Genomic DNA, 72,089 nt, shown 5'->3' with positions numbered 1-72,089 from the left:
AAATATATTTTTACTTCGTATCCAATTATTCTTTTTCTTTTGCTTGTAATCTTTCTTTTTCTTTTTTTATTTGCCTAGATGAAGTGGAAGCACTTTTACTTTGTATAGAATTATAAATTGAAAAATTATAGAATCTTTTTTGTTGTATTTTTCTCAATCTTGAATGGCTTCTAATATGAAGTTGGCTGTGTCATGCTATTTTTCCTTATTATTATTCCTCTCTATATATAGTTTTTTTTCTCCTGATGCTGTTGAGATTTTTGCCATTGTTACTTGTATTCAGCAATTTTGTATAATATGCTTTGATATGGTTTTCTTTGTTTATTATGTTTTGGTTCACTAAACCTATTGGATCTGTGGATTTATAGTTTTCAATCGAATTTAGATAACTGGGATCGATGTGCTTTCACGTTTTTGTAAAGGCAGATACAGAACAGTCCATATTCTAATGCTAATACAGCCTCACTACCAAAGCACACTTGTTCTGTAGATTCTGCTTAATGTCCTGTGTATTATGATTCATCTATCTTCTGGCTGATGGGAATGAAGTCGGTTCTCAGCCCTGTGTGATGAAGCCCAGAAATTATTTAATCCATTGCTTTCCAGTTCTTTCTTTGGCCTTGGAATTTAACTCCTGCCTACACAAATTGGTGCTTTGTCCAAGACTTTGTGGTAAGGTTCTCGATACGTTTTTTCTTAATCTCTGTTTATTCAGCTTCTTTATCTCTAGTGCTCTGCCATACAATTAACAGCCACCTTAAACATTTCTTTCTAGACTCTGCCTCTTCGTCTCACCAAGATTACTAGACCAGCTTCACACAGCCTTTGCAGGGCTTACAAACTGACTCCTGCAGTAACAGAGCACAGTTGTAAGATTTTCTTATTTTCTTTTTTTCCTCAGGTATCATGGCACTTAAAAGCCTTTTGTTTGATACCTGGAAATAGCATTTTCATATATTTTATCCAGTTTTTAGGGAGTTGTGGTAGGATTACAATACCTGAATCAGGTAAGCTTTTCTGGACAGTTTTTTCAACCTTATAATGTGTAAACTGGAATATTCCCTGAGCTTTTAGAAAAGTGGCTTACTTGTATATTCATGGATCTTTTTTTAATGAAAAATGCGGCTCTCTAAGCTTTATTAATATGGATTTATCATTGTTCTGTCTAATGGGAAATAGGTATATAATAAATACATAGTTTGTCAATTTTGTCTACTTCCTTCTACAAACACACGACTCACCCCGTGAACACACACTCAAACAATACTGACATGCAATGAGTGATCTCATTGTGAGGTCACTGATGACATCATTTTGCCAAATTTTCAAGTCATTAGCATTTGACACCATTCATTATTTCTTCAAATACCTTCTCCACTCTGCTTTCAGAATACCACTAATTGTTTTTTCTTCTTATTTAGCAGAAGGCTTACCTCAGATTCCTTTGTTTTTCCTTAAGTTCACTCAGAGCTATTAATGTTGGAGTGCTCTGGGGTTGAGTATGGTCCTCTAATCTTCTTCATCGGTACTTGCTCCATTGGTGATCTCATCCAGTTTTGTGTAGATAAGTGCCATTAATAAGTCAATGACTACATAATTGGTATCTCCAGCTAGACCTTTTATCTGAACTCTAAATTCATATATCCAAATACTTGCTGAACATTTCTATTTGAATCTCCCTAAATGTCTAAATTATAACATGTGAATAACTGAATGTTTTTGTTCTTCCAACCCTAACCCAACTTCATCCTCTGCCTTCTTATCCAGTTAATAGCCTCAATATCCTCCCAGCTGCTTTTCCTTAGCCCCTTACATTTTTTTCAGATGATTTTGTGTTTTACTGATTTTTATCAGCAATACAGCTGCAGTTTAGAAGGAAAGGAGTTTGTATTTTGTTTTGTTTGGATTTTCCCAAGCATTATTGTCCACTGCAAAATCCGGAGGCGGTAATGTCAGTGTCATGCATGGTGTTCCTGTTCCTGTTGCAAAACATATTGGTCTGCACATACAGCTCTCTCATTCATGATGTGTCTGTGTTCATGGACAAACATCTCACTGTTGTATTCTATATTCAAATTCAAATATATTTGTACCTCAATAGTAAAATACTGACTGACATGTTATTTTAAATTATGTTTCTTTGCTCATTTTCTCCTTACATTTTGACTACTGATATCCAATATTGCAGAAATCAATTATGAGATTGCCTTCAAAATACATCCCGAGTCCAATTTCTTCTCTCCACTTTGGCTACTACCATTTGATACTACACAACTGCCATGATTTATTTACTGCAATGGGTATTTATTAATTAAGCATATAAATAAATTATTATAATGATAGGAACTTTAATAAAATTCATTGAATGTTTGGGACAAATCACATACTATTAATTATAGCAATGACCCCTTATACTTAGTTATATTACTAAACTATTCATAGTTTTATTGCAAGTGGAAATAAAAGTTTCAAATAAGTTTAGGATCCCAAATGGTTATATGTATTGAAAATATTTGGATGTAACTCATGAATGATAAAGAAAGATCACATTTTTCATGTTTACAGGATACATGAATTTTTGCTTTATGAGTCTCTTTCTGACCTGGCAGATTTTACTGTAACTTGACCCCCGACTCTGAAGTACATCATCTCCTAGGTATGGAGAATTAAGATCTAGGTTAAATTTAATATCATAGTTTCTTTAGACCTGTATGAACCAGTCCTTGTTGGGCATGTACATGTTTATTCAGTCTCCTGGGTTAAGTTCTTTCTATAAAATCACAGAATATAAAGATATGCCTTTCACAGCTGATATAGGCTCTAAGAAAGTGTAATGGCTCATTGGTAATTAAAGGAAATTTTAATACTATCATTGTACATAATTTATCACTAAGCAAAACATGAAGCTTTAAGAGTCTAAAAAATTTGCCCGTGATCACGCACCTAATTAACTGTGAACTTGGACTTATTTATATGTATAAGCAGTAAAATTAGATATTTGATTGTTAGAATGAATCACTTCACATACATCTCTGTATTAAAAAGTATCACTGACGCCTAACCCAGCATTAATATTAATATGCTATCCTCATAGAATGATTTGGGTAGTATACCATCTTTTATATAAGTATAGACTATATTATATATTCTCCATAAAAACATACATTGGTAGAAGGTTTTGTAAAGCTTACTGCAGAATGATTAATCAAATGTGTATAATTTATTTATAAATGAAGACCTATATTCATATAAATATATGTTGTCTTGGTTTGGTTTAGATAATTGAAATGTTTTTATTAAGGTTTCACTTACGTAAAACCGCAATCCAAATGAGAGACTATTCTATATTATTTCAGAAATTGAAAGAGCTAGGAGATATTAAGTAAATAAGCTGACAAAATTTATAGAATTTTAGTATCTCAGATGATAAACACAAATCCAGAAAAATTGAAATATTTTTCTCAGAAAACTATAAATTAACAAAATTGCCTCACATATGAATTTTTTGTAAAGCCCCGTTGTTATGAAACAAACAGAATGGTAGATATTTATATCACCAAAGTACATATTCTTATTTCAAAAATAAATAATTTTGCATTTATATACTTACATTTATACCATTTTTCTTTGAAGAAAACTTATAAAAATGTGTTTTAGGATATTTTTAAACCAGATTAATGGGTTTAGCAAAGAAGAAAACCATCTTTGGAGACCAACAATAAAATATGAATATTAATCCAAATAGGTAAGAGTGGGTGGCTTAGTGAGCAGGGTGCCGGCCCCATATACAGAGGGTGGTGGGTTCAAACCCAGCCCCAACCAAACTGCAACAAAAAAACAGCTGGGCGTTGTGGCAGGCGCCTGTAGTCCCAGCTATTCGGGAGGCTGAGGCAAGAGAATTGCCTAAGCCCAAGGATTTCTAGGGTGCTGTGAGCTATGACTGTGATGCCACGGCACTCTACTGAGGGTTAATAAGTGAGACTCTGTCTAAAAAAAAAAAAAATCTTAAAAAAAAAGGGTGTGCCCTGTAAGTAGTGTACATAAATATCATACATATATAACATAATATAACATAAATATCAGCCCAAACTATGAATAAATGTATCCTTATTTCAAACTAAATAGTTTACCAGTATTCATATACTTTGTAAAACAGGACAAAAACCTTAAGTTTTCATTTCACCCCTGTCCCTGTCACTTCTACAGTTATGGTAATCTGAGATATTGGTTTAATATTTGTTTTATATTTAATGTCAGCAGTTTATTTCCTGTTAACTACTAGTTTATTTAATTTCTTCTCTTCTCTTAATTCACTTTCTTGAATATGTTTGTAAATAATTGTTTCTAATTGATAGGTAGATGGTATTAATTTTTTATTTTTTGCATTTTCCCTGGATGTCTTTATAACTTTCTGCTTGAAAGCTTCTATAAAACGATTTTCTTTTTCAAAGCAGAAATTTCAGTCTAGGTATTTTCTCCAACTTTTGTTTATTTTATTTATGAGATAATCACACTCTGTTACCCTGGCTAGAGTGCTGTGGAATCAGCCTAGCTTATAGCAACGTCAAACTCCTCGGCTCAAGAGATCCTCCAGCCTCAATGTCCCTATTAGCTAGGACTACAAGCACCCACCTGCATGCTTGGCTCTTTTTTTTTTTTTTGTAATGTTTAATAGAGATGGCATCTCACTCTTGTTCAGGCTGGTCTTAAACTCCTGAGCTCAAGTGATCCGCCCACCTTGTCCTCCCAAAGTGCTTAAGAATATAGGCATGAGCCATTGCACCTGGTCTGTACTCATATTTCGTTTGCTACTTTACATTTATTTCTGGATAATTTGAGAACACTCCAAGACCATTCATTTTCTAATGGAACCTTTATCCATCTTCCCCTGAACCCTCAATGTTCTTCCCCTGAATTCCCATTTCACCTCACAGCACCACGTTCTAATGAATCATGACAGTCACTTCTTCCAGAACCTTGGCCTTCATCCTCCATGGCTCACTTTCCCTTAACATCTTCATTGAAGGTATGAGCGAGCTCTATCGCTTCCTCCAAAATTAAATCTTGAATACATATCTTGGCCCTTTGTATGTAGGTTTATTATAATTTGAGTCCCAGATACAATATTCTACATTCAAGGTGCTGAAATAAACACCAAAAGACACTTGCTGCTTCCCCCTTTTGTCTTATACAACCTATTTCTCCACATATATCCGTAGATAACCCTTAAAAAACATAATTCACATCATGGTTGTCCTACAACTTCCCATTTTACTTACTTAACTGACAAAACTGCATACCAGCCCCACACGATCTTTTGTGATCATTCTCCAGTTTGTTTCTGCAAACTTATCTGAGACCTCTCTCCTTTTCTCTGCCTTCCTTTCGTTGTTTCTAAAACCAATGTCTTTCTTATCTCTTGGCCTTTACATTTTCTGTTCCCTCTTTCAAGAAACCTTAACCTTCCTATCTAGGTTGGCTTCCTAGATATGCTTCACATCTCCAAATTAATATTTTGTATTCAGAGAGAATTTACCTGATAACCATACCTAACATATCCCCAGTTGATCTTTCTGTCACTATACTTGATTTTTATGAATTTAATTCAAACTATAATTATTTTCTTCATTTATTTACTTCTTTGCTTATATCCACGTGTATTTGTTTCATTTATTTGTTCTGTTACATCCACCAAAATGAAAGACCTATAAAGTCCAGGAATATATGCATCAGCCAAAGTAAGATGATTTCTTGAGTTTGGAAGATCAAGACCAGCCGAAGCAAGAGAGAGACCTTATCTCTACTAAAAGTAGAAACATTAGCCAGGGTTTGCTCTGCAAAGCTGAAAGCCACTGAGAAGGACTTGGAATCAATCTTAAATGCTGATGTGTTTCAAAGACCAAGAATAGTGCCTAACAAAGAGTAAAAAAATTAGTAAATGTCAGTTTAATCATGCTGACGAGGTAATTCAAGGTGATCTTGCAATGATAGAATGTAAATGATAATGCGTGTGTATATATATTTATCTCTGAATATGTATTTATAGCTTTGATTGAGGGGAAACTTGCATTTACATTGATAATTAATTGTGGCAGCAATCTGTGTGAAGAGGAAAATGTGTTAGTTTTAGTTTGTGATCAATATAAAATAATACCATGTTTTATTTCCCTCATAAATAAACTTCTTCAGGATATGTAACTAAGTTGATGGAAAAGCAATCGTACATTACCATGCTAATTTGTTTCGTGGACTGTGTCAGGTTTGGGGAGATATTGCACCGTAACCTAAGCATATGAAATAGCAGGACAAAGTCTCTGTTATTAAATATCTTTATCTTGCCTGTTTATCATTCAGTATAGTAAGTTGTAGGATATAAGATAGTGTAGGAGCACAGAGGAGGTACCTGCTGCATCCTTTAAGGATCTGAGCGGGCAGTGAAGGAAATGTAATGTGAGCTAAAACCATTCAAATAAACAGGAGTCAATTGGAGTCGAATAAAGGAATTCAAACTTCAGGAAGAGAGAATAACTCATGCGGGATCTCGGAGGGTGAAAAGTCTAGCCCCTTCAGATTATTAAGTGTTCAATCCAATTAGAGCAGAAATGATATTATCGTAAGCTGAAATGCATACTCTATTTTGCAAGGCAAAGATCTCTCTGCAGCAGCTGGTACATTGGCAAGCCAGGTTTCACTTTTACCATCTACTTTATTATTATTTGACTATGGATGTCTTCTTCGCACTGTACAGAAGGAGTCACTTTGGAATGCATTGTACAGGGGCTGTAACGGGAGACTTACTCCTATGAGAGGTTACAGACACATCATGCATCTCTCCCACCCCTCTCCTTCTTTCTTTCACTTGTCCTCCTTTCCCTCCTTCTTTCTTCTTTCCTTCCTTTTTTCCTTATTGTCAGCCGACCTGCTTTATTTCCTCCTTTCATTTTGCCAGTACAATGTTTCATTTATTTATTTATATATTTTTTAGACAAAATGTCACTTTATCACCCTGGGTAGAGCCTCAAATTCCTGGGCTCAAGTGATCCTCTTGTCTCAGCCTCCCAAGTACAGACGGCTGCCACAATGACCACCTATTTTTAGAGATGGGGTCTTTCTCTTGCTTAGGCTGGTCTTGAACTCTTGAGCTAAGGCGATCCATTCACCTCAGACTCCCAGAGGGCTAGGATTATAGATGTGACCCACCACGCCTGGTCAGTTGATTTCATTTTTATGAGAATTTTTTTTTTTTTTAGAGAACGTGAATTCTCATGGACCACATTCCTACCCCTATGCACCATTTCATACATTATCATCGCCTATTGATGTTACTCTTGAAGATGCTTACTTTGTGCCTTACCTCTAAATAGAAATAATAAAACACAAAACTTTTGGGGTACTTTTATCAGCTTTCTAACCTCTTTGACTAATTTCATTTACCTGATACAGTTACTGTATAGACGTTAGCATGAAGAAAGAGTTACATCTTTTGTAATTCCTGTTTAAGTAGGAGACTCACAACCCTTTAATTAAAATTTTTAAATTCAGCACTTATTATTTAAAATCATTAAGGGATATGTCTAATAAATAAACTCCAGACACTTTGAAATATCTTTAATCATTAAATAGTCAAATCACGTTTAATCAAACCTGAAAGTATAATTTTCCAAATAAAATACATGCTTTAACTGGTATTTTTACACATGAATTGAGTTAATATTTTCTTTTAGGCTAGTTCACACTTTCTTTAATTCAGAGGATGAATAACTCTAATTTTTCTGGTAAAGGTAACCAGTGACATATCAGAAATATTTAAATATATATTACTATCCATAATACCATCCTATTACTATCCATAATATCATCCATGAACTGTATATTTACATTTCATACAACACATGTTAGGAAGCCTGATGATAAAATATATTCAATAGCAAGCAAGTTGAACTGTGATATGTTCTAGAGTGCTGAATATAAGAACTCAAATTCTTATCCTAGAAAATGGAAAATTTTGTTCTCATCACAATCTTAATCATTGAAAACAGTGCAGGTTTATGTTAGATGGAGAAAGATATGTTTTTGGCATTAAAGGAGTTTCTCTATAGCAGTGAGAACAGTCAAGAGATGATGAGTCTTCCGGTAACGGCGCATTGCTATTCCAGCATCATTTACATGTTAATTTTGCAAGAATTGTACTCGATGTTCTCTGAACTGTAATTTCTCTACGATCCTATGAATAATCCTAGTATATGCTGAAAATATGTGAACAAAACAAAAAGAATTGATAAAAATAATCAGCCATTTTATCCAGCCACCTGGTCCATTTTTGATTAATGCTTTTCTGTCATCATAAAAATTAATTTCCATTAGTTATTCAAAATCATCCTAGGTTATTTCACCTTGCTTTTTAAGCACATCTATAATTAGCCTCTTCTTCAGCCCCGTGGACCTAATACTATCTTGTATAATACTATGGAAGTGAGTGTAAGCTCTGGAGAATCTTGGCTCATTTCTCCTATTAGTTGAGTGACCTTAGATGAGTTACTTAATATCACCAAGTTCAATGTCCTCTCTATAAAATAGAAGCAATGATAGGTTTATAATCTTGGATTTTTATAAAAATGAATGAGTTGTGTATGCTTGTAAAGAGCTTATGACAGTGCTTGATGGAGAGAGAATTCATTAGACTTATTATTGCAAGTGGAAATAATGTAGCTTCTACGTAATCAGGTAAACCGGTTAACTGGTATCTGTTAACAACTTACATATACTAACACTTCCATATGTATCAGGTTAAATATGTATAATATGTATTTTTAAGTTCTTGCCTTACTTAGAACTATTATAAAGTGATGATTTCAAATGTTTCAAAATTTGAAAAAGTGCAAAAAAGAAAATGGAAAATTTCACCAATGTCCAGTTCTGGAAAGGGAGAAATTTTGATAGAATCAAAAGAACAATTACCCGGCCTTTGTGAATATGCATCACAAATAGTAATAAATAAATTTGACGAGGCTTAAAGTCCTAACATCAGTTTTGAAATCATTCCAGTTGATTCATGGTATAAATTACATTAAAAATACTTGACTTGGTGTGGCTGAATATACCCTTTACAAATGACATGCCAATAAATAAATAATGCATAATCTTTGGAAATTTTAATACTCTTTTTATAATATAAATCTAAATAAGGCAACAAATATGAATAACATAAATGCAATGCTGTCCATTACCTGTGTAAAAATATTCAAATATCTTTTCCAGGTCTTAAAAGCTACCATCTATATCCACTTAACTATACAATCTGTATTTCAGGTATATTGTACTACTGATCAATACGACCCTGACATACCATTCTTTTCATATGTTGCCTGTTAAGATTAGTAGAGAATGAACAAATGTGCATTGAGCTTCTACCTATTTTGTTTCCACGCTAATTAATTTGCTAATAATGTAATTTCAACATGTATTTCATTTTGTTCTCAAAATATGAGAAATGGGTATTATCATTACCATTTTATAGATGAAGAAAGCGATAATGATAAAAAGTAGTATTCTTAAATTCATGTAAGAAAATGTTAGAAATGAGTTTTGCACCAAGGTATTTGTAATATTAATATCTTTCTTATCACTTTCCCATCATGCCCCATATTGCTTTAAATTTCCTCTATAGCCATCACTACTTTATCTCTAAATCTTCCCCATACCCAAAGATTTACCTTAAATTTAACTTTATAAAGTGGACTCCTCATGTTTTGTACCAAGAGTCCTATATGGTATTATCCTAAAGTCTCATAAAATATGAACCTTAAATTTCATCAAGTATTACTTAACATAACATTTTACTTTGATCATGGATATCACACATAGTTATGCTACAGTTGTATATGGCTATGATCAACTATAATTGTAGAAAATAAAATGGGAATCATGTTTTTACATGTACATACATCATGAGATCAAATAAAATGACTTTGAACATGGATAATACAAGCTTATTATTTTTTAATCATAGTAATAAAGGTGTAGACTTGGAAACTTAATTTAGTTTCCATATTTTCTATCTCATGTTTGAACCAGGATTATTACTGTACTTAAGAAAAGCAAAATAGGGCAGCGTCTGTGGCTCAGTGAGTAAGGCGCCGGCCCCATATGCTGAGGGTGGCGGGTTCCGACCCAGCCCCGGCCAAACTGCAACAAAAAAATAGCCGGGCGTTGTGGCGGGCGCCTGTAGTCCCAGCTGCTTGGGAGGCTGAGGCAAGAGAATCATGTAAGCCCAAGAGTTGGAGGTTGCTGTGAGCCCTGTGACGCCACGGCACTCTACCTGAGGGCGGTACAGTGAGAAACATTGTCACAAGAAAAGTTATCCTAGAGTTATACCAACATCAAAATAATCAAATGATTTCTTAAAACACTGAACAATGTTCTGTTGCCAAAGGCAAATAGCGGTATTGTCAGTCACGTGTGCCTATTATTTTTTACACATATATTAGAATGCATGCAGTCATTGGGTTGAAAAATAAAAAACAGATATTTGGCAGAAAAGATAACGAGTTTCCAGATGATTTCCATGAATATTTTCCTAATTACCTGGCTCTACATTTAAAACACAAGAGCCTCTAAAATTCAGCAGTTTACTTTAAGGAGCAGCCAAGGTTTAAGGAACAAAAAAGATTTCTGATGAGTATATTGAATCATTTTAATTTCTTTCAGCACTTTTTCCATGTGGACATGAATGAATAAATTATTTAATTTGAACTAAGGTCAAAGCTAAGATTGTACTGGATAAAGGAAAAGAGCTAAGTAAGAAGCACTGTGGACTTAACTCCTCTTAAAGAAGGAGGAAGTTTTTAAGAGCTGCAGTGGGAATAGGGGAGTCCTAAAACATCTGTGTATTTGGCCTTACAGCAAAGAAAAAGTAAACGTTCTTGTATCTTCATTACTAGACTAGGATTAGCACTGGAGGAGGTGCCTATCAGAGTGAGGTTCCTAGGCTCCCACACAGACTGGAGGGTGTGAGCGCTGTGTTGCTTGATTACGTTTCAAAAGGATGGTAATTGAGAAAGGCAGTCCTGGGTTGAAAAACAGAGGAGAGGCTTCTTAAAAGATTTAAATCTCAAAGAGGCAGAGAAAGAATCTATAATGACAAATTTTCTCAAGTGAATACACTGAGAAAATGCAGGGAAGGGACTTCTGTGCATAGGTCATCTGAATCTGTGAGCACGACTAGGGTGAGAGCTGAAGTTTGCCTGCAGTTCATCAAGTTAAGGGAAACGCTCTGTGGGCCTTCGGCCCCTGGATCAATAATCTTCCTTGGTTTTACACAGAGTGAGAGTAAGCAAGAACAAGATAACAGTGAGAGAGCGGGTGGGAGAAAAAGGAGGAAGAAGAAGAGGAGGGATGGAGGAGGGGAAAGGAGAAGAGAAAATCAGGTTTTAATGAACGAACCATCTTGGCACATACTTGTTTTTGAAACTTTCTTAGCCTGTGTCATAATTTGGATCTGTTCATTCCGTGACATAATCATGTGATGTTTCTGTACCAGGAAAAATGTAATATTCTGGTGAAGATGATGGACTGAGCATGGACATCTTCTCTTCCCTTGACCCCGTATCATGGCGACTCTATGCAATGAAAAAGAGATATGGCACATATTTGTTACCCAACCAGTTTCCTCCCTATCTACTGCCCCAAATATCTTACAGCTCTCTAGTACTGCTAGTACTAGAACTAGTAACTAGTAACATGAGAAATGACAAATAATGGGTATGTAAAATTTCTCAAAATCAGGAACAGATGTTTCTAGATTCAAGGAGAAACAAGATTAGTAGAAACTGCAACACAAAACACGTACAGATGTTTTCAAAGAATAATATTCCACTTCTCCAAGTGCAGCAAAAATAAATACTAGAGTGATAGAAATCCCAGCGGTAACTGACTATAAAGATTATAGTGGGGAATCTCCAGCTGAGGTAGTTTGGTTTGTTGGCAGGTTCACCCTTAGTATTCCGTATGTTAGAAAACCAGTGGATATCAGTATGTGGGCCTTTGTCATTATTATTATTATTATTATTTATTTTTTGTTGTTGTTGTTACTCAAGGCAAGGTAAAGTGGAGTCCCCAGGAAAGAAAGGTAGCGGTGACAAAAGCAAACCAACTACCTCCCTTTAATTCCTCTACAGCCACATGTTTTAATTTACCATGTCTCTCTCTCTCTCTCTCTTTTTCCTTCTCTCCCCACACACACACCCCGAGCTGCTATAATCAGAACTAGTATTTACCAAGAGGTTAGGAGCGAATAAAAAATTCAAAACAAGCCAACAACCAGCAATCACTAAATAATTGTTTCAAGTGGTTAACAGGTCATTCCACAAAAAGAATAATTTTATTACTGCAAGAGTGGAATTAAAGTAGTGCATATAACAATTGAAGTAAGTACATTGTATCAAATGTGGCCAGAAAGTCTATAGGGATGGACAGGAAACTAGAAGCCAAATATAGATTATAAAATTAGAGGAGCACTTAGAGATCATTGACATTTTAAAATGTATTCTTTAAAAAATGGTAGGTCGGTTGACAACTTAATGTCTTCAGCTGAAGAGCAAATTGATGAGCTAGAGGATTCTCCCAGGTCCCATGGGCAAAGGAGGCAGACAGACAGAAAGATGTACTGAATTGGAGAAATGTGAATGAGACACAGAATTCTTTTTAGAAGTTCTATTATCCTTTTAGAGAAATTCAGAAGGAAGCGAAGGGAATGAAATAGAGAAAATAATAAAATACTTAATAAAGGGGAAACGACTGAGCTGGAGAACGTCATAAATCTTCACTTGGCAATTCCTGAGAGAATTTTGAGGAGAATAAATGAAAAAGATATAAATCTATTCTAGGCAAAGTGGGATGACACTTCATAGAAAGAGAAACTCCTGAACGTTTGTAGTAGAAAAATGCCATATTGACTACAAAAGAAAAAGAAGCACTACAATGCCAGATTTCTTCTGTATATAATTAATTGAAAACAATATTTGAACAGATAAATTAAGGACTTGTGAATCCGTTATATTTAATTCTATGGAACTCAAGGAGAAAAAGTAAACAAAGGAGAAACAATGGTTCATGACTAAATTCTGATGAACCTGGCACCAAGTCTGCAAAGGAAACCGAAATGAAACAACCAATGCGATAGGTAGGAATTCAGGAGTGGGTAGTGTCAGAAGTGTTATAGAAAAGAGAGGATTTGTTCAATAATGTTAAACCATCTTGAGAAATTGAGAAAAGGTGCAGTTAGGGGTAGACATATTAAATTTCAAAATGTAGTGTTTTGGTGGCAAATATTATTTCACTGGAATGGTGGGAAAAGTGAAGTCAAATTCATGTAGGTTAAAGTCTACGGTTAAGAAAATGGAGAAATTTTATACACAGTGTTTTGGGCCAATTTTAATGTAAAGAAGATCAAGTAGGATGTGAAATTTTCAGAAGATGTATGGAAAACTATTCTTAAGGAAAAATTCTGCAATAATTTTATGCTAGTGGAATTCTATGAAAGGATAAGTGAGATAGTCAAGTCTTTGCAAAGGAAGTGGGAGATTTCACTTTTAGAAGCGACACAGTCTGCATCGTAAAGTGGAATTGATAGTGAAAATAGGTTTGATAATCGATGTATTTGCTGATTAATTGAAAGAAGAAGGTAAATGTGTTCTACTCTGATTAAATAAGTTTTCTCTGAGAACTATGAGCCCATAAATTACCTTAAAAATGTGTTTGTAAGGAAATACAGAGGTTTTAAGGCATGCAAATAAGATTTTAAATAACCTTTGGAAAAAACTGAATGTTGTATGGCTAGGTGAAATTTATCATACATTAAATTCATTAAAGTGAATTTATGTGAATTCCTCCACTCTTCTTCAGCCGTTTGGGTGCAGATATGAAAATCGTAGACTGAACTTTTATACAACTTTATGCTTTTACCAGAATGAAAGATTGAATAGTCTTCTTAGTAAAATAAGTCTAAGAAAGATTGCTGGATCACATGTTGACCAATAGGGAGGGGAAACCACAGGAGACTATTACAGAATGAAAATATTATACATATAATAAATTTCGGCAGAGTATGATCTCTGAATTGCTTTGGCAGGAATACATGAGTAAGTTAGTTGATGAGTTAGAAAATTGTGGTCAGGGGGATATATTTATGAGGCAAGACAAACATTGAGTAACTAAACTTATTCTTCTGATTTCTGAAATGTAGCCTGGATTTTGTAATTTCTTGTTTGTTTATTGTGTTTTTTTGTTTTTGTTTTTGAGACAGAGTCTCACTATGTCACCCTTGGTAGAGTACCGTGCATCACAGCTCACAACAACCGCAAACTCTTAGACTTAACAGATTCTCTTGCCTCAGCCTCCCATGTAGCTTTGGCACCCACCACAAAGCCCAGCTACTTTTAGAGATGGGGGTTTTGCTCATGCTCAGGCTGGTCTTGTATCTATGAGCTCGGGCAATCCACCTGCCTCGGCCTCCCAGAGTGTTAGAATTACAGGTGGGAGCCACCGTGCCCAGCCCAGATTTCACAATTTCTTAATTCCAGGCCATATTATAAGTAAAATGTAGAAGCAGCCTAGTGCTTATTTCTCTCCCTGTTTTTTCTAACATCATAAGCAAAGGGACACATGATGGTAGGGGTCTCTGAGTAGGCTACGGAGAGACATAGCAGCAAGGCAGGACAAAAAGTTTTAAAGTGACAATTTTAGTAACAATGTTGAATTTACATGAATTTCCTGGAATACAGAATCCTTCCATCCTTCGTGTTCCATACATAATTTATGCAGTTCTCCCTTTGACTTAGCTGAATCTTGTGAATGCCTTGCTTGTTTAACCTAAGACAAGGCCAGACAGATGTCTTCTGCATTCAGCCTAACAAATGATTAGCTGAACTACTTGTCCTAACTGATTAATGGGGAAATAATACTTGTCAACAAAACTTTGGTTGAGATTAATTCTCTCGGGGCGGCGCCTGTGGCTCAGTGAGTAGGGCGCCGGCCCCATATGCCGAGGGTGGCGGGTTCGGACTCAGCCCCGGCCAAACTGCAACAGAAAAATAGCGGGGAGTTGTGGCGGGCGCCTGTAGTCCCAGCTGCTCGGGAGGCTGAGGCAAGAGAATCGCGTAAGCCCAGGAGTTAGAGGTTGCTGTGAGATGTGTGACGCCACGGAACTCTACCCGAGGGCGGTACCGTGAGACTCTGTCTGTACAAAACAAAAAACAAACAAACAAAAAAAGATTAATTCTCTCTCTTTCCTCCAGGACTCTTAACTTTGGCCCATTCTCAGCTTGAGCCATCATGCAAATCCTGGCCTCACTTTGAAACATTCTCTGATCTATTTGGCCACCCTCTCTTCCTGTGCAGATAATGAAATCCAAGGATGCTCAAATCCCTCAGTATAAAAGGGAGTAAAATTTGTAAACACCGATGCACACACACACACAGTATCTCATGAACTTTAAATCATCTCTACCTAATACGAAGTAAATGCTATGTTAATAGCTGTTATACCATATTTTAAAAATTTGCATTATTGTTATTGGATTGTTATGTTTGTTTACTATATATATATGTCTTTTGGTTGAATGCAGATACTTCAATTCATGGTTGGTTGAATCTGGGGATGGGGAGCTCACTGATATGGAGACTGTGCCTTCAGATTTCAGGATCGTGGCTCTTGGCCTCTTGTGAAAAGTCTCTGTTTTCTCTTCCAATAATCCTTTTGAGTAAGTTTCTTCTTACTAAGTCTGGATTCATTTTATTTATTTCTTTATTTTTTAATTTAATGACAAAACCCCACAGAAGAGGCGGCCTTTCTACAGTTTCCCGTTCTATAGTTGTAGCTTGGATCACCACAATCGCTCTCTCCAGAAAAACATAAGCAGGTTGAGGATCTGAGGAGAGATTACGATTCATATTCTTACAGTCCATATATAGTAGAAAGTTCAGAGTGAGAATTAATATAATAAATAAAGGTATTGGTGGTTTTTCAGGTGCAGAAAGAGGAATTAATCAGATGGCTGACTTTGTAGTATTAATCATCAGCATTGCAAGACTTGCTCTTAATTTGTGGTTCATTCTTTATCCTTTATTCCCGCACAATTCTCCCCTAGGTACAACCACATTAACATGTCTTGATATGGGTTTGTGTGGCTGTATTTGGTTTTAATTTACATTAATTTATTTAAAATATATTTGATTTAAATCTCATTCTAATTCTTAATTTTTTCATCACTCTTTCAAAGACCTATTAGCTTTTTGGCATGCCTTTTTAATTCATAGCTTATAAATGCTACATTGTATTCTTTATCATAAATCCACCATATTTTATTTAGTTATTTCCATAGATAGAGGGTGAAACTTGCCAAATAAATGTACATGAACATAACTTTGTGTCCAATTGGGTGAAAAACTCTCCAGTATGTAAAACCAAGCCTTGGTCGGACAGCTTGATTTTATTCAAGTTTACTAAATGAGGCTAAATAATTTAAAGAATATTTGAAATAATCTCCAGTCTCATCATAAGTGAAAAAAAAAAAGTATTTCTCACAAAATCTCTTGCAATGCATACTATCATATATAATTTTTCTTTCTTTCTTTCTTTTTTTTTTTTTTAAACAAAATGTCACTCTGTCTCCCTGGGGTTGAGTGCTCACACAGCAACTCTTGTGCTTAAGAGATGATCCTGCGTCACTTTCCCAATTAGCTGGGACAACAGGCACCTGCCATAATGCCCAACTAATGTTTTCTATTTTAGTAGAGACAGGGTCTCACTCTTGCTTAGGCTGGTCTGGAACTCCTGAGCTCAAATGATTCTCCCATCTCAGTCTCCCAAAGTGCTAGGATTACAGGGATGAGCCACCGTGCCTGGCCATATATAATTGTATTTATTCATTCATTATGTTGGGTTTAGAGAGTGATACTTAAATTAATTTGTATTTATGGGATTCTTAGTTATTTTACCCATCTATTTACATATTAGCTGATGAGAATTTTTCCTACAAATTTTTAAATATTATTTTTCTTGTTTATGGCTTACTCTTGTATTCTGTAAATATCAATTCCTTTTGTTTTAAGATAGCAAATGTATTTTCTGATATGTTCATTACCCAGTCTAGATCATATTTTGGTTAATACAAAACATTATCTTCTAGGTAGCCAAAAGTAAGTATTTATATTAAAACAATAAAAAGCCCACATCTTTTGTACTTTTTTAAAAGAATTAATTCCAATGCAAAGATTTTTTTTAACATTTTGCCTATTAAGTTTGCACTGTTATTTTATATTTGAGTCTAATTAATGTAAGGCTTACTTTTATGTGTGGCAAAAAGCAGGATCTTGCTTTATTTTTGGCCATGTAGTGATCCAGTTTTCCCCAAAACATCTAATTTACATTTCTTATCACATAAATTTCTGCAAGTTCCCATTTACGTATTTTTTCTTAAGCTTTTTTCCCCCCAGAAACGTGTTTAATTCTATCTAAGCCAAGACTGTACTGTTTTCATAGCAATGGTTCTTCAAATGTCACAATATGTGGTAGTTTCAAATCTTCCCTTTTCTCTTCCTTTTGAAAATTCACATAGATTTTATAAATAATTTTTAAGATTCTAAAAGTAGAGAGAGGGAGGGGGGGTGGGGCCTTGGTGTGTGCCACACCTTTTGGGAGCAAGACATGATTGTAAGAGGGACTTTACCTAACAAATGCAATCAGTGTAATCTGGTTTCTTATACCCTCAATAAATCCCCAACAATAAAATAATAATAATAATAATAACCAAATTATAACATCACATAGGTTATTTTATAAATATATTGAGAATTGATAAAAGAACAAAACAAATTCATGATAACTGACATCATAGCAAAGTTTTCCTTTTATTTAAATAAAAGGAAAGTGCACTAAAATTTTCCCCTTTAATTTATGATATACTCTTGGTTTTTCTGTTAACTTAATTCATGATATCTATTTGGAAAGGAGTAACCTTTTCTTTCTGCTTATAAAGAGTTACATCATCTAAGGTGGTCATTCTAATAGGCTAAGAAGCACAACTTCTGTCCCAAGCCTTGAAACAGGCATTTTAGAGGAACTGAAGGGTAAGGCAGGAATTTATACTGAACAAGTTGGCCAGACGTGCATGCTCATCAGACTGTAGGAGGAGCTATTAAACTTCATGGAGGTAGTCTTGACACACGCATAATGTACAAACATGCATAAAGGGCACACTTATAACTTTGACCTGAAATGTACAAAAGCAAACTTTTTAACCAAAATGTGTATGCTCTTGTTATATTCTGTATAATCTGTAATACAAGATAATAATTAAAAATGCATATTACATGTGACAGGTGTTCATTTTGGGGTGGACACAATGATACAAGGGGGGTGCCTGCCTGGCTTAGGCGATGCTGGGCTAGCCCAGAAGACCCATGGAGCCTTCTCCATCGCCTCCTGGGAGGGTGTTAGTGAGGGGGGAAGCAGGGAGGTGGGGCTGGAGAACCAGGTGTGCAGGGCCAAAGCCCTGAGTCCCTCCTGAAGTTGCGGGAGACTACTGCACAGCCCAGGCTGCTGCTGGACCCACCTCTTCTTTCCCCCTTATTTCAAAGTACCTTGCCAAGCAGTGTAAAGCTGCCCTGTGCAGTACACCAATAATGTCTGAAGCTGAGAATGACCATGATGGGATGTTCCCCCATGCAGCACTGAACAGGATTTCCACATTTCCTGGCCTGGGCAAATTCATGTAAGTTTCCTATACCTGGACAATTTCATGAAGGGATGTCTCCATTCATGAATGTGCCCATTAACCTTGCCCTGAGCAGAAGGGACTGTACCTATTCATTTGTTACCAAGTCCTGGCCAAATGTAACTATAAGGGTCATAGGTGGAAATTTTCTGACTTTTTCCTTCTGCCAGATGCTCTGGTGCTTTTCCTCTATTCTTTTCTGTATAATAAATCATATATTACCAGGGATCTGTGATCCATGGGTTCATTCTTCAAATTCCTGAGACCAAGAACCTACTGAAGAAAGAAATTCTGGTAACATTAACATTTCACAAAGCCCTTCAAAGATCTTTTTGGGATACACAGACACTCAAGTCCACAACCTCTGTTAACCAGGTAGAGCCTGTCCATGGTGGAAGGTCTCATTAAGAGAATGTTAATGAAATCAGTCTCTTGTCCAATCAAAGCTATGGGTTACTGCTTCTGGAACAGAGGGATGATGATGAGCATTCGGTGTCCAGCTGACAATTGCCTTACATTGCTTGTCTGGAATCTTGTTTATTTGCTAGAGAAAGACAAAAACCTTGTGGGTTTTAGACATATTTAATTCTTTAAGTACAGGGGTGTATGACATAACTCTTGCCTCGCAAGACCTGAGCCCAGGTTTATCATTTGGTATCTCATTGTCACACAAAATATCTCTATCATTCTTATTGATACAGGGTGGATGGTGCCCCATCTTCGCCTGCACCAGCCCAGCCAGAAGAACTTGCCTCATCTTCTGCATCTCTGCCCAAGGGTGATGGTGGGCAGGATGCAGGGAGGCGAGGGCTAGAAAACCAAGTGCAGCAGAGAGGGGCACCTGCAAGGGAAGCCGTGGGTCTCTAGTTAGTTGAGGGAGACCATGGTACAGCCCACGCTGCCTGAGCACCTCTACTTTCCCCTTGTGTCAGGGTGCAGTGCTCCAGGTGTGAGGCTGCCCTCTGGGGTGCACTCACAGCTTCTGGGGCTGTGAGTGGCCCTGGTGCAGGGTTCCCTCATTCAGGGCTGAAAAGGGAACCCCCATCTCGTAGGCCTGGTCAATTTCATTTACATCTCCTAGGATTGGGAAATTTCATGAAGGAACGCCTTGATATTTTGCTCTGAGTTGGAATGGAGAGTACTGTATACGTTCATTCATTAACCCTGCCCCAAGGGAAGGGATTGTATCCATTCATTTATTAGGAGATATATATGTATATATATCCCCCCAGACAAAGGACCCAGAAAAAGATTTTTCCAAATTTAGTTTTTCCCTCTACCAAAAGCTCTGGTGTTTTTTTTTCTGTATTCTGTTCTGTATAATAAATACTATCTTACCACTGATCTGTGGTCTGCAGGTTCATTCTTCAAATCCCTGAGACTAAGGACCTAGTGAAGAAAGAAATTCTGGTAACATTATGATCTCTATTTGAACATTAATTCTGGTTAGTTATTGTATCTAGGTAGACAAAAGGAAAGGAGTATAATGAGGGGTGTCTAACCTCCCATCTTATCTTGGCTGGTAACTCAGGATTTAAGTACTCTCTGGGAGAATGTTAGCTAAGTGAGGGAGGGGAGCTATTCAGTGGTTGGGAGGATTAGGATTTTACCTTTGGTTTATTCCCTCCCCGCCCCCACCAAGGAAGCAATATTTCATTCCCCGGAGAGATTAGATTATTATCATATGTAGCTAAAATGCAAACCTTTTCAGGTCAATATTCTTAGATTTTTCTTTCTTTCTTGCCACTCATTGATTTCTCTTACAAACAATGTAAAGGTATTTATTGTGTGGTTTATTATAAGTTACAAATTAACAGGGCTTATCAGAGAAAATATGAAAATTTAGAAAAAAAATCTATAAAAATGCCATACATTCTACTTCCCCAGAATAGTCATCTTTAACTTTTAAATTTTAAGTCATTTTTTTCTACTCTCAATTTTCCAGATTGAGAAGGTGCATTTCCTTTTGTTTATTTTTTCTTAAATTTCACCACTTAAAATTTTTGAAATAATTCTTCAATCTATTTTTCTCTATTAAGATAAATACAGTATTTTTTAAACTTTCTCAAGTATCTAAATTATAGCAATTTTTTGAGATATCGGAAGTCCTTACTGTATTTTCTGCAATATGCAATACTTTTTGAGAACAGAAGTAACAACCTCAGATTAAGTTAATATAAACATGCAAAATCACCTATTTTGGGCCCAATTTATTATAGTTGCAAAAAAATAATGTGGAAAATGGAAACCATTAAAAAAGTTTATTTTTCTACATGCCTCACACCCATGTAAGCTTTGAGTTACAACCAGGGCAAATGCTCTCGTATAGATAAGAGATTATCTGATTATGTCATTTGCAGTGGATCAAACTGCATTAAAGCAATTTATCGCTAATATCTTAATAGGAAAATTGTATTTACTCAAGGATATATAACAAAATTGATAAGGAAGAATCGCAAGATATTTCTCTTACAAAAAATAAAATCTCCTTATCAGTCAGTAAATTTAAACATCACTGTCAGCCATGATATAAAACTAGGTATTTCTTACATTAGTGTAATGAAAGCCCTATTATGGAGTACTGCATTTCAACATTTTTATTTATTTTCAAATATTTTTAAATGTTCTTTGTGTATAACTACACATTAAGAGTAAAATATGAGAACATACTACCAATAAACTGAAAAACACTGTAATTTAAGTTAAAATGAGCTCTTAGGTTTAGTGCACCTTCTGAAACTAATCTGTGCTTTCCAGGAAATCAATAGCGTTCAATCAAAATCTTTAAGGACACAAACTACTGTAATTTATTGTTTGTTATTTTAGCCAAGGAGAATTAGAACAAGTATATCCTTAAAGTTATTTCTCTCCTTTCCAGTTGTCATTTTACCTTATGTACGCCAAAACAAAAGAAATCGTTTCTAGGTCAAAAATGTCATTGAAACATAGAAACTAGGAATTAAAACTATTGAATTTTTACATGTACAATTATATACTTTTTAATAATTGCATGTACAATTATATATCTTTTATTAAGAAAGTGTCACTTATCCAACACATAGTTGAACTGTGTCCACTCAAACTTTATATTTTGAAGTCTTAATCCCTAGTACTTGGGAATTAGATATTATTTGGAAATAAGATCAGCGCACTTATAACTGGATGTGAGGGGCACCAACTCACTCGCCAATAGTCTAAAATGCCTGGATAATTTTGACTAAACTCAAACCAGCCTACTATTGACTAGAAGCCTTATAAGTAACACAAGTTGTCGATTAACACTTATCTTGTATTACATACTGTATTTTGAAAAACAAAAAGGACAGATCTTAAAATGTTCAGAAAATCACAAGGAAGAAAAAAGGTATTTATTATTCATCAAACAGAAGAATATCATAAAAGTTATCATCTTTATTGTTTTCTCTTTGAGTAGGATAAGAAGGGGGAAGAAGAAGAGGATTTGCAGGTGGCGTCTGTGGCTCAAAGGGGAGGGGTGCCAGCCCCATACGCCAGAGGTGGTGAGTTCAAACCCAGCTCCTGTCAAAAAAATTAAAAAAAAAAAAGAGGGTTTTCTTGCCTTCTCAGGGATGGTAGAAGAGAATAAAATCCACATGTAAGTTGACCCAGCACTGTTCAAACTTGTTTTGTTCTAACGTCAACTATAATTAGTTAAGATAAGGTTATACTGGCAGTGATTTAAGGGAAAATAAAAATGGCTGTGTAAGTGAGGGCCGTGGTGTTGACAGTTCATTGATCATAACTACTTACAGATCCTTTTGATCCTTCTCCACTCCCACTGTTTTACTTGACTAGCCTTTAAAAACCAACACACAAACAAATCAAAAATGCAAAGAAAAACAATCTTTAAAAATCGGAATATTGAGCACATTTTTACAACTACAAGTTAAAAGAAAACATTTTTATCTCTTTATTATGCAGGCACTTCCTCTATCAGCAGATAGAAAATGCCTCTTGTTTTTTACTGCTCATCACCAGTGTTCTGTTTGTATTTTTACCTGACAACACCAGGAGAAAAGAGTCAATGAAAACTAAATCTTGAGGGGACTCAAATTTACAATACTGAAGAGAAAATGGCTGGCGAGTATATTCAAAAATACAAAATGTAGAACTAGCAATATTTTCTAAGGCTAGGTTAAAAGAAATAATATATTGAGTTTCCAGTGAAACAAAGCCACGAAGGAAAAGAATAGTTTTGCTGAAACCTGAGATAAATATTTTTTTTAGGAGCCCCCGGGTTGACTGAGGTATGTGGAAGAAATATACACTCTAAATCAAAATGTTAAGGATCTTTCAAAGTGGGTATGAAACACTATTCATTTTCATGAGACACTTAAAGCTGGCACAGTATAAAGTAGAAAGAAGGTCTAAAATATATGGCACAGTTGACTACTCAGAAAATAAACATAAAAATTAATGTTTAAGGTCTCTGGTATCATTGAATTTATTTTGTTATCATGTTGATCTAAAATAAAAATTCAAAGGCATTTTGTGGTTTACATGATAAAATATTTCCTTGCTTCCTTAAAAATAAAATACTGTAATACTAAACAAATGTTTATTTAAATTAAACCTACAAATATGAATGTAGTAAAAATACAGAAATATACATGTATAATGTGTTGCTCAATAGAATATTGACTAAAGACTAAGTTTTGAATAGCTGGACCATGAATTGTAATAAAAAATTATTTTAATGGCCTAAGTCTTATAATATATGTTGCCATTTACTGAGGAATATTTCATATCTTTGGCCACAAAGTATTAGGGATTTCTCTAGCAAATGGGGTGACCATGAATGGCCTGCTAACTCTTTTTTGGTGTGCCAGGTTTCCGGATTGTGGACCAATACAGTTTACACCTAGACTGAAGTTTCTTATCTTTTTCTTTGAAGGACTTCCATGAAATTTAAAGGCATCATTATTCTCACTCTACAATTTTTGCTTCAAAATACTTACTTTATTTGTTTACATTTTCCACCCATTTTTCACCAAAAGTTAACTCTTCAGAAATGACAGATATTACCACTTATGTCAAATAGGTTACATGCAAAGATTTTGTAAAATGCTAACACAATGAAGTGTTAATTTAGCAAAGGCCTTAAAAGTTCTTCACTCAGCCTCTGTTGTAGGGATTGTAATTAAGGATGTCTTATCTCACTAGGCTTAATTGTAATAAACTCCTTCTAAATTAATCTTTTGTCTTGGTTTCATTCTTATTTTCTGTATAAATTGTACTTTTACTTTCCAGTGTGAAGAATATCATTCTAACTAAGGCACTAGCCTAAATAAAACTGATACTAGTTGTTAAATAAATATAAGAAATACACATGTGTAGGAAATATTCAAACAGAGAAATTATTTTTTTATATTTTTGGATAATTGTTTATATAAGTAGTCCTGACAATGTCTTGGAGCAAAATAGTCATAAAATGTATCTGGATATTCACTTATAAGATGTTAACATATTTAACTTGAGCCATTGAAAACGAGATACCAAAAATATATGTTCTAAATGTCTGTGAAGAGTTACAAACTTTAATGGAGGTGATAAAGCGATTTCACCAAATGTCGGGATGTATTTCTTATTTCATGTATAAAGATGTATACAAGTATTTATCATTATAAATATGTAATATTACATTTTAACAATTAAGTATAGTTATAGTGATTGTTAGTGTCTAAAGACTTAATTATGACTTTTTGGCTTTGTGATTGAACCAACTGAATTCACTGCCTACAAAATACAATTTAAAATATCATTTATCCCTATTCAAAATATTCTGATTTTGAGGGTCTTTTAAAGTAATAGAGCTAGGTAGTTTTACAGTTTTTAAAATTTAAAAGCCTTAAACTTTTCAAATTCTGAATGTTTCAGACCTAATGAGTTAATTAATTAATTGACCTACTCCATCTTTCTATACCAATTATGGATTTTTATTCAAAATAGTGTTAGCTTGTTTCAAGCAGTTTTGAAATTTATCATTAGATCTAAACCTCATCTGGATAACTATATTTGGAGTGAGCTACTTGATGACTTTAAAAAAAAAATTATCATTTCATCATGCTTATCACAGTTTTAGTGATTGTTTGAATTCTACTTTATTAAGTATTTTAGCAGTCATTTGTTAAATTCATGAGAGAATTAGCCTATACCCTGATTGGCTAATTTTTTCCACAAAGATCTAACTAGTAAATATCTTAAGCTTTTGAATTCATAACAAATTGTCACAACTACTCAACTGTACCACTTTAGTGTGACAGCAACCGCAGCCAAGATGTGAATGAATGGATGTGGTGGAGTCCCAATAAAACTTTATTTACAAAACAGCACAATCCCAAATTGCACACGTGGGCTTTTAGTTTACTGACAAATACTTTGTACCGTTTTAAATGTACAATACATATTTTTAGATTTCTGTTGTCTATCTCCCACTTTTGTTATTACATTTATTCAATATGTCTAAAAGTTAATTTCTCTACTTCTAATACCTCCTCCTAATCCTCCAAGCAAAAAGTCAGAGTTATTTTTACCCTATATCTCCACTTGGCCTCTCCTGTTCAATCATATTTTTGTAGATTTAATTCTACAGCATCTGAAGTTTTATTCTTTTACTCTATAGTCCATGATGTTACCTTAATTCAGCAGTTAGTACTCTCACTTTGACCAATTTTTAAAAATATTCTAAATCAATTTTCCCAGATTTTTCTGTCTTTAATATATTCATCCATTCTGTAAAATATTTTTTGAACATTAGTGCAACTCCAAATCACAAAACCACTTCTCTCTTGAACCAGCTCCAGTTATGCATTCTACTTATTCATTGTTATAAATTACTTTTGTTCCAGTGTACAATGCCAATGGAATTCATAAATCCAATATTTAATTCTCAGTTCTCATCAAGCTTGACCATTTGATGATTTGACAAGGTGCTCATTTACTCCCACTTGAAATATTTTCTTCCTTTAGCTTTTAGCACCTTGAAATTTCTTGGTTTTATCTTCTGTGCTACTGGCTACTGATTTTGTCTTCTGTTCTCCTTACCTCTCTAATCTCTTACTCTTGGAATCCCCCCAAACTGAGGCTTTCCCTGTTGATTAGAGGTCAGCAAATATTTTTCTTGCCTATCATCTTTTCCTTTATGTATCAAATAGCCATTTTAATGTTTCCAAAAGTATTAGAGGTTATTTTTTCTTGCTTTTATAATAATTTTTTTTAAAAAAGGAAACATTTCAATACAAGTAAATTATTTCAATTTTTTATTTAATCAAGAATCTCAGCATTATATATTAAAGAGGAAAGTTGCTTTTGCAGTGGAAGCAGTGAAAACATTTTTTTCAGAGTATTTATGTATTACATACAAAGAATCTAAATACTATGCAGCCTTAAAGAAAGATGGAGACTTTACCTCTTTCATGTTTACATGGATGGAGCTGGAACATATTCTTCTTAGTAAAGTATCCCAAGAATGGAAGAAAAAATACCCAATGTACACAGCCCTACTATGAAACTAATTTGGGACTCTCACATGAAAGCTATAACCCAGCTACAACTTAACAATAGGGGGAAGTGGGAAAGGGGGGGGTGGGTAGAGGGAGGGGAATCGGAGGGATCACACCTGTGGTGCATATTACAGGGGTATTTGCGAAACTTGGTAAATGTAGAATGTAAATGTTTTGGCACAGTAACTGAGATAACGCCGGAAAGGCTATGTTAACCACTGTGATAAAAATGTGTCAAATGGCTTATGAAGTGAGTGTATGATGCCCCATAATCATATCATTGTATACAGTTATGATTTAATAAAAAAAATAATAAAAAATAAAAAAAAGAATATTTTAAGACACAGGGTCATCTTCTCTAAAGTCAATAATTTCCTCTATTACATAAGGTGGCAGCCAATTTTAAGATTTGTAATACAAATGAAAAATAATGTAAATTAAGGCTTGTTACTATGTAAGCCTAGCTTATTTTTACAAAACAAATTTGTTTTACAAGCTATAAAATTAAGCCTTTGAATCTTTAAAAGTGAATGGATAACGTTTATTTTTAAGCTATAATACTTTTCTCCGTGTTGGAGTTTTCTGAATGTTAATCATGAAGTCATTTATGCAAATATAAGGCACCTATTTTAGATTCAATAAACAGGAAGAGGGGCAGCAAGATGGCAGACTAGAAGCAACCTGCCCATGCTGCTCTCACAGAGAGCAGGTGACTTGAAAGAGGCCAGTTGGCCAATGGATATTTACCTTCACATCAATCAGCTAAGGAAAAGCTCTGGGAATCCACAGAGAGGGGACAGAAGCTCCCAAAGTAAAGGAGAGGGAAAAGATAAGAGGTACATGGTGAAGGCACCAACACGTAAGGGACAAAGGAGAGAATTCTGAGTCTCCTTGTTTCCCCCGTGGACAGCCATTGTGATCTGAACACCACAAGGGACCTTCTACTGCAGAGGCCACCAGTCTGACACATATCTCTAGGGAGTTGACTGGAGTGCTTCAGCAGTGCTGTTTTAAAGAGGAGGCACAGGAGGGTCCCACTGCCCTGCACTCCCTGGGTGTTGTAGCTGGTGCAGTCAGATCTGTTGCTACCACCTTTCCATTACCTCCAGCAGGCCTGAGGGACTGGATGCTCTTGCATGTCCTGTGGGGAGGTGATGTGCACCCCTGCTGCCAATGGGAGATCTGAGCATGGCAAATTCTCAGCCTGCTGCACAGTGATCCTGGCCGCCACTAATGCTCTTGCAGGGTGGTACTCAGGCTGACGTGGTATAGCAAGCACCACCACCTATGTATCTGGGTGGGGCACTCAAGCAGCTGTGTGTGACAATTACTGCTTCTGATAGAATTAGGCAGGGTTATCACACACTCTGCAGCACACACCACCTGTGACAAACATAGGGAAATGGTGATATAGGAGAGAAAGAAAAGCAGCAGTGTTAAAGATTCACAATGCATCTGCTCCTCTCTTACGGGACCGTCTTCCGGAGTATGACATAAGCCAACAACCCAAGGACCCCTCCCTCTCTTCACTGAGTATGAGAGTTCAAAGCAAATGATAACATGAGCACTGCAAAACAATGTCTTTAGATGAGATAAGAGGATTCAGATGCAGTGAAGGGGAACACTTTACACTGTTGGTGGAAATATCAACTAGTACAACTACTGTGGAGCAGTATGGAGATTCCTCAAATAACTAGACATAGACCTACCATTCTATCTGGCAATCATACTAGGTATACACCCAAAGGAAAAAAGACACCTGCACCCAAAGGTCTATTGCAGCCCAAATCACAATTGTAAAAATATGGAATCAACCTAAGTTACCATCAACCGATGAGTGGATAAAGAAAATGTGCTCTGTGTAGGTGTGTGTGTATCTATCCATTGAATTTTCCCAGCCATATGAAGTAATGAAATCATGTCTTTTGCAGCAACTCAGATGGAACTGGAGGCCATCATGTTTGGTGAAGTATCTCAGGAATGGAAAAACTTATACCGTATGTTCTCATTTATAAGTAGGCTTAACGAAGTATACATATACTCATAAAATGTTTTATTGAACACTGTAAAACAAGAAGGGTAGAATGGGAGGGGCATGAGGGGTAAAAATTTATCTGTTAGGTATAAGGTACACTATTCTGTTAATAGGTATACTGCAAGCCCTGATTTATCATAAGACAATACACCCATATAACAAGAAACACTTAAATTTTTGTTTTAAATAATAAAAAAGGAATAATAGGGGCAGAATGGAATATTAAAAGAAGAAAAATAAATAAAAAGAAAATACTAAAAATTAATTCAATAAACAATTTTGTCAAAAATTAAGCTTTTTATCAATAAAAATACGATAAATCTAATTATACCAATGGTAAAGAAATAGTATTTTGGAGAAATACATGGCATATTTTGTATTCCAATAGTTTGAACAGGGGCACAAATTTGTTGATAACATAGATCATTTCCAAAAAAGACGGCCAAACTATTTCTCCACATATACTGGATCAATTCACCTGCCCTTGCATCTGGGGTGGCCATTTGATTTGCTTTGAGATCAATATCATGTGACAGAAGGAAAAGTAAGTCACATCTGAGCTTAGACTTCACGTGGTTTAGCAACATCCCCTGATGTCTAGGAACCCTGAGGAAACATACAAGGAGGTTTTGCTTCACTGTCATGGAACTCTATGGCACAATAGAAAGAAGTCCAGGATACCTGCTGGTAACAACACATGTAGAGACAGTTGTTTGATCCACATTGCACACTAAGGTGCCAGATGTATGAGGGAAGAATTTTATTTTTTATTTTTTGGACCTAGTTCAGCCTCCAGAGGATTTTTCATAACTTATTTGTGCCTATAAGAGACCTTAAACAATCAACCAAAGTAATCAATTAGCGGAACCCAGCCTGGGCTAGAAAATAATAAGTAAAAATTATTTATTATCATTTACTAAAAATGATATTTAACAGTGTGTTATTCAGAAGAATATTGCACCATGGAATTGATAGCTGGTAAAAGATGGGTATCATCACTAGAGGACTTCTGCAATTCTTCAATATGCTAAATTACACTTTGACTCTTTAGAATGGGATGTGTTTGTAGCAAACTCCCTGGTCAATTTAGAACAAATTTCTTAACCTGTTAAAAATATTCAATATTTTCCAAATATATCTGGTGACTTAAAGTAGCATCTTTGAATAGAAATATAATAGGAGCCATAGATACAATTTTAAAATTACAGTAGCCATATTTTTTTAAGAATACAACTAGGTAAAATTGCTTTTAGTAATATGTTTTATTAAGCCAAATGTACTAAAATGTTATAATTTCAACAAATAATAGATATAAACTTATGATGAAACAGTTATATTCTTATAACTTAATCTTTTATATCCAGTGTGTTTTAAACTTTAAAAATCTTTTATTTTGGACTCTTCTACATGTCAATGCTTACATTTCAAATATGGCTGGGATACACTACATGGAGCAATACAGCTCTAAAATATCTTTATCTTTTCATATATCATTCAAAAAAACATAAACTATCTTTGCCTTTGTGCCTCCCATTTTCTGACTTCCATTATTTCCTACAGGAACTTTCTTATATATCTAACGTGTATTAGCAATAGAATATAGATTCACTAATCATCATAGAAATGCAAATTAAAAACCTTGGCTAGCCAAGGCAATTTTTAGTAAGAAGAACAAAGCTGGAGGCCTCACTCTAGCATAGACTTTAGGCTATAGTCCACAGTGATCAAAACAGCACGGTATTGGCACAAAAAATAGAGACATAGAAGATATATGGCACAGAATAGAAAACTAAGGGATGAAACCAGCCTATTCTGATCTTTGATAAACCAAACAAAAGAATACAGTGGAGAAATAATCCCTATTCAACAAATTGGAGAACTGGTTAACCACATATAATACATTGAAATTGGACCCACACCTTTCACCACTTATAAAAATTGGTTCAAGATAGACAAAAGATTTGAATCTAAGGCATAAAATGATAAAAATCCTATAAGAAAGTGTGGGGAAAAGTCTTGAGGGTGTCAGTTTAGGGAATGATTTTATGAAGAAGAGTTCAGTGGCAAGTGTAACAATGAAAATAAACAAATAGGACTTATCAAACTGAAAATCTTCTTCACAGCTAAGGACAGAACAATTAAAGAAAAAAGACAACCTTCAGAATGGGAAAAGATATTTGCATGTTATGTACCTGAGGAAGGTTTGATAACTAGGATCTATAGAGACAAACTAATCAATAAGAAGAGATTAAGCAATCCCATCTACCACTGGGCAAGAGATATGAACAGAACCTTCTCTGGTGAAGACAGTCAAATGGCTAATAAATATGTGAAAAAAAAAAAATGCTCATCACCCCTGATAGTGAGATGAACACAAATCAAAACCACCTTGAGATATCACCTAACTTCAGTGGGAACAGCCCACATCACAATGTCCCAAAGTTGAAGATGCTGATGTCGAGGTGGAGAGCGGGGAATACTTTTACACTATTGGTGGGACTATAAATCAATATATCCTCTTTGGAAAAAAATATGGCGAATCCTCATAGAACTCAAATTAGACTTCCCATGTGACCCCACGATCCCACTACTAGGCATCTACCCAGAAGAAAAAAAAATAATTTGTCATAAAGACATTGGCCCTAGATTTTTTATCACAGCTCAATTCACAGTTGCTAAGATGTGGAAAAAACTAAATGCCCATCAACTCAGGAAGTGGATTAACAAACTGTGGCATATACATACCATGGAATATTATTCAGCCATTTAAATATGGTGACTATACATCTTTTGTGTTAACCTGGATGGAGTTGAAACACTCTTCTTAGTAAAATATTACAAATGGAAAAGCAAATATCCAATGCACTCAATACTAATATGAAGCCAGTAGATGATCTAATTCATGCCCACATAGGAGGAAAACTCAATTCAATTCTAGTTGAAGGAAGGAGGAATGAGGGAAGAGACAAAGTAGGAGAGGGAGACTGGTGTGCTCCCACTTAATGGGCACAATGTAGGGGTGTAACACCTTTGAGTGTGGGACATAACTACAAGATGGACTCTACCTAACAAATTCAAATATTGGGTCCTAGTTGTTTATACTCTCACATTAACCTTAAATAATAATAAAAAAATAAGAATGAAGTAATATATAACATAGTGTCCGGAAAGCTTAAAAATATAGCTAACTAAGATTATTGCTATTAAGCTTTATGATTTCTTCCTTTATAATATAATGTTTATAATATAATATTGATTTAAATATTCATTTTAATGTTACATACTTAATATGCTAAATTTAGCTGGTAAATCTGCAGCATATATACGTATTTTAACATGCATAATTTGCTCAGCTTTGGCTTCAAAATAAAAGGGGGAGAGTGAAAATAAAAATAAATAAATATAAACACAATGAGATACCAACTTATCCCTCTCAGAATGGCTATTAATAAAAAGATTTTAAAAAATAGATGCTAGCATAGATGCAGCAAAAATGGAATGCTTATACACTGCTGTTGGGAATGTAAATTAGTAAAACATCTGTGAAAACAGAATGTGTATGGACATTTCTCCAAAAAACTACACGTAGATCTTCCATATAGTCCAACAATCCTACTACTGTGTTTCTACCGAAAGTAAAAGAAATCATTTTGTTAAAAAAGATACCTGAAATCTTATATTTACCACAGCACAATTCACAATTGCAAAGCTATGAAATCATCCAAAATGCCCATCAAGAGATGAATGAAGAAAATGTAATGTGTGTGTGTGTTTATCTAAGTATACATACACATACATATATATCACAGAATATTACTTAGCTATGAAAAATATGAAACAATGTATTTTTCAGCAACTTGGCTGGAACTTGAATCCATTTTGGGGCACAAGGTAGGACTCACATTGAGTCCAGTGAAGTAACCCTGGAACAAAAAAAATCAAATACTGCATATTCTTATTTATATATCTAAGTGGGAGCTAAGCATGGTATGCATGGTCATACAGAGTGTCTTAATGAATACTGAAGACTTAAAAGGGGAAGGATCATAAGGGAGTGAGGGATGGAAAATTACCTACTGGAAGCAATGTGCACTATTAGGGGGAGAAGATACACCAAAAGTTTAGACTTCTTCATTATGCAATTATTCCACATAAAAAACAAAAATTGCATCCCCTAATTTTATTAAAATAAAATTTAAAATATATTATGATGGAATGATAATATAAATATTATATTTTTTGTTTTCTTCTTAGAATTTACTATTTATTAAAAAATATCTGTTATTTCCAAAGTTTTTAAACATTTTATTTATTTATTTATTTATCATTTTTCATTTATATGTTACAAGATTGATTCAAAGTTATAAGTATGCCTTTTACCCAGATAGTGTGTACTATACCTAATAGGTGTGAATTTACCCATCCTCTCTTCCCCCGGCTTGATTTTCATTGAGATTTACTACCATATGTGCATGTAGCGTTGATTGATTAGTTCCATTTTGATGTTAGAGTACATGTGTTTGTTTCTTCATTCTTGTGATGTTTCATTTGGAATAATTCTTTCTAGTTCCACCTGAATTGTCACAAAAGATATCAGATTGCCATTTTCGTGGCTGAGTAGTACTCCATAGCATGCATATACCATATTTTATTGTTCCATTCATGTATTAGTGATATTGGGTTGTTTGTCTATGTTTGTGACTGTGAATTGTGCTGCTGTAAACATTTTCGTGCAGGTGTGTTTTTTAAAAAATGACCTTTCTTCCTTTGAGTATATATCAAGCAGTGTGATTGGTGGGTCAAATGGTAGGTATATTTCAAGTTCTTTAAGCTATCTCCATACTACTTTCCATAGAGGTTGTACTAGCCTTATAGTCACTCAAGCGTGTTAAGAGTTTCTTTCTCTCAGCATCCATGCCAGCATCTGTTAGTTTTGTATTATTGAGGAATTACTACTTATGAATCTGTGTTGTGTAACATAAATATAAATGTAGATATTTTTTTACCTGTCCTGTTCTATAGCAATATACTTGCATGTGAAGGGAAGTGAATACTATAATAATATAATCTCTGTTATATTGTCTTCATACAAAATGTAATTAATTTCAATTACTACATGATTAAGTACATTTTTATTTCCATTTAATCATTCTCAATACCATTACTAATTTATATGTATTATTTCAACAGTTATTATTATACTTCTACCATTTGAGGAAATTGACATTTATTGTAGCACATAAAAATACAATAATCTCTTTTTTCTAGAATCAGGTTTTTATTTCCTTTCATTCTATCTCTTTATTCAATAATATGAGAATATTCAAGGAAGCAAAATATTGTTTACTCTTGCTTTACCAGGTTCAACTACATTTTTGCACAATTAGTTGATGCATTATTTTTATTAATGAATGGTGTTCCATCATATATATGTACCAAAATTTGTTTATACATTCATATAGTTTGTTATAGGGCAATTTAGTGTGATTCTTTTTCTTGAGCTTTTACTGTGTTTTGTGGTATGCTCGATTTGATTAAAGAACTGGTGAATAGTTAAGTTCTGAATGAGGATGATCTTCTTAACTCCTCCTCATGGATTAATAGGTAATTCTATACTAATAAAGAAATATAGCTTCTTTAGACAGAAAATACCTTTAGTGAATGCAAAAAAATCAATGTGGCATAGCTCAATGGAGCAATATTATGCCAACAAATAAACGGCAATAATACCTCACCCTCATTATCACACATTTAGGTATATAATTTTAGAGTCATTTATCAACATTCTATACCAAATACCAACAGAATACTTATCAAGTTTATATAATTTCTGATATCCTTTTCATCTCCTTCTTTCTGAAAAAATATCCCAGGCCGGCTCATTTAAGATTGCATTTTATTTTATCTCAATATCTTTATGGATTCTAAACCTATACAAAGGTCTATCTTCAATTTTACCTCCATTCTCTCTTCCACCATAGTTCATTTTTTAAAATGTCACTGCTATTATTTTATATTATCAGAATTTAGAGAGACAAGATAATACCATAAAGTATAGCCTGCGGAAGGTGTTGCTGAAGATAGTACAAGTTCAGTTGGGCTATCAAGAGTGATTAACGTTGTGGGAGGATTGTCAATAGCATTCCAAATTAGGGTAGATACGTATCTAACACTAATTGTACCACACCTACTTCAGAGTAAAGAAACTGACTTTCATGAATAGGAAATGATAAAAACCCTGAGAAAAATAAGTCTGAGAGAATTTGTGAATTAAATGATATTGGCAACAATTGCAGTGCTCAATTAAGCTCTTAAAGGTCATTACTAAATCTACATATAAAAGTCTCCAATTAATCTATATATATTATATATCAAGGCTCAGTGTTTGGCAAAAAATTAGAAAATCCCAGGTCTACTTTGGAAAAAAAAAAAAATCTCTACCTCTAGCTTGTATGCCATACATAATGCATGGATGCTCTCAATAGCCACCTTGCCTGGTCTTCATTTCAAAAATTTAAGACTTAATTTTCTAATCATGGAGGAAGAACAGAAATCTCTGAGAATATAACCAGTGAATATTTTATGGTTCATTTTTCTATATTTCTGTGTTTGGTTCCATTCTGTTAGTAAATCCCTTTTTCAGTCTGAGTTAGTGACAGCTGTGTCTACTTTAGAGCACGAACATTATGTTGAAGTACCATGTGTAATTCTATGTTGTGTTAGGTATCTAGACTATTTGTGACTCACAGTAATAAAGATGATAATAATTATATTCATGTAAATGTTCTAGCATTCAATTTATACATCATAGCCTTTCTCTTTTAGTGTCTTGTGCTTCAACTAATTATAGGGCTTTTGATCAACTGGCTCCTGGAAATAAAAATTATTTTTCCTAAATGGTTCCAAACCCAAGCCTCTGCTTATATATGTTTGTTTTCTGCCTCCTTTAACACATTCTACTTTACATATTTTATCATGGTCATTATGAAAAAGAATTTAAATTTTAAACTGAACAATTTTTTTAAATTTACCAGCAACTAAGAATGACCAAATTATGTGAGATTGTATAGATAAATGAAAACTCACTAAAAACTGAACACTAATAAACACTGTAATTTGAGGAACTCTTACCTAAGTTTTAAAAAGCTACGTTGTATGTGTTTGTCAAGATTCTCCAGCAAAGTAGAACTAATAGTTGGCCATAGTCGAAGGGAAATCAAAACCTAAGAGAAGCTATTAATTTCCCACATATCCAATCATTTAATTTCCTAGTTACCAATTTGACTAATTGTTCAAGAGTCAATTTTTTATTTTTTAAATTTAGAAAAAAATATCATTACTAGAATCTCCAAATTCAATGAGAAAGTCAATCATTTGTAATATACACAAATGGAAAATTAACAATTTGGTGATTAGTATTTTCTATTTAAATTTCCCATAATTTATGGAAAGTTTTGAGGCAGTTTTTCAGTTTTCCATGGCCACACTATTTGCAAATTACCATTCTAACAGGGTGGATTGTTGCATGATATACTTGTATCTGCACTCATATTTAAGTGTTATCAGTTTCTAAATACATGAGGAAATATCTTTTACATGCCTCATGGAAGCCAATAATTTTTTTCTCTATTTTGCCAATCTGCCAAGATCTTCAAGATAATTTTCCCAGTCTTGGCTGAGCAGATATTAGATAAGAGTGATATCATGCTCAGAAGACTTTAGATTCAGAGTTTAATTAATGAGTGTATATATCTCAATTCCATAGATAAGAGAAGTTATATACCGGGGGGGTGGGAGGAGTGCTTGTAAGGAAGAACAGAAGTAATGTAACAGTTCATTTTTTGTTTGAAATGTGAAATAAACAGTCAGGGAAAATAAAAGTAACTAAATTTAAGTCAATAAAAGAGGAGCCACATATCATCTTTCTCGATATTTACAAGGTCACTATGATGGAAAAAAAATAGAAGAGCTATTCATAATGACTTTTCTGTGAATACTGATGTAGCAGAATTCTTACCTAGTAGAATTTCTCTTCTTTCTTAAGTAGTTATAGTTAACTGCTGGGGCTAATAATATAATACATTTCACAAGAATCAATGATAACATCCAAAGGAATGCTGTGAGTATTAGCATAACTATGCAATGTACTCTCCTATTTCTTTTCTATAATCATGGAAGTGTAGATGAGCTTTAGCTTCCTAAACTGCAGAAACAAAACTAATGTGTATTCTCTGTTTTATGTTTATTATTTGGAGATAAGATGTAGTAATATATTTGAAATTACTAGGAAAAATGATCAAAAACCTGAACAATTAAAATACAATATGATTAAAATCAATTTTTAGATTATTTTGCTTTTTTTTAATGCAGCTAATAATAAAATTATAAAAAAATAAATATTATTACTACAGAATATATTGGAAGAAAAGAAATATTCTGAACTTTCCATGTTAGTCTCTTTATTTCTTGAGGTCATTTTCTGAAGCTACCTGAATGAATTATGTGTCAAATCATTTATCTATAAGTAAGCCTTCACTCTCTTTTATTCTTTACCCCTTTATTATGGCTTTCCCAGAAGCATAACGACAGTATTATTACTGTAGAACTGGGATTGGAAAATTATTCTCTACCAGGGTAATATGGCATAGTACCTTATTTTGTTAATTTTGAAAGATAATAATGATTGTTACATATTTTAATAATTAAAAAATAAAAATAATGTCACAAGAAAAGCATTTGCAACTTAAATTTTATTCCTGATAAATAAAATTATTTGAAATGCAGGCATGCTCATTCATTGACATTTTCTATGGTTGCTTTCTTGCTATAGCAGCAGAGTTTAATAGGTGCAACAGTCTCTTCACCAATTTTTACTGCTGCTAGGCATCCAAAAAATTACAGCAATACAGTTATAACTGGAAAGCTTTTTGAGTGTCACATTTCTCACTAAACTGTGACCTTTTTTCTGTTTATACTAGTGCATACACAATGAAGAAGGAAAAGTGGGCTTTGAGTGCTAGGCTTTTTAGACACAGTGGAGTGGCAATTATTTTGTTACTGAATTAGAGAGCAAATAGTTCTGTTTATTATGCAATGCCACTGTAGTAGTACAAAAAGAATACAATATGTATTTACATTATGAGACTATTCTAAATTCACAGGAAGACAATGGTCCTAAAATTAGTAAACTAAAATGGAATATCTTATCATGGATGAATTTCTTCACACATGAAAAACTAAAAATGAAGCTGCAATCAAACAATTTCTCTGAGTGGCTTACTCGTTAGACAAACAAATAAAGCCATTTGCTGCTAGTGAATTAATTGAATGTGTTATTGCATCAGTTGAACATATGTTGTTTAAAAGAAAACTTATTTAAGCTACAAGATTTTTAGGGAGAGCATCTGTGTAAAGAGTTGAGGACATTGGGAGAAACATTTATAATTAATTTACAAAAGGAAAATATTTATGTAAGTTATTTTGACTCTGGATAAGTTGACAGATATTAGTGATATTGTTCATTTTTTGTTGCTTCTCAGATAAGTCATTGCCAAGTTGAAAGTGACTAAGGAATTAAACTCTACAAATGATGTGTTTGGAATAACTTTTAGACACAGTATTTTACAATTAGCTGAGAAAAGATTAAATTAGTACAACCTGAAGTGGAATCTGCTAAGATGTGTTAGAACTTCTGGTGGTAAAAAGTATACATGCAGAAAATAAAAGGTTGGTCTGAAAAATTTATAACATGTATGAAACAGAAGATGTCTGAAGTCTCATTATTCATTGTATTATTCATCAGCAGAAACTTAGTACAAAATACTTTGATTCTATCACACACAACTCAACCAGAAGTTTAATAAGGAATTTAATTTACTATTATAGCTGTAACTATTGCCAGTTACCTGACTTAGAAATAACTTGACTTTTTCTGTCACACCATAGTCTAATGGTTTAGCTGTATAGTGGAGTTTTATTGAAAATTATTTGAGCTCCTGGCTGAGCTTGACATTTTTCTGAATAGAAGAACCAACTTCAATTACTATTAAAAAATTGAATGATTTTGGAAATTATTTTTATGCAGAATATATAATGATTCTCAATGGATTCAACCTAAAATTAAAAGATAGAACAGTGTTTATATGAGCAACTGCCATCATAGTAAAGTCATTTTGATGATAGCTAATGATATTTGCATCACAAGTGATGCCAAGCTTTTATAAAAACTTCCTTTGTGGGGAAAGATAATCCAAGAAATGTAATCTCAATTCTAAATAGAAATTGTTATTGGATATAATTCCCTACATTTTCAGAGGGAATTTCTGTATTTAAGAATTCACTAAACTGTGTAATTTAGAAGCTCTCCCTAAACTTCAGTTAGAAGTGAATACTCTGTAATGCAATGATATACTAAGAGGCAAATTTCAAGAAAAGGATATAATAAACTTTAAAAGTATGTAAATATCTTGTAAGCAATAAATATGCTCAATAAAATTATATGCTTGTTTAATATGAGGCACAGACAGTACTTACTTTTGTAAATATATTTTCAAAGATAAAATACTTGAAATCTCATTTCTTATCAGCATTAAGTTATGAAATTGTGCAATTATTTTACTTATAGGAGATACTAACCTTAGAAAAATGAAGCAAAATGTTATACCTCCTCAAACAAGTTCATTTCTTACCCTTCACTATGCATGACAAATTATATTAAACTACTGTTTTTATGTAACATATGTAAATAAAATATATTATAAAAATCTTGCAAGGGTTTTATTTTTTATTATACAAATATTTACATATTATGCCTATTTTGCCTTTGGCCCACATAGCCTAAAATATTCACTATCTGGCCTTTTTTAGAAAAAAATTCTGCTAATCTTTAGTAGAGAAGATTTAGAAGTTAACATGAACATATTTCTTCATATGTTGATATTATTAACATTGCATCAGTATTAGAGTAGTATGATCATTTGGGGGAAATATTGAGGTATCATTAATGAAAACTAAAGGTCAAAGTCTCCTTCATTCCACGTAGTAAGGAATGTTAGAGTGGACAGCATTCTCATTATGATTTATGAGAGAGGGGTCTTTTGTTAGGAGTTTTTGCTTCTGTTCACTATATTCATAAGGTAAGAAGAACATAAACATATACAAAGGCAAATTGTTTTTAATTTTTGTTTTGTTTGTTTGTTTTTTTCTAGTGATTACTTCACTAAGAGGCAGAGTGATAAGTTGGTATGTCTTTTTTTTTTTTTTTCTCAGATCTTTTGTTTGCTTAAGAGCCCTTGAGAGCTCAAGAAGTCTTACCTTTATTATTCAGTTCTTGGCTGGTGGGAGAGGTAGACTTAAAAAGAGAGAAAAGATATGTTTCAGAAAAAGTTAATGAAATAATAAGCTAGTAATTTTATTGTGCCTTTGTTGTTGAAACTTAGTCTGTCTCTTTCAGGACTCAAAAAGAAAAGAGTCTGGTTTGAAAGAGCATGTTGCAGGTAATTTATTTTCTACCTGTGTCAGATTTATTTGTGCAAATGGCATAACATCAGCTCCATGCAAATAGCAGATCAGGTTGGGACTCCAGTCTTTTTTGTCTTCACATTGGCAGGCAGAGGACTCTACTCCAGAGGGTTTGTAGTGCCACAAGCTGGATCCTGGTAATGCAACTGCCAGCCAAACTCACACCTGGGGCTTTGACTTGAGTATTGGTCTTGGCCATTGGCTGGCAGAGCCTTTGACCTTTGGCAATGTGGCCACAAACACACTTCCTGAGCTTGTTGTGTTGATAAGCTGTTTGAGCTTGAGGTGAAAACCTTTTGGGATGTTGAGTTTGACTGCTCTCAGTTTTATTTGATAGCCTTACCGTGTGGACATAGGTCCTTTTGTTGTTGGCCTGTATCTTCCTCTGGCCTTTCTTGTGTTTCTTGGAAGAGTCAGTTATTTGGGATCTGGTTCCTTAAGAAATTCAGATGTTTGTGACTAGGATTTCAAAATATCATTTTTATACCATTTTGGGGAATTGTTTTATATAGCATGGTTTTTGAAGTTGGCTATTTCCATACCACAACCTGCACAAGTCAAGTAATCTTAAACAAATTGATTATAACATTGGTTTTGCCTCAAAAAATTTTATTTTTGTTATTTTTAACATTTGTAGTCAGTTTCCCAGGTTTTGTAGAAACTAACCTTTGATAAATGGCAAGTATCTTCTTAGTATGCCATTTATATTGTCATAAATTTGTGGAAATTACCATAAAGTTCTTCAATGTTGAATTTTTTAAAATTTCAGATTAATATAAAGGTAAAAGTGATTAGGTTACATTCTTTACATTTCTTAGATAAAGTTCAACTTGTTTGAGCGCTTTACCCAGGGGGTGTGCTGTATACCCTTACATTGTGTACCTTAGGTGAGAGTTTATCAGCCACCCTCTCTCTTCTTCTTTGCCCCTTTCCCACTACCCCATTTGAATTTGTTTGTTTTTTTCTCTTGTGTGTGCATATAGTTATTTATCTATTGGTTTCAAATTAGTATTGAGTTCATTCGATACTTCCTTTTCCATTCTTGTGATACTTTACTAAGAAGAATTTGCTTCAGCTCCATCCATGTAAATGCAAACAATGTAAAGTCTCCATCTTTTTATGGCTGAATATGATTCCATGGTACACAGATTATTAATCCAATTATGGGTTGACGGGCACTTGGGTTACTTCTACATCTTGGCAATTGTGTATTGAGCTCATAAAATAATTTTTTTGCTAGATCAATCCATAAATAATTCTTTTCTCTTGCCCATTTATAAATGGGATTGTTTTAAGTCATGAAATTATAAAAATTCTAGAAGAAAATGTGGGAAAACTCTTTACAATATAGACCTGGGAAAAGATTTTATGAAGAAGATCCCCTTGGCAATTGCAACAACATCAAAAATAAATAAACAAGATATTATCAAGCTAAAAAGTTTCTGCAAAGATGAGGGAACAACAACTTCAGAATGGGAGAAGACATTTACATGCTATGAATCTGACAAAAGGATGATAACTAGAATCTACAGAAAACTCAAACTGATGAACAAGAAAAAAGCAAAGTAATGTTGAATTTTTTAATTAAATTATCATAGAGTTGGAGAGCATGCTTTTATATAAATATATCTGAGAATTGTGTTTTATGCCATTATGAAAGATGTGAGTATTTCTATCCCCTGTTTCATCATTAACCCAAACCTAGACATGGAAAAATGATGTTATTTCTTCAAACACATCAGATGGTCTCATATAATTAGAGCTAGCTAAGTTGAAATTCCTATAATTATCTTCCTATTAAATTAATTTTAGTAGCTCTTATAAGGTCTCCCAAACACTTAAATCATATTTTTGAAATGACTGTAGTTTTTTCACAATAAATTCAGATACAGAAGATGCATTAATGATTTGTAAATTATGAAGTAATTCTACTGAGTCTGATCAGAAAATCACTAGTTATTGACAATAGTAAAGTCTTTGATAAGTTGCAGGCTAACATACTTCAGGATCTCTGAAGCATTAAAGATACACATTTTTTTCTGCTTTATTAGAATAAAAAACCTTGTAAAGGATGAATGAACATAAATACATTCAGAAAAGGAATCAGAAAATTGCTACATTGAAATATTAAGCAATAATAATGCAAAGAAAGTAACATTCACATTGTCAAATAAGAGTATGTCTATTATAGAATGCTTTGCCTCTGAGATTCAGTATAGAGTCATCTGTTAACTTTTTTTTTAAGTATCAAAAAATAGACAATCAAAATTTATAAATAAAAGTAAAAGATAATTTCAAAAAACAGATCATGCTAAGTCTTGTAGACAAAAGAAAAAGAAGAAATACATAAAATTAATTCTACTTGATCTGGGTACCCCTGATATTAACGTTGGAAAAATATATTATTATAAAGGAGAAATTGTAAACTTATGTCGCTTATAAATGAGGATACAAAATCCTAAACAACATATTAACATGTTGAGTTAAAAATTAATGTTTAAGTAATATACTTTGGTCAAAATTAAAACCAATTTATGTGAAAATTAGTCACTATTTTCTTTTCTTTTCTTGTTCTTTTTTTTTTTTCTTCTTTTCCTCTCCCTCAGCCCTTCCCTCCTTCTCTTCTGCTCTCCCCTTCCCCCATGCCCCATCATGTCATTAATTGTCTTCCAATCAAAATTGAGTACATAGGATTTATATTTCTCCACTCCTGTGATGCTTCACTAAGAATAATGTGTTCCACTTCCATCCAGGTTAGTATAAATGCTGCAAAAATCTCCATTTTTTTTTATAGTTGAATAATATTCCATCATATACATATGCCAGAGCTTACCGATCCATTCCTGGGTTGAAGGACATTTAGGTTGTTTCCACATTTTGGCAATTGTAAACTGGGCTGTGATAAACAGCCTAGTACAGGTGTCTTTATAATAAAAGTTTTTGTTTTTGTTTTTCCTTCTGGATAGATGCCCAGTAAAGGGATTGCAGGATCAAACGAGAGGTCTAGGTTAAGTTCTTGGAGGTTTCTCCATACTTCCTTCCAAAAAGGTTGTATTAGTTTGCAGTCCCACCAGCAGTGTAAAAGTGTTCCTTTCTCACCATAATTTTCTCACTTACTTGTGTTATTTTCCACTTTATATATTAAAGAATATACAATTTAAAGGACCTTTAGCTACTCTTTTAGAGATTGCCATGGTATAGAAATTATTATATTTGAGAATTATGTTTTATCACGACCATATGAATTCTATTTATTTTACCTTCAGTATGAATAAAATTATAATACCAAAAGGAAAGCAAAATTGGATGGAATTTAATAACACAAAGATGATTAAGGTTATAATGATATTTTAAAGAATACATTCATTAAGACAGGGAAAATGCATTAATAAACAAAATAGCCTTAAAATTGATTCTCTGGGAATTCTATATTAAAACATGCATGAGAACTTGCAAGACTTCTTCCCAAGCAGGTTCATTATACAATTCAGTTCTCAGGGATTTTTTGTTTGTTTGTTTGGGGTGTTTTTGGTACTTAAAGATGAAAACTCATTAAAATGTCTTAATAACTGAGACCTCCAATTTTTAGAACACATGTATACATGCATGCTTCACTGCATTGTGAATAATATGACAAATGCAATTACCTTTTAAAATACAGAAACATTTTCTGTGCCAAAATATAGGCATATAATAAGAATTTCCAAATTTACAAGTAATTATATGATCTGAATATAATGCATATATATTTTGTCACATCATCTAGTGATTTCTGTCTTTTCTAATTAATTACATCAGTATCAGCTACTTTTATACCACTGATTTCCTAGAAGCTTCATATTCAGCTTATTTCTTTCTAATCTCTATGAATGGAATAACATTGTTAGAAGTTGATAGCTATGATGGTTGATGAAAGGTAAAAATAGTTATAAGGATTTAATTTTCTAAGCAAAAAGGGTGAGATGCTACAAACTTTGATTGAATAAGTTCTCATTGTGATTTATAACTCAGATATTTTGTATTTTGTTCTTTGTGATACAAACTACATGTGATATATAAAATGATGCAAATATGCTGATAAATTGACTTTAAAATTAATATTATGAATAAAAGTTTATATACCAAATTATTCCTTTAAATAGTCATCTTTGTATGCTATATTTTAGAAAAAGTTATCAAAAATAGAATTTTATAGGTGGGTATGGTGGCTAACCCCTGTAATCAGGCTCCACCCTCAGGGTCACAGAACGAGGCTTAGGCTTGGAGACCTTGGGTGAGTGATCAAGTAACTGTGAACAACATCAAAGGCTGGAACTGGGACATAGGCAGGAGCAGACCTTTCGGTGTTTGGCCGTAGGAGAGCTGCCTTGCAGCCTCACCCTCGGGGCATAGAGTGAGGCTGGTTTGGGCACACCTGATAAGCAGGCAACCACTTCAAGAGAGATCCCAAGGACACATGCTTTCCTGGGAAAGCCTCTGCTTAGCCAAGGCCAAAGACACCTTAACAGCTTAAAGTGTCTTTTAAGCAGGCTGAGGAGAGATTCAAGATCTCAACCATATGTGTTTTGAGGGCAACGAAATCAGCAGAGGGTTTCAGTCTCCATCTTATACAGCTGTATCAGCATTGTGATTAGCATTTCATACCCCAGAAGATCACCTGTTGTTCCAGACAATTTTCAGCAAGGTATATATACTGCTCTTTTTTTTTTTTTTTTTCTTTTAAATTTCAAGTTTTTCACCTTGGATTTTTCTTTCTTTCTTTCTTTTTCTAATGTAAATATAATAGTCCATTATTACCTTATTTAATGATAAGAACTTCATATTTGCTAGTTTTTATGCCCCTATTATTTGTTTTTTCCTCCAATTTTATCCTGTAAGATTTTCTGTTTATTTGTTTTGGTTTGATTTATAGTATTTTTATTTTTCCTCTCTTTTGGTGGAGGTGGGGTACAGTATCTGCTCAGGCTGGCAAAGAGCTACTGACTTCAACAGAACCACTCAACCCAGCACCCCCAAAGGTTAGGGGTATTTAAGATGTGGGTCAAAGTACCCTACTGTACCCCATTATTATTCCTGTCTTCTCCTTTCTGTGCCTTTCTTCTTTTGTCAATATTCTCATTTACTCACCCACTCTCCATTCTCTTTTTTCTTTTTTAAAAATATTTTTTACCTACTTGCTCTTCAAACTTCTCATCCTTTCATTCCTGTACTCAAAGGACTCATCAACACCTTAGGTCAGAGACACATAAACTTAAAGAATAAGAGGAAGGGAAAGGAAAATTAGGGCAAGGAAATAAACAAAAGATAACACTTATAAAGGAAAAGCAGAAAAATCCTGGCAACATGAAAAACCAGATCAGCACAACCCCCAAGGGACCATGAGGTAGCTACTGCAGAGGATTCCACTTATAAAGAAATACTATAAATGATAGAGGGCAATTTAAAATACAGATGATTAAAACAATAAAGGAAATTGCTGAGAAACTGGAAAATAATCAAAAGGAAGTTCAAAAACAGAATCAAGTAAGAGATGAACAATATGAAGAATATAGATAGGATATAGCAGAGATGAAGGAATTGAAGCAGTCAATTAAGGACCTTAAAGATGTAGTAAAAAGTATCAATAATAGATTAGACCATGCAGAAGAAAGAATCTCAGAGATGGAGGACAAAGTTCTTGAGATAACTGAGATAGTTAAAGAGGCAGAATAAAAAAGAGAGAAAGCAGAATGTTCACTGACAGAATTATGGGACTTCATGAAGCATTCGAACATATAAGGTACAGGTATCCCAGAAATGGAAGACAAATTCCCCAGAGGAATGGAAACCATACTAGAGAACATTATAAATGAAAATTTCCCAAATATCACCAAAGATTCTGACATACTCATTTCAGAGGGATATCAGACCCCAGGTTGCCTCAACTCAAATAGTGCTTCTCCAAGACACATTGTGATGAAACTGTCCAAAATTAAGACAAAAGAAAAGATTCTGCAAGCTACCGGGAGTAAGTGCCAATTGGCCAACAGGGGCAAATCCATCAGTGTGATTGAAGACTTCTCTAATGAAACTTTTCAACAAAAAAGACACTGGTCATCTACCTTTAATCTACTTAAACAGAACAATTTCCAGCCCAGAATTCTATATCCTGCTAATCCTTTACTGATATGCAAACATTGAGGAAGTTTGCCACAACAAGACCAGCTCTACAGGAAATACTTCAACCTGTTCTACGCGGTGACCATGAAATGAACCAACAGCAAAGTAAGCACCCAGAAATTAAAGGACAGAACATAGCTTCTTCAATGATGCAAAAGATAAAACTAAACAATGGACCTTCACAAAATAAGATGAATAGAATGCTACCACACATCAATTATCTCAATAAATATTAATGGCTTGAATTCACCACCAAAGAGGCATAGACTGGTTGATTGGATTAAAAAACACAAGCCATCCATCTGCTATCTGTGGGAAATGCACCTAGCCCCAAAAGACAAATTTAAATTCAGGGTTAAGGGTTGGAAGATAATTTTTCAGGCAAATGGAATTCAGAAGAAAAGAGGGGTTGCAATCTTATTTTCAGATATATTTGAATTTAAAGCAACTAAAGTCAAAAAAGACAAAGATGGATGCTTCATATTGGTCAAGGGAACAATACCACAGAAGACATTTCAATTCTAAATATTTATGCACCCAACTTAAATGCTCCTGGGTTCCTGAAATAGACCTTAGTCTAAGCAATATGATATCCCATAACACCATAATTGCAGGGGACTTTAACACTCCTCTTACAGAGGTGAACAGATCCTCTAAGCACAAACTAACAAAGATGCAAGGGACTTAATTGTAACCCTAGAACAACTGTGCTTGATAAATGTATATAGAACACTCTGTCCCAAAGCTAAATAATATATATTCTTCTCATCAGCCCATGGAATATTCTCCAAAGTTGATCATATCCTAGGACACAAAATAAGCCTCAACAGAATCTAAAGAATTGAAATTTTACCTTGTATCATCTCAGATCACAAGACATTAAAAGTGGAACTCACCTCCAGCAAAACACTGAACCCCAGACAAAGTCATGAAATTAAACCACCTTATGCTGAATGACAGTTGGGTGCAGGACAAGATAAAAGAGGAAATGATTAACTTCCTTGATCACAAACAACAATGAAAACAAGCTACCAAAACCTGTGGGATACAGCAAAAGCAGACCTGAGAGGAAAATTTATTACTGTAGATGCCTACGTGCAAAGACAAAAAGAGAGTGCATCAACAAACTCACAAGCCATCTTATAGAATTGGAAAAAGAAGAGCCATCTAAACCTAAACCCAACAGAAGGAAAGAAATATGCAAAATTAAATCAGAGATTAATGAAATTGAAAACAAAAGAATCATTCAGAAAATTAATGAAACAAGGAGTTGGTTTTTGGAAAAAATAAGTAAAATAGATAACCCTTTGGCCACACTAACTAGAAATAGAAAAAAATATCTAGTAACCTCAATCAGAAATGATAAAGGAGTAATAACTACAGATGACACAGAGATACAAGAGATCATCTCTGAATACTACAAGACTCTCTATGCCCAGAAATTTGACAATGTGAAGGAAGTGGATCAATATTTGGAATCACACCCTCTCTGTAGACTTAGCCAGAAGGAAATAGATCTCCTGAACAGACCAATTTCAAGCACTGAGGTCAAAGAAACAATAAAAATAACTCCCAACAAAAAAATACCCTGGGCCAGATGGCTTCATACCAGATTTCTATCAAACCTTCAAAGAAGAGCTTCTTCCCATACCACAGAAACTATTCCAAAAAATTGAGGAGGAAGAAATCTTCTCCAACATGTTCTACAAAGCAAACATCACCTTGATACCAAAACCAGGAAAAGACCCACTTAAAAGGAAAGCTTCAACCAATTTCACTAATGAATATAGATACAAAAATTCTCAACAAAATCCTAGCCAATACATTAGAGCTTCTCATCAAAAAAGTCATACTTTATGATTAAGTAGGTTTCATCCCATGGATGCAAGGCTCTTTTAACATATGCAAGTCCATAAACATTATTCATCATATCAACAGAAGCAAAAACGAAAACTATATGATCCTCTCAATAGATGCAGAGAAAAGATTTGATAAAATGCAGCATCCTTTTCTAATTAGAACACTGAAGAGTATAGGTATAGGTGGCACATTTCTTAAACTGATCAAAGCTACCTATGACAAACCCACAGCTAATATTTTACTGAATGAAATAAAACTGTAAGCTTTTCCACTTAGAACTGGAACCAGACAAGGTTGTCCTTTATTGCTACTACTATTCAACACAGTGCTAGAAGTTCTAGCCAATACAATCAGGCAAGAGAAGGAAATAAAGGGCATCCAAATGGGAGCAGTGGAGGTCAAATTCTCCCTTTTTGCTGATGATATGATCTTATATTTAGAGAACATCAAAGACTCAACCGCAAGACTCCTGAAGTCATCAAAAAATACAGTAATGTCTCAGGATATAAAATCAAGGTCCACAAGTCAGTAGCCTTTGTATACACCAATAAGAGCCAAGATGACAAGCAAATTAAAGACACAACCCATAGCTTCAAAGAAAATGAAATACCCAGGAATTTACCTAACAAAAGAGATGAAGGACCTTTATTAAGAAAATTGTGAAACCCTAAAAAAAGAAATAGCAGAGAATATTAACAAATGGAAGAACATGCCATGCTCATGTCTGGAAGGAATCAACATTGTGAAAATTTCTATACTTCCCAAAGCAATCTACAGATTCAATGCCATCCCTATTAAAATGTCAACATCATACTTTCAAGACATGTAAAAAGTACTTCTTCATTTTGTATGGAACCAGAAAAAAACCCACATAGCTAACACAGTTCTTAGTAAGGAAAACAAAGCTGGAGTTATCAGCATACCAGACTTTAGGTTGTACTATAAGGCCATAGTGGTCAAAACAGCATGGTATTGGAACAAAATAGAGACATAGACATTTGAACAAATAGAAAACCAAGAGATGATACTAACATCTTACAGCCAACTAATCTTCAATAAACAAACCAAGAACACATACTGGGGGAAAGAATCGGTATTCAATAAATGGTGCTGCGAGAACTGCATATCCATATGTAATAGACTGAAACTGGACTTGCACCTTTCTCCCCTCACAAAAATTGATTTAAAGACCTAAATTTAAGGCACAAAATGATAACAATTCTCAAAGAAAGCATAGGAAAAAACACTTGAAGATATCAGCCTGGGGAAAGACATTATGAAGAAGTCTTCTGTGGCAATTGCAACAACAACAAAAATAAACAAATGAGACTTAATTAAACCAAAAAGCTTCTGTACAGCTAAGTAGACAACAACCAAAGCAAATAGACAACCTACACAATGGGAAAGGATATTTTCATATTTTTGAATCAGACAAAAGCTTGATAAGTAGGATTTACAGAGAACTTAAATTAATCCACATGAAAAAAGCCAACAATCAGAAGATTCTGTATCTGGAATAACTATTCAGACTTCTCAAATTGAATTTTTGCTGTGCAGTCATTATGTTGAGTGTTGATCCCAGGGAAACAGGTACACTTTGAAGTGAGGCAACTTTTTCTAAGAGAGGGCTGTGGGGACCATCACTTGTAAACCAATAGGAGTCGAATTTCTTGGCAGCTGACTGAATAAATGAATGCCTTAGTCTGGAAGAGTGGACCAGGGAAGTAAACTGGAGAATCTCCCTCAAATATCCTTTTTTAAAAGTTGATGTTATTGAATTGATTTTGCAACAAATATAATTAACTGATTTGACAAAACTTTTATGAAATTTTGCTCAAAAATTTTCTTTAATATTCTTTTCTTCTCATTCTCTAGAACTCATATAATTTGTTATTATATATACAATAAAAATTTGATGATTTGATATGCATATGCACTGTGAAATATTCACGACAATGAAGCTATTAACTTACTCATCACCTCTAATAGTTACATTGGGTTTTTTGGTTGAAAACACGTAGCCTGTACACTGTTATCAGATTTCAGGTCTATAGAACAGCAGTGTTGCTATACTAATCATCATGTTGTATATTAGATATTAAGAGATTTTTTTTATCTTGCATAACTGAAATGTAGGTCTTCTGGTAATGAATTCTATCACTCTAGGTTAGCTTTGATATTTTTAGTCATGCTTTTCTGAAATTAACTTTTGATGGTCTAAAATATTTTTTCTTTTAGAAATATTAAAATCCATTGTCTTTTGGCTTATGCAAATTTTGAAGATAATTCTATTTTTCTCATCTCTGTTTTTCTGTAAGTAATGAGAATTGGTTCTTTTTCTCTACCCCTTTGGGTTGATGTCAAGATTGTATTCTTGTCTTTGATTTTCATCAGTTTAAATATAATATCTAAATGTGTTGTGTGTAATTTCTTATTCTTTTTTAATTTGGATTTTTGCTATTTATCTTCAGGTACTCTGAGCTTCTTAAATCTGTGGTGCTGAATATTCTTTAGTGTTTAGGAAAACTCATCAGACATTGGATTTTCAAATGTTTCTTCTTCATTGTTCTTGCTCTCTTTCCTTTCTAGGATTTTAATAATAGTTATAATATACTATTTGATATCATTCTACATTTCCTGGACACTTGTATTATTTTTTCTTTGCCTCTATTTTTTTCTGTCTTTTGTTTGACAGTGTGTAATTTCTATTGGCCTATTTTAAAATTCAGTGATCCTTTTTCTGACACTGCCAAGTCTATTGATAAGCCCTTCAAATGCATTCTCCCTCTTTGTGACTATTTATTGTCTTCTAGCACCAAATTATTCCAATTCATTTATTTGTCATCTTTGTTGAATTTATCAATCTGTTCATACATGCTGATAGCCTTTCCACTAGAGCCTGTAGTATATTGAACATAGCCATTTTGTTGTTTCCAATCTATAGATTCATATTGGGACAGTCTCTGAATATTGTTTTGTTAATCACTTCACCAGTGGACAGAGGGTTGTTTTATTCTAACTTCTTTGTGTTTAAAATTTTGAATTGATTTCTGGGCTGGATGCGGTAGCTCATGCCTGTAATCCTTACACTCTGGGAGGCTGGGGCTGGTGGGATTGCTTGAGCTCTGGCATTCCAGAACAGCCTGAGCAACTGTGAAATCCTGTATCTAAAAAATAATTAGACCTCTCTCTCTCTTTCTCTCTCTCTTTTTTTTTTTTTTTTTGAGACAGGGTCTCACTTTGTCATTCTTGGTAGATTTCTGTGGTGTCATAGCTCACAGCAACCTCAAAGTCCTGGGCTTAAGTGATTCTCTTGTCTTAGCCTCCCAAGTAACTGGGACTACAGGCCTCTGCCACAACACCTGGGTATTTTTAGGAATGAGATTTCACTGTGGCTCTGGCTGATCTCCAACTTGTGAGCTCAGGCAATCCACCTGCTTCACCCTCTCAAGTGCTGGGATTAAAAACTAATACAACCTTTCTGGAGGAAAGTATGAATAATAGTCAAACTCAAACTAGACCTCTCATTGGATCCTGAAATCCCATTACTAGGCATCTACTCAGAAGAAAAAAAAAAAAAAAAGACCTTTTATTATAGGAACATTTGCACTAGACTGTTTATCACAGCTCAATTTACAATCGCCAAAATATGGAAACAGCCTAAATGTCCACCAATCCAGGAATGGATTAACAAGTTGTGGTATATGTATACCATGGAATACTATTCAGCCATTAAAAAGATGGAAATTTTACATCTTTTGTATTAACCTGGATGGATGTGGAACATACTATTCTTAGTAATACATCATAAGAATGGAGAAGCAAGAGTCCTATGTACTCAATTCTGATATGAGGACAATTTATGACCCAGTACAAAGGGGTGGAATGGTGGGGTAGAATAAGGGGGTTATAGGAATAGAGAAAGATGGAGGGGGGTGGAGGGTCACTGGGTGTGACACATCTCTTGGCAATGGGACACAATTATAAGAGGCAATTCACCTAATAAATGCAATCAGTGCAACCCGGTTCTTTGTCTCAATGAATCCTCAACAACAACAATGACAGATAACTGGGCATTGTGGTGGGTGCCTGTAGTCTCAGCTACTAGGGAGGCTGAGGAAAGAGGATCGCTTGAGCCCAAGAGTTTGATGTTGCTGTTGAGCTATGACTCCAGGGCACTCTACTCAGGAGCAAGAAAGAAACACTGTCTCAAAAATAATAATAATAATAATTATAATAGTAATTGATTTCTATACATCATGTCTAGAATATTAGAGGTTGAGATATTTACAAAAGTCTTTAATGATAAATTTATCTGCTAGGATATTAATGTCGGAGTTTAGACTAATTCTTCCAGAAGCAGATCTAGGTTTGAATTTTCTGTTTCCGTGGTTACAATAGTGTACTGCAGCCTTTACGTTCTTTTGGCTTTAGCTTAGAATAAGTTTGTTGTACTGGAGGTTATTTTTTTTCCCTCAATTTTCCATCTTTGCCTTTGGATTTAGACCTTTCTGCTATGTCTACCCACTAAAGAGGTCTCACTCCATCCTATGTGTCCCCGTAGCAGCAGTCTGCTTTGTCCTACTTGGTGCTGCTTGTCTGCTGGCCGTCCAGCATTGCCCCTTACCCACTAGTTGGACATCTTTAATAGACACTAGGAAAGTTTTATGCAAGGATTTTTTCTTAGTGTTCCCACAGCTGCCATTTTTTTTTACAAATGAAAATTATTCTTCGTAATTATAAAATGTTAAATAACTTCTGATTGCCTCCTACGTAACATAAAAATAGGAGAACAAAACATTTTTTTGAAGTATGGTATCTCATGCTTTTCCTGTCTTTCTATTTCTTGGAATATAACTCTAATTATTGATAAATGTATTCATTTAATTATGCATTTTTTCCTGAAGTAATTATACATAACGAGGCAGGAAAGTAACTACCAATACTGGGAATCACTTGAAGTCTAAGTAGGTCTCTGGCTTTACACAAGAAAGAATTCAGGAGCAAGCCAACAGTATAAAATGAAAGGCAATTTTATTCAAGTATAGAAAATCTGCTTCACAGACAGAGTAGAAGATAATTTTTACTGCAAAGGTGAATCAGCCTCATGCATCCTTGGGTTCCTGTATTTAAGCATCAGTTTAATGAGGCTAAAGGGGTGTGATAGCCGGGCACTCACACCAATAATTCCAGCACTCCAGGAAGACAAAGCAGGTGGATAGTCTGAGCTCACAAGTTCAAGACCAATCTGAGAGAGAACCCCCATCTCTAAAATATAGGCAGGCGTTGTGGTGGGCACCTGTAGTCCTAGCTACTTGGGAGACGGAGGCAAGAGAATCACTTGAGCTCAATAGTTTGAGGTTGCTATGAGTTATGAGGCCATGGCACTCTGTCCAGGGTGAGAAAGTGAGACTCTGCCCTCCTAAAAAAAAAAAAAAAAGAATGAAGAAGAAGAAGAGGAGTAGGAGGAAGAGAAGGAGGAGGAGGAGGAGGAGGAGGAGGAGAAGAAGAAGAAGGGCTGTGATATTCATGTTATTTCTGGAAAGGAGTAATGTTTTCCTGGAATTAGGGTGATACCCTTATTTGGACTAAACATGATCAAACAGGAAGTGCGATGGCATCAGGTGCATGATGGGAATGGGGGGCTTTGTTTAGAAACTTTTATGGTAATGAAGTATGCAATGAAGCTGTAAGGTCAAGAAGTAGTCAACTCTTCCATATCTTGGTACTGCCTGGTTGTTTTGATTAGGGTGATTCTAAACCTTGTTCGGAGACCTGTGACCTAGTTAAGCACTGGCCACACTACTAAACAATGCCTGAAGCAGTGCCTGCCAGTTCCCTGACTCAACAACTTTGGCATTTTCTTATGCCAGTTATTTACTTAAGACATGCAAAATAGTTATTCTATCAGCGGTAGTAGTAACACCACTATACTCTTCTTTTCACAATGAGTTTCCTTTCCCTATTATTCTCCACTTCTTTCATTTTACTTCTCGCTCTTCTTTTGAACATTTATGTGTTTGATTACACTATGTCAAACATAAAACACACTATGTGCACTTTGTTTAAATCATGTAGTTTTTAATATTTCAAGGATGGTACTGTTACTTGTATTGAAAGTGTAACTAAATTTTTTGTGAATTGCATAACTAGTAACAGAACAGTCGGAAACTAGAATTGAGCAGACTGAATTTGAGCTAAATTTCTTAATCATTATAATTTATATTCTGCTTCTAATTTAATTTGTACTCTCATGAATCTTTAATGTAGCTTTCAATGTACATGTACGTATATACAGATTTTTATTTTTAGAAAAGATGTGCAATTCTACACATTTTTCTAAACATAGCACACATAAATACAGACTTTCTTTGGAAAAATTTTTTCACTCACTTGTTTTGCTTTCCTTCTTCCTCAAATGTTTCTGTATTGTATTATTTTTAAAATGTAATGATATGAGTCTAAAACTGGCTTTTAAAAAATTTTGAAACTAAATTGATATTTACCTGAATATGATAGCATGCTTCTTTTATCCTTAATATTAAAAAATGTCATTCTTGAAAGCTAGTTTTCATCTCCCTTAATTTTATCTGGTTGAATTTATATCTGCAGCATTATACTGCACTTAATTTTACTAAAGTTGTATTCTTTAATTTAACCGATTTAATTTAATTTAATTGTTTACTTATTTACTTTTTTGAGATAGAGTCTTACTCTGTCGCCCTGGGTACAGTGCTTTGGCATCATCCTAGCTCATAAACTCTTAAACTCTTGGGTTCAAGCGATCCTCCTGTGTCAGGCTAGCCAGTTGCTGGGACTACAGGAGCTTGGCTAGTTTTTTTCTAGTTTTAGTACAGACAGGGTCTCATTTTTGCTCAGGCTGGTCTTGAACTCTTGAGCTCAAGCAATACACCCTCCTTGGCCTCCCAAAGTGCTAGGATTCCAGGCATGAGCCATTGTGCCCAGATTTTATTAAATTTAAAATAAAGTCCTTGTGAATTTATCCTAAAGTTTCTTTACTGAACATTAATTATTCACAGATCCTTATGTTCTATCATCTGTTATCATCTATTATTGTAATCTCTATATTTGCCAGTATATCTTGGAGAAGTTTATTTAAGAGAACTTCAACATCATTGGTTAGATTTTCATCAGTGTTATTTCTTCTTTTACTTTACCTAACACAGATTTTATTCTCATTGTTTCAGTTTTAAGGTCTACAAATGATTTCACTCTCTTAAATTCCATCTGTAATTTAATCAGTAACAAATTATTTAATCTTTCCAATTTTTTTTTTTTTTTTAAAGACAGAGTCTCACTTTGTTTCCCTCTGTAGAGTGCATTAACATCACAGCTCACAGCAACCTCCAACTCCTGGGCATTGGCGATTCTCTTGCCTAAGCCTCCCAAGTAGCTGGGACTACAGACACCCACCACAATGCCCAGCTATTTTTTTTGTTGCAGTTTGGCTGGGGCCAGGTTTGAACCCGCCACTCTTGGTATATGTGGCCAGCACCCTTACCCACTGAGCCACAGGTGCCGCCCCTAATCATTGCAATTTTTTAATCCCTGATTTTATGCATCTTAAAATGAGACTGAGAATTCCTAGCAGGTACTGTCTGATACATCTACTGATCTATTTATATATCTGCATATATATAGATATAGATATAGATAGATATATGCATATATATTTAATGAAACATGTATATATACATATTACAATGGAACATATGTGTATATATATGCATATATATTTAATGGAACATATATATGTATATGTATGTATATATGTTCCATTAAATATTCTTCCAAAAAGTTTTATGCTCTTCTACATATTTTAAAAATTTATTTGGGAAGGATGATTTTCTCTCCTTTCATTAACTTTTGAAAGAAGAGAGATCAGTCCAACCCTAGCATTTGCTGGAAAAGGATAGATTTTTCTAAAACACTATAACTTTCCAATTGGTTTCCATTAGCATCATCCTCTGAAACACTAATGAGGAAGAGTTTGGTTGATGTAAATTGTGAGAGCCCATTCAATTATGCAGTAGCCAGAGCAAGTTGGCAGGAATCCACAGCCCGAGGCAGTCATTTAGATAAATTTCATACTTATATAATTTATTCTTTCTGTTTGGTAAGAATACTATGCCAGAGGCCATGTTTTCTATGAACCAATTTCAGTTTGGTCCTATTACTATCCCAATTACTCTCTTCCACCTCTATCCTTTAATGGCATAATAATTTGAACAAGCCATGTTTCATCAAGAAGCAGTTGTCCAATGTCATGGTTTTTGCATAAGTGTGCTGATTTGGCAAGTCGAAAGCCTCACAAGTCATAGCTGTGAAAAAAATAATATTGAGAATACTCTTGGTTTGTTCTTTATGTATCAAATTTAGATGCATATTTAGTTTTCCTAACAATATTCCCCTTGGTTGTTGCAGCTTTTGTAAGGGGAATGTTATAAGTAAATGCATGGAGCTGGAGCTTTCTACAATGCACTTAACTGACTTTCTAGCTGTGATACAAGTCTTAAAAATTTTTTTACGACATTGCACGGGTCATGTTAATATTAAAAATACATGCTTTGCCTATTTCACTATTTCAATCATAAGTGTACTTTCTCAATTTAAAACTTTTTAAAATTTAAGTTTAATGTGAAGGTACAAACAACTAGGTTACGATATTTGCCTATGTTAGGTAGAGTTCCTGTTGTAGTTGTGTCTGTACCCAAGAGGTGTGCCACACACCCTTAGGTTGTGCCCATTAAGCGAGAGCACACCAATTCTCCTTCCACGTTCCCTCTCCTCCCATTTCTCAAATTGAACTGAGTTTTTCTCTTATGTGGGTGTGTATTAGATCGTCTACTGGTTTCATATTAGTATTAAGTACAATGAATGCTTGTTTTTCCACTCTGTGATATTTTACTAAGAAGAATGTGCTTCAGTTCCATCAGATTAATACAAAAGATGTAAAGCCTACATCTTGTGTATGGCTGAATAGTATTCCATGGTATATACACACACACATAGATAGATAGATAGATAGATAGATAGATAGATAGATAGATAGATAGATAGATAGATATAGATATATACACCATAATTTGTCAAAACTAAACTTCACCAATCACAGAATAATGAGAAATATTTTCAGGATCCTAAAGTTGTGGAAACATCTGATAACTTGTACTTCGTGTCCTCCAAAACATAGGAAAAATTGAGTGCTTTTGTACTCAGTAGTACAAAGTAGTAAGTGAGTCGTTTTTAAAAATTAGCACAAAGTCAGATGTAAAAATCTGTGTAAGTCAATGCATGTAATAAAGCTAATTCAATAAATGGCTCTTAGTAGAACTGAAGTTGCGTGCATTCGGGAAATTAGAAGTTTGATCTTTCCAGATCCTTTTAACATTTGACACATGGGTCATTTGAATAAGATATTTAAGTAGACAAGAAAGTAAATAAAGTGTATTTCTTTATAAATACATATACATGGAAAACTTTTAAACTGTCACAGAATTTGCAATGTGCTTTTTCTTTCAGAGTTCTTCTGTAGAAATTACTGCAGTTTTTGCCAACGAAGTTGGGTGTTGCCAAGTGTGATGAAAGTGAGAAATCCACTGAATTGTTCTGTGATTGACAAAATAAGAGTTTATATATGAATATTTTTGTGGAACACTCACTTTTTTTAAATGAGAAAAATATACCTAGAAAAAGACGACAATAAATTTAAAAGTGCCTTTCAAAATAGACAGGAGTATTTATTCTTATTCAACTGTAATTACATTTACCCAGAATTGCATGATAAGGAGCACACATTTTAAATAGTCATTCTAATTGGAAACATGAAAATAGGATACTATTACAAGTAATGTTATATAAAAACCAAGTTTGAATTCACACATATAGAGTAGCCCACTGAATATGTAGAGATTTATAAGTTTCTCATCTTTCCTACAAATCTCCGAACATATCAGTAAGTGATTATGATTCTTATTTATTTTCAAGAAAACCGAGGGTGATTGCCTTAGGTCTTTATACCTAAAATTAAGTAAGAATCAGAAATTTTATTATGTTATATTCTTGTAAGTATAAAAATGGTTTATAAAGTTAAAATCACATATTATTTAGTTCTTAGCAATTGCATCGGTAAATTTCAGATGAATTTTGAAATTCATCTTCAAAATTGTTCATGGGAAAGTAAAAGGATGTAGCAAAGTAGAGAAACTAGTGCAATCCACGTTCATGTACCAATCATCAATTTTCAACAGCTTTTAATTAATGTCCAATTTTATTTCTTCTATATCTTTAGTTTCTTCCACCACAATGTATGAAGATTTTGAAGCTAATAATAAATATCAGATTTTAAAAATCTACTCATATTCTATATTTAGTAAATTGAATTATAAAATAAAGTTCATTCCTTGATGTATGTTAAAAAGTTTAAATTTCCTTAGTTAAACTTCATCTTTCCTTTTGTCTTAGTAATTTATGTGTTGAGGAAACTGAATTATTTACTTTACAGTGTTTCTCAGACTGTGGATTTTGCTGATAGCACTCCTGTTTTCTGAAAATATATCTTATACTTTTTATTTTCTGTAAATCATCTGTAGTATTAAGATGTTTTATCCTACTTAGCTCAAAGTATTTTTGCAAGAATACTATACAGGTGGAATTGCATGATCTCTTTGTGAAGAAAATGATACAATTTGTCTCCTTTGTTTTATTTTTATAATTGAATTATCATCATATCAATTTATTAGCAATGTGAAATTTGTAGTATTTTATATTGTTATTTCTTCTTTATTTAACAGTTGGAGTTCTCTTATACTAAGAAAAAGCTTCCTCATTAGACACAGTCTGGTTACTTTAATTTTTTTCCCTTTCATACCATTCTTTATTAACTATGGAAGTTTTTTTGTTCCTGTTATTCAAATGTCTATTTCTGTCTAGCCTACATATTGATTACTTTTTGAAGGAAGTTTAAATACTTAATATTTTCACATAATAATTAGTTTGCAGAAAGAGTTGATATCCTAGGTAAACTCAGTGATTTTAATGAATTTTGTGTTTCAATATTTTGTTCATATTTTCTTATACTTAAATTACCTCATTACTGATCATTAGGTATCATTTAAAGTTGTATTTGACTCCTCTTGACAAACTATAATAGTGATAGGCTGCTTTCTTTCTGGAACTAAAATGTCTACCAGCCTCACCTTGTACGTGTCATGCTCCATAAGTGAATTCAACATATACCCACATAGTTGATTTTCATTGAGAAGAAAATGACGGCTTTGCACAGTAGCAGTATCATAGCCAATGAGGTTTATCCAAGGCATGATTATTGCAAATTAAGAAGAAAATGGCAACTAGAGGTGAAAATTTAGATACTGGGTTGGGGGGGAGGAGTCTATTTCTACTGAATTAGTTTTGTTTAAAATTGCAAAACTCAGAACTAGATAAAATATTCTTTATATTTCTACTTAATTTTAGGATTAAAGAATATCAACTTAAAATATTAAGCTTATATTTCCATATATTTCTTTCATTTTGAAGTAATTGCTCAAAATAATTATATATTGCTTATCTCATGAACAGGAGCTGAAGAAGCCCAGATTTGGTTACAATTATCATATTGAAGAATGAAACTTCTTGCATGGTACCAGTTGCTCAAAGGAGTAGAGCGCCAGCCCCATATATTGGAGGTGTTGGGTTCAAACTTGACCCCAGCCAAAAAACTGCAAAAAAAAAAAAAAAAAAAAAAAAGAAAAGAAAAGAAACTTCTTAGCAACTGCATTGTGATTTTTTTTTAGCTTTTTAATGTATTTTTTTATTGTTTGCTTTGGTTTTCTATTTTGTTAGTATTTCAGAAACATCAAAAGTTTACTTTTTGTTCTTTTGTCTACATGTTGGTGAAATTATATGGATCTTTTGCTACTTGTGATTTGTTCTAATTTTCTCAAGTTGTAAGGATAGTGAAAATCTATTTACATCAGTTTGGCTATATATTTTGTCTCTGTGATTTCTGTTTTGATAAAATAGTTACTGTGATGTTCAGGGAAGAGGAAAATTGAAAAAATAAAACCATATCCCAGCAATTTTCTTGCAAAGCTGAACATTCTTAATGAACATCTGAAAATGTAAAAATGCAGAAGGGTTTGAGTTAGATTATAGGTGACGTTTTCTTAAAGTCTTACAATTAAGTGATGAATACACATAAGAAAATGATTGAAATAATTTTGTATACTGCAGGCAATATGAATTTACTGAGATTACAAATAGAGATTTCAGGTTCTGATTAGGATGAAGTAACCACACCTCACACTATCACCTCCTGTGAATGCAACTAAAAATTCTGAAAAAAATAATAGGAGCAACTATCTGAAAATTCTGTATGCCAAATTGTAGTGTGTGAATTAGAGTAATAAAAGCAGAACTCTAAAAATGAATAACTCAAGTTGAGTCTTGTGGGAATTTTCCCACTTCCCTTATTTTCTGGTTTAGAAACATTGCTGATAGAAATCCTAGGACTGTAAAATGAGCACAGAGAAAAAGCACTTCAAATAAATACTTTCTGGTTTTAAAAGAGTTAAGAGGAATCTCTGCTACACATAGGAAATAGGAAAAAATCCCTTAGTTTGTTTTTAATCCTTATCTTATTACCTTAAAACCCATACCTGAAACTGAAATCTAATGGTAGAGGTAGTAAAACATTGTCTGTGCAGGCATTTAAAACTCTCAGGGTGGGAGATGTTTCTTCCCGTACAGAAGGAGCCGAGGTCAAAAGTGTGTAATGGGGATTCTTGCTGAAATTTTTATGTTTTTCATTTTAATGCTCCTACAGCTTGACCTGAAATGCATAAATGGTCATAGACAATGTGTAGCAAAGAGGGATTAAAGTTCAGCTTTGTTGCAAGAGGACTATGAAGGGTTGCCTTGAGAATTGTAAAAGCATGGAGAGAGAAGAGAGAGAAAGGATCTTAAGAACGGGATGGCATAAAGTTGTATGTGAATACCTGGGCTCACTTCCAATTCACATGATTTTGTACCTGCCATAATCAGCACACCAAACTATTTGAGAAAAGAACAAGTTCTTTGCCTCTAGTTGAAACACACACAAAGCAAATAAAAATACCAGTAAAAGATGGGTTATATATGGCAGCGCCGGTGGCTCAAAGGAGTAGGGCAGTGCCTGTGACTCAAAGGAGTAGGATGCCGGCCCCGTATGCCGGAGTTGGCAGGTTCAAACCCAGCCCTGGCCAAAAACCACAAAGAAAAAAAAAAAAGGTGGTATATATATATTTACTACCATTATGCTGAACTGAAAAATGTATACCACTAGATACAGAAAACATATCTGACAAGATCCAACACCTATTCTTGATTAAAAAAAAATAAAGTCAATAAAGTAGAACTGGAAGAGAACTTTTTCAATTTGGTAAAGAATATCTTTAAAGAACATATAACATATGATAACATATGTGTACTTAATGTTGAGAAAACTACAAGCTTTCCTACAAAGATCACAAGAAAGATAAAAACTGTATGCTTTTTAATATTATGCTAAAATATCTAGCTAATGCAATAAGACAAGAAAAACAAATAAAATGTATACTAATTGAGAAGAAATAAATAAAATTATCTTTGATTACAGAAAACATTTTTATTTGTGTAAAAGTATTAGAAGTACCAATGAAAATCTTCCTGAAACTAATAAGCAATTTTAGTCAGGCACTTTCCTATACACCACCAATGAACAAATTGAATTTGAAATAAAACATAATGCCACTTATATTGGCACACACCAAAAAAGAAAAATTAGGTATACATACAAAAACAATGTTCAAGATCACATGAGGTCAATTACAAAAAACTCTGATGAAAGATATCAAATAACTAAATAAATGAAGAGTGATTCCATGTTCATTCAAGACTTAGTAACGATGTCAATTCTTCTCAAACTTAATCTATAAATTTAGTACAATCTTAATCCCAGCAAATTATTTTGTGAATATAGACAAACCAATACTAAAATTTATAAGATGAGTCAACAGGCCTGGAATATCAATATAATATTGAAAGCAAAAACAAAGTTAGGAGTTCACAGGAGAGGGTTGGAGCTATATGGTGGAAAAGAAACTTTCACTAATCATTCCTCCATACAAATACCATATTCAGTAACTGTCTACGTAAGCTAGTACCTTCAGAGGGACAATCAGGTGAGGGATTGTATTACCTGGTTTTGATGTTATATTAAGTGAAGAACCTTTGAAGAGAGCTTTCCCATCCTATTCCCATCTCCCAGCAGCACCCTGCCAGGACCCTAAGTGGAGAGTGAGACTATGTGCCCTGGGGAGGGAAAGTGAAGTGACTTTACATTGAAACTCAGAGTTGCCTTGGCACAGGGAAAATAATCTCAGAGCAGAATTCTTCCAGTGCCTATGAAGAAGCATTTATACCAGCCCAGCCAGAGGGAAATTCTCCACCCTGAAAACCAAGTTCAGGCTACTCCAAACAAAAGCTGAGGGATTTCACCAACCTCCAACTTATCTGACAAGAAATGCTAAAAGTATTTCTTCAATATGAAAGAAAAAAAATTAGTGAAAAACAAGACATCATCTAAAGGTACATCACTCACTGGTAACAGTAAAGACATAAATACAGGATACTCCATTGCTGTAATGGTGATGTATAAACCACTCATGTATTGAGTAGGAAGACTAAAAAATGAACCTATCAAAATAATTACGATAAATTTATAAGAGATAAATAAGATGAAAGATATGTCTAGAAACAGCAAAGAGTTAAGCTAGAGAGAGGATATGTAGTTTAGGGCTTCTGCTAGATTTCTCTTTGCCTGTTTATTTGTTCATTCGTAAGGAGAAGAGTCATGTGTTTAAAATGGTTATAAAAAAAATTTGAAAGCCTTACAGTAACATCAAACCAAAAAACTTATAATACATATGCAAAAAATAAAAAGCAAGCAATTAAAACACTCTACCAGAGAAAAGCACTTTTAACCAAGGAAGACAGGAAGGAAGTAACTTACAAAAAAAGAACTAGAAATCAAACACTGACCTGGCAGTAAAAAGTCTTTGCCCAGTAATAACATTGAATACGAATGTTCTAAACTCTCAATCAAAAGATATAGAGTATGTTTCCCAAAATTTGTTCATTTTCTCCATGTTTACAAGTTTGTGAACAGAGATTTTTATATTACTCTGATATGATATTTTGTATTTTTATGATATCAGTTGTAATTTCCACTTTTCATTTTTAACTGAGCTTATTTGAGTCCTTTCTGTTGTATTTCTGATTAATCCAGCTAAAGGCTTGTTAATTTTGTTCATCTTTTCAAAGAACCAATATTTTGCTTCATTGATCTTCTGCATAGTTCCTTTGTTCTTAATTTCATTTAGTTCTGCTCTGCTTTTGGTTATTTCTTTTCTTTTTCTGGGTTTAGGATTGGCTTACTCCTCCTTGCTTAGTTCCTCGAGACATTCATTAAAGTGCTAATTTGTGATCTTTCTGTCTTTTTGATGTGGGTATTTAAAGCTATAAATTTTCCTCTCAGGACTGTGTGGGCTGTATCTCACAGATTCTGATAACTTGTGTTTACCATTTAGTTCAAAAATCTTTTGATTTTTACTTTACCTCCTCATTGACCTAACCAAACTGTCATTCATCGTAGGTTATTGAGTTTCCATGACTTTGTGTAGGAATGTTTCTGTAGGAATAGTTTTCTAATTTTATTCCACTCTGGTCTGAGAAGATATATGGTATTCTTTCTATTTTTAAATTGTTTTGAGGCATGTCTTGTAGCATAGGATGTGATCAATCTTAGAAAATTCCAGGAGCTGATGAGAAGAACGTATATTCAATAGTTTAGGGTTAGAATGTTCGATAAATATCTGTTAGCCCTGTTTGTTTTGGAGTTCTCTTTAGGTCTCTTGTTTCTTTGCTTATTTTCTGTTTGAAAGATCTGTCCTGTTTTATCAGTGGAGTGTTGAAGTCTCCAGAAATTATGGTGCTGCAGTTTATTACTTTGTTTAAATCAAATAGAATTTGCTTTACGAATCTGGTTGCTCTGTTAAGTCTTCTTGAATTTTTCTCTTCACCATTACACAGTGATCATCTTTGTCTTTTTTAAACTTTTGTTCAAAGTCAATGTCATCTGATATAAGAATGGGTACACTGGCTTTCTTTGGTTCCCATTTTCATGGAATAATTTTTTCCATCCTTTCACCTTGAATCTGAATGAGTCATTGTGGGTTAGATGTGTTTCCTGAAGACCGAAAATACTCAGCTTAATTTTTTTTAGCCATTCAGCCAGCCTGTGTGCCCTGAATGGGGAGTTCACATCATTTTCTTTTATTGAAAATATATTAATACACATGGCAGATTTCTGCTCATCCTGTTGAGTACACTCTCACTTGTTGCTTTACTTCCTGAGCCATTGTGGTGTCTGGGCTTTGAATGTGAGCTTTTGGATAGTTTTACACTGGTGGATATCTATTGTGATGATCATTGTGTAACGTAGTTTTGAGTACTTCCTATAGGACAGGTGTGGTCTTCACAGATTCCCTCAGTAATTGTTTGTATTAGAAAATCTTTATTTCTTCCTCCTGTAAGAAATTTATTTTTATAGGATACAAGATTCTAGACTGACCATTAGTCTTTTAGAAGGCTGAGTACTGGTCCCCAACCTCTTCTGGTTTGTAGGGATTCGGTTGAAAAGTCTGCAGTTAGTCTGATTGATTTCCCTTTGTTAGTTAGCTCTTGTTTTTGCCTTACTGCTGCAGAAATGACCATTTTGTGTGTACATCAGCCAGCTTAATGATTATGTGTCATGGTGACATACTTCTATGATGAATCTGCCAGGAGCCCAGAAATCCTGTGTACTTCTTGTTCCTGGATATCTAGATTTCTAATAAGCCTGGTAAATTTTCCTCAATAATTCCTTCAAATAAATTATCCAATGTTTGTGTAACCAAAAAATTCTTTCTCTTTCTGAACCATAGTATAATGAATGAGCCTTTTTTCCTTTTTTTTAAATGAGTCAGTCTAGAGTGGGTCATGGGAGATGTGAATAGCTATGGCAGCATATGGTCTTTTAAAAATATTTGGTCTGTTATTCTTTTATAAAATTATTTTAACTTGTCTTATTTTAAGATTAAAACATATCTTAATTTTATAGAAAGTTATGTAGAGTTTCTAATTACATATGTGGTCCAGAACCCTCACATCCGGCTATCCAGCATCAGGCAAATGGATACTTCCTTTATATGCCTCCTCTGAGCTGTGTAGTTGTAACTTCATAGGAAGTATTCATCTATTCTTTAGGCTGTGTAATCTCCAGGATCAGCAGGTATATTAGTTACCGACTTCTTTGTAATAAGTTACCCACAGATTTATCAGTTAAAAAAAAATAAAATAAAACTTACTTATTACCTCAGAGTTCTGGGAGTGAGAATCACAGATCAACCTCAGCTCTGTGGGTTTCCTTTAGTATTCCTCATAAGGTTGAAATCAAGCTATCAGCTCAAGCAGAATTCTTCCCAAAGGCTTAAATGGGGCTATCAGATTCAAATTTTTTTTTTTTTTTTTTTTTTTGTAGAGACAGAGTCTCACTTTATGGCCCTCGGTAGAGCGCCGTGGCCTCACACAGCTCACAGCAACCTCCAACTCCTGGGCTCAAGCGATTCTCTTGCCTCAGCCTCCCGAGCAGCTGGGACTACAGGTGCGCGCCACAACGCCGGGCTATTTTTTGGCTGCAGTTTGGCCGGGGCTGTGTTTGAACCCGCCACCCTCGGCATATGGGGTCCTGAGCCACAGGCGCCGCCCTCAGATTCAATTCTAAGCTCCCTCATGAGGTTGTTGTTTTCAGTTCTTTATGTGTTGTATTGATGGCCCAAATTTCTCATTCCGCCAGGTCAGATTCTTTACAGGGTTGTTCCTACCATGGTGTCTTACTTATCCTAATGTGAGCGATGAGAAAGAGAGAGTGAATGAGAGACAGTGATCATGAAATAGGTGGGTGTGTGCATGTGAGAAAGAGAGAGAGACAGAGAGAGATCCCAAGACAGAAAGAAGCCAAAGTCTTTTTATAATGTGGTATCAGATACCTTATAACCTCTACCATAATTTTTGTTACACTGTATGGGCCAGTAAATCCACTCCACACTCAAAGGAACTTTGATTAATACTAAGATGTAAGACCACGGGAATTCTCTTCGTGGCTACCTTTTCAAACAAGTCAATGTTCTGAGCCTTAAATCATTTCCTCTTAGCTATTTTCACAGTAATCGTCTATTTCTTCTTTTTTCTCCTTGGTCACCAGGTTACAAAATTAATTTCTTTAGGTTATGGTCCTCCAATTTTTGTTATTGATGTGTTTTATTTTCATAATTTAAAAATAAATGTTTTATTAGCCATTAGAAAGAAAAATATTTCTCCAGTTTTAGTCTGCCATAATTATTTAGAATCTCTCTCAAAAATCAAGGATGCTATTTAAAATTATCCCTAATCATAGTCATGTGAAAATGCGTGAAAGTGGCGATATCCTCAAGACTGTGTTTTATCAGAACTGAAGCCTTAGACTGGTATATGATGCAAATATTTGATGAATTGGGTGAAATAAATCACCATGAGTATTCAAGTTTTTCCAGCGGTAAAAGTCTATGATGTCATCCTCATGTAAACCCTGAGAGTCAAGAAAGTTATTGGGGACCTACTTTAATATTAGATACCAAACATATATCAACTTATTTGCATATTTATCTGTTAAGATTATTTCCAAATTGATCTGAAAGAGGTGGCTGATTGTACATCTTCTCTATGTTTTATTAATTTCACTCTTTTGAAACCACTTTGAATGACAACCATATCTTGTCATTTTTAACTCACTTTATACCATGATAGGTGACATCTCAATATCTACCTGCAGATTTCTTTCTTCCAACTTGAAAATATTTTCCATATGAGACAAGAATGTTAAACTAAAGTTGCTGAAGTGGCCATCCCAGATTGATTAAATGGGGGTGAATATATGTGATGTCACAGGGTTAAAAAGGTAATAAAATGTCATAACATTTGGGAATAATATACAATATAAATATTAAGGCATATATTTTGCTTGATATTCAAGTACTTTATATGATTTTTTTATGTTTTAAAAATTTGTTTTCAAAATATTTTGCCATAAATTCAGTTGGGTACAGGTTATTAAAGATATCGATCATATGCATGATGGAAAACAAGGATACGAAAAGCCAATGGCTCTCAAAATGATAAAGCCCTGTTGTAGAATCTAAGTAGATAGAACCCACAATTTCTGACTTACGGCACAGGAAAGGCTTCAAAATATTATTTTGTCTCTTTTATTGAAACAGTTATGTTCTTGCTTGAATGTTTTTGTCCTCTTCAATTTCTATGTTGAAACTTAATTCCTAATGCAACTTTTAGAGCTGGGGCCTTTAGAAAGTGATTAGACCTGAAGATTTTGACCTCAAGGATATAATTAGTGCCTTATAAATGGTTTTCAGGAGGCAATTTAGTCCCTTCCTTTCCATTTGCCATTTGACATACCATTTGTCCTCTCTAGGGGGTGCAACAACAAGATACATTTAGGAAGCAGGGAGCATCCTTCATCAGACAGGGAATGTGCTGGAGCTTTGATTTTAGACTTTCCAGCCTTCATAACTGTAAGAAATGAATTTCTCTTCTTATAAAGTACCTAGCCTATGACATTTTATTATAGCAATAAAAATGAACAAAGACAATCCATAGAAATTTCAAGTCAATTTTTACCTACTTTTCTTAAAATAGTGATGTGTTAATGCCAGAAATGATCAACACCATTGCATTTCACACCTCCCTCACCTCTAACACATAATTTCCAACCTGTTTTGAAATTGAAATGTCTTAATACTTCTGATATGGTCAGAGAAGTATCAAGACATTTCAATTTCAGAACAGGTTGGCAAACTTCAAATTGCTTATATTTTTAGTATGTACCTAGAGTCTAGAATACATAGTTACTGGCCCCAGTATCATTCAGACATTAAGACTAAAAATTTATTTTTCTTTCCCTTGTATAGGCTGCTCTATTTGTCTCAGGTGATCAATTGAATGAGTTTCAGTTCAATCTTGACTATGCTATCACTTCTTCAGATGCACTTCCAAGGAAAGTACAACATTTCGCTGTCAAATAAATTCTCTCTTCATAAGATCATACAAATCTATAAAAGTTGCCGGAAGCTGATCATTATCAAGATGAATTTTGCAGCTGAAAGAACAGGTTGATCATTCTCAACATTGTCCTAATGTAAAGGAACATTTATTATGGTGGCATCATACAAACCAGGCAAATTGGTTTAAAAATGTGTCTGTGAGTATTTGACATTTCCTGGATATAAAATTTATAAGTCATAGTTTTTGCCACAGCACTTCTAATGTCATCATTATAAAACTGAGATACTTTTGTTTTCATTATTTTTTTATTAGAAAGAGAGTTTCACTATTTTTTGTTATTTTGTTTTATATGGTAGGTTAGTTAGTGTATGTGTAAGGCAGGTAAAGTGGTAGCAAACTGTTTGATTCCTTTCTGAGGTATTAGGTGAGGTTTTTCAGGCTGGAATGTCAAAAGAGCTTTCTGCACGAAATAGGGAAAGCATTTCCAGGATTCTTGATGAGATAAAGAAAAGAGAAAATGGAAATATTGTGGATTCATGAACTAGAAGAACTATCAAAACTTTTATAAACTTTTATAAAGTTGCTTTATAGCTTAAGTATGAATAGATTATTTTTCACAGAACCCAGTGAATGTGCTGAATTTCATGACCAAGACTTACTTAACAGAAACAAAAAAGAGGATGAAATTATAGACATTTTGAATTCTTTTCTGGAGCTTTACATATTCATGAAACCATGATTTGTATCAAGTGTAGTGGGATATCTAAGTGGCCAAGAGTCCAGCTTACATCTGTTTTATAAAGTGTTACAGTAATTCTCACAAAACTGAATTTTGGTAAAAAATTATAAACATTAGAGACAGAGAAAAAACATTTACTCTTTATTCATAAGTTGAAATAAGATGCTAAGTGAGCATATCTCTTGTATGAATGTTAGAGTGAAAGAAGAATCTTGATATACAAATTCTATTTTTTTTAACAATTCATGACACTTAAGTAACAGTACTCAAATATTGCACTAAGTAGAAAGGTTTTAAATCAACATAATTTGTAAATGTTTGAAATGGACATGAAAGTAGAATAGAAAATTTCTTTCTGGGTACATTGGTAACACTTAATTCATTTATGTAAAATTAGAAATTTGTGGGTGAAAGCATGAAATTAAAATCACACTGTTCTGGGTTTGAAAACTGGATTCCCTACATATTAGGTAAAAATCCTGGGAAAGTTATTTAACCTGTTTCTCAGTTTTTATTTTTTTTAACATGCAGATCATAATAACATATGTCACAAGATAACCATAATGATTACTTATGTTAACATAAATGAAGTATTAAGGACCAGGATTTTAGAAGTGTAATAAAAACAAAGCATTCAGCATGATACTTATGTTAATCATTGTCTCTTTTAACTTTAAGATAAATTGTCTTTCTTGGTAGTTTTCAAACATACTTATTATATCTGTGTTAACTTTAAGGACTTGGAATATAAGATGATTCATCTGCTTAGAGCTCACTTACCTCATTTATTTTCATAGCTCATTACCTGAATTCACTCAGATTATTTTTTAAATGATCTAATCAGAGATTCTTTTAACTACCCCATCTAAAACTGTATTCTGACTTTATTTCGTTCGTATAAATCACAATTTGATATTGTTATTAAAATTACTTCTAGACCCCTCCCCCCACAACACACGTTTCATGAGAAGAGAGACATGTGTAGTGGCCTCCATTTCTCAATGCACACATTGTTATTAAAAGGGAAACAATAATTTCTTTTTATAGAAATACAACTAAATACAGCACTGGGAAACTCACACTCAAGAAAGTCTCTAATTCTTGCAGGATTCTTCAGTTAAAATAAATTTAAGGGCAGGAAATTAAACGGTTTTATAAGTTCTTGAAGAAAATTTCCATGTATAAAGATTTTTTTTTCTAAGCCCCCACCCCATTCCTACAAATTCATTAAAAAATCTCTCAAAATTTAGTTGTTAACATGATAAATAAAATGTATTTTTTTAGGTTTTATAATTTAATATGCTTTATGTCAATATAAAATTATGTCCTTGAAAGCAAACTTCAGCACATGTGACAACTAGGAATATTTGGGTACTTTGTGTTAATCAGTCTCTTCCCTCTCTCTTCTTGTCTGCATTAAGAGGTTTGTGTGTAACCAAATAGTCTTTTTATTTTCTGTTGATTTTTTTTTACAGCATTTTTTAAGCATTTCTCATTTTAATGTATGCATTTTATTTGAATCATTCAGATGTATACTATCCTGCTCGGGAGGCTGAGGCAGGAGAATCGCGGAAGCCCAAGAACTGGAGGTTGCTGTGAGTCCTGTGACATCATGGCACTCTACCGAGGGTGGTAAAGTGAGACTGTCTCTACAAAAAAAAAAAAAATAATAATAATAATTTTTCTACCCAAACCTCTAGTACTAGAAATTTAACTTACTTTTACAAAGTGTGCTTCTCTAAACATCCTTGTTTATAAGAGGTGGACTTCATTTTGATAACTTTTGTTTCTAGCAAGTGATATCTCAAATTGATTAGGTAAGATAACTCGGCCAAAATAATTTTTATTTTGAGCACTGGTGCTTAACAGTAGTAAGATAACACGTGTTCCACGTTGTGGTCAAACTATATTAACTTTTAATAATGATTTTGTCATATTACTAGAGTTACCAAAACAAAATGCCACACTCTGGCTGGCATCGAACAAAAGAAATGTATTGTCTTACATATTTCAAGGTAGGAAGTCTAAGGTCAAGGTGTGCCAAGCATGCTGCTTCTGAAACTAAGTAGGGGGAGGAATTCCTTTTTTCTTCCTATTATCAGCTTGTTTGCTAGATTTTTGATATCCCTTGGATGCAACATTTCAATCTCTGCTTATGTTGACACGTGGCTTTTCCCTGGGTCTTTGTGTCTCCTTTGCTATGACACAAGTCATAGCTGCATATCCTGCTCTGGTATGACCTCATTGTGACTTATCATATCTACAGTGCCTCTAATTCCAAACAGGGTCGTATTCTGAACCAGTGAAGGATATATAGTATATATAATGTTGGGGGACACAATTCTAAACAGTGATAAAGAAAATGTGTTTCAATAAATTATTTAAGATAAAATGTAGAGTTTTGGCTATGTTAAATGAATAGTTCTAGAGAGCTACTGTAAAACATAGTGCTAATCCATAACAATGTGGTATTATGCACTTCGAGATTTGTTAAAATGGTAGAGTTCATGTTAAGTGTTCTTATCCTCCCCTACAAGAAAACTGGCTCAAGGCTACTTCAATTGTTGCTAGATATGTCTGTCACCTTGATTGTTGTAATGATGGTATTCTGGGTGTTTGCATATGTCCAAACTCATCGAATTATAATGAATATAAACACTTCAGCCACTTTGATCTTGCCAGTTTTAGGAATAGCATTTTATTCATTCTTATATCCTCATCACTATATATAATATAATATAGTAGATATTAATGACACATTGACTTAATGAATTAAAATTTATATCCACAAATTATAACAGATTAGTAGATGTATATAATATTCTATAATATCTCAGTCCATCTTTAAATCACTTCATAAATGTCTTCATTTTTCTATTTCCTTTTGTATGTAACTTTACATAGACTAGAAAGACAGAAATTAAAATGCAACACCAACAGAATAAGCATTGTGATTAGCCCTATAAATCCTCATTCCATTGAATCTGGGCATGAGGTCCCATTCATACTTCATTGCAACTTTCAGACCAATAGCCTTTCATAGTTCCTAAACTATTCATTTGATTCTGGTGCCATGAACTCTATCACAATTTGGCTTATTGTTCTTTTTTTATTTGTATGAATTTGAGCAGTACATAAGCAATTTTATTGCATAGCCAATGGTTATCTGAGGGCAGCATCTATACTATGCTATGCAGGAATTCCAATAAAATATGATTGGATATTTTCTACTAAAATAGCTTAAAAGTATTTTATTATCACTCTGAAGTATGAAATTAAAAAAGATA

The sequence above is a fragment of the Nycticebus coucang genome, chromosome 15, assembly GCF_027406575.1.
Source record: "Nycticebus coucang isolate mNycCou1 chromosome 15, mNycCou1.pri, whole genome shotgun sequence".
Classification (NCBI taxonomy): Eukaryota; Metazoa; Chordata; class Mammalia; order Primates; family Lorisidae; genus Nycticebus; species Nycticebus coucang.
Note: the sequence above shows the minus strand (reverse complement) of the source record.